The 70587-nt window shown below is 41.1% G+C and overlaps 5 protein-coding genes across 9 annotated transcripts in view; 2 read left to right on the top strand and 3 right to left on the bottom strand.

Annotated features, from left to right (window-relative positions):
• Nucleotides 1–3297: 3297 nt before the first annotated feature.
• LOC103052126 (cold-inducible RNA-binding protein-like) lies at nt 3298–19189 on the bottom strand. Of its 4 annotated transcripts, XR_003084980.2 has the most exons (8): nt 19031–19189; nt 16321–16435; nt 14534–14640; nt 13428–13521; nt 13258–13336; nt 9421–9484; nt 6067–6164; nt 3298–4123 (listed from the first exon to the last, which is right to left on the bottom strand). XR_003084980.2 is itself a non-coding variant. In XM_025168323.2 (7 exons), exons 2-6 carry the CDS (start codon nt 16421–16423, stop codon nt 9421–9423), a joined length of 447 nt encoding a protein of 148 aa, XP_025024091.1. In that variant the 5' UTR covers nt 16424–16435; nt 19031–19189; the 3' UTR covers nt 4394–6164. The 4 variants fall into 4 exon arrangements, 3 of the variants coding, with proteins under 3 accessions (XP_025024091.1, XP_007430868.1, XP_087993978.1); XM_025168323.2 differs by lacking the exon at nt 3298–4123 and having other exon boundaries at nt 4394–6164; XM_007430806.3 differs by lacking the exons at nt 3298–4123; nt 6067–6164 and adding an exon at nt 8198–8889.
• Nucleotides 19190–21544: 2355 nt separating this feature from the next.
• Nucleotides 21545–30399, bottom strand: LOC103051736 (RNA-binding protein 3-like). 2 transcript variants are annotated; one of them, XM_025168326.2, is made up of 9 exons: nt 30287–30399; nt 29362–29476; nt 29164–29270; nt 26429–26534; nt 26220–26331; nt 26075–26139; nt 23279–25715; nt 22233–22307; nt 21545–22054 (listed from the first exon to the last, which is right to left on the bottom strand). In XM_025168326.2, the coding sequence occupies exons 2-6, from the start codon at nt 29462–29464 to the stop codon at nt 26076–26078; spliced, it is 492 nt and encodes a 163-aa protein (XP_025024094.1). In that variant the 5' UTR covers nt 29465–29476; nt 30287–30399; the 3' UTR covers nt 21545–22054; nt 22233–22307; nt 23279–25715; nt 26075. The 2 variants fall into 2 exon arrangements, with proteins under 2 accessions (XP_025024094.1, XP_025024092.1); XM_025168324.2 differs by having other exon boundaries at nt 26075–26142; nt 30287–30398.
• A 4461-nt stretch (nt 30400–34860) lies between these two features.
• LOC103054175 (homeobox protein prophet of Pit-1-like) lies at nt 34861–37589 on the bottom strand. Its single transcript, XM_007430816.1, has 3 exons — nt 37556–37589; nt 36038–36285; nt 34861–35217 (listed from the first exon to the last, which is right to left on the bottom strand). The coding sequence occupies exons 1-3, from the start codon at nt 37587–37589 to the stop codon at nt 34861–34863; spliced, it is 639 nt and encodes a 212-aa protein (XP_007430878.1).
• Nucleotides 37590–49025: 11436 nt separating this feature from the next.
• Nucleotides 49026–59715, top strand: LOC103053923 (lysozyme C, milk isozyme-like). Its single transcript, XM_025168327.1, has 4 exons — nt 49026–49178; nt 56186–56344; nt 59134–59212; nt 59649–59715. Exons 1-4 carry the CDS (start codon nt 49037–49039, stop codon nt 59713–59715), a joined length of 447 nt encoding a protein of 148 aa, XP_025024095.1. The 5' UTR covers nt 49026–49036.
• A 7318-nt stretch (nt 59716–67033) lies between these two features.
• Nucleotides 67034–70587, top strand: part of LOC103053687 (lysozyme C-like) — an 8711-nt gene continuing 5157 nt past the window's right edge. Inside the window, exons 1-2 of the mRNA XM_007430814.3 lie at nt 67034–67184; nt 69505–69663. Of these exons, the coding sequence (XP_007430876.2) occupies nt 67034–67184; nt 69505–69663 (310 nt within the window). The remainder of the gene's footprint in view (nt 67185–69504; nt 69664–70587) is intronic.

The raw sequence follows: 70587 nt of genomic DNA on the forward strand, positions 1-70587 counted from the left end.
TTGATTTTCCCAAATCCAGCAGATGAAGATTTTAACTAATCCAGAGAAAAACGTTAAGGGAGGGGCAATCATGAAATCTTACCACAGGAGAATGTGTCACCCTGCCCCTGGTAAGGTACCCTGACCACATCATTCTCCTGCAGGGGTCTGCCTGGCAAAACACGAGAGGAATTTTGACACTGCAGCTATAAACAATAATGGCAAGAGCTGTGACTATGGAACCTTCCAAATCAACAGCCAATATTGGTGTGATGATGGCAAGACTCAGGGTTCCAAGAATATTTGTGACATTAATTGCAGAGGTAAGTGTGTGTGTGTAGAGGTAAGACAGCCAAAAATAGGTACGCGTTCCGTTTGTCTCTTTGACCCTCTAGCTTCCATGTTGTCTTCAGAACAATGAGAGCCAGTTTGGCGTAGTAGTTAGACACTGAATTAGATGTTGAGAGACTGTGAGTTCTAGTCCTGTTCCAGACACAGATGCTAACTCCGGGCAAGTCATTCTCTGTTAGCCCTACGAAGAAGTCAGGACTGATTCCATGGACCTTAACAACAACATCATCCTAATATATATCTTCATCATTTGTGCCTTGCTCATTCCACTGTGTTTTGTCTTTCTTAAGAATTCCTGGATGAGAACATCAGTGATGATATCAAATGTGTCAAAGCATTGCAGCAGATGCAAAGGGCTTGACTCCCAGGTAAGTCATCTCACTGAGGTACCAGAGCCCAGAGACAGATTGGGAGGATGTCAGTAATCAGTGGGAAAAAGGGGGGGGGGAGAATACAGCTGGGGAGTATCATAGAAAGTTTCAAAGCAGTCCGTTGTGTTGTTTAGAATAGCATAGGAATACACGGATTGAAATTATAAAATTTCCAGCAGACTTTGTCACCAACTGACAAGCTGTTTTATCTGCCAAAGGAAGCAGTGGGTCTGGGTTCATTTTTGTTGTCTATCCCAGCTTCCTTCTTGTTATTCAAGGCTGGAACATTTTTAATGTACACACTGAATTCTGAGACCTTGATTACATTTGGACATTGATTACTGAGTTTGGAGCAGAGCTGGAATCTCTTTTTTACCTCAAAAGAAGGCCTCCAGATTGAAAAAGGGGATTTTAAAGCAACTTGCCTTCTGCAGCAAATGTAAATTAGAACCTATTCCCCTTCCTTCCTTCCTTCCCTCCTGGGAGGCCTGGAAAAAAAACTGCCAAAGAAATGTGAATGAGTATGCCAATGATGTTTTTCAAACAATACCTGTTTTGACAACTGATCCACCATTTAAACAGTGGCAGCAGGATATATTTAAATTTGTGTGGCAAGGGAAAAAAACATGAGTTAAATATAAGGCATTACAAGATGCAAAGGAAAGAGGATTGGGTTTCAAATTGTATTTTGCAGCTTGCTGTTTGGTTTGGATGAAAGAGTGGGTGCTGCTGAGAAACAGAAGGCTCTTGGAGTTAGGAGGCCATGGCCTGAGATTTGGGTGGCATGGATATTTCTGGTACAATAAAGTCAAGGTTAATGTGGATTTTAAAAATCGTTATTCTGCACTTTGCTTTTTCATTGGAGAGGCTGCCTGCCTGCCTGCCCGCCCACCCCATCGTCTGCCAGGCGCTTCACGTTCACACAGCCACAGGTAATGAGCTCCTGAAGACATTTGGTTTCCACTGCATTGGGAATGGCTTGCAAATCAAATGGGTTGTCATGAATGAGCTCAGGATGAGAGGTTTTGGATGCAGCTGCAACAGGTCCATTCTACCCACTTTAAAACAGGAACTACTGTGACCTGCACTCAACAAAGAAGCTGGGTAACCAGGCTGTCTTTGGCTATTTAGAAAAACTGGAAAGCGAGGGGGGGAAATTACTTATAATAATTATAAAAATAATTTTATTTTCATGTTCTCCCTCTTCCAAAAATAAAGCTGGAGGAAAAGCAACCTTTGTATAAGCAGGAACTTCCTTGCCTAAAAATGGAATCCATTTCTTCCCCATCAGTTTACAGACGAAAACAGGGAGAGATTTCCAACATCTTTATTTCATTAAAATTACTCTTATCTGTTCCCTATCCCCCAGCATTTTAGTCTGCCTCAGTAGTATAGTAATTTACGCAGCAAGAGTTTCCCCTACACTGTTGTAAAAGCTATGAAGGCAGGGACCTGGAATGAGAAGGGGAGAGAGCAGATAAGACCCATCCCTTGGACCCTCCGGAAATGATCCTGCAAAATCCTGATGCTGGAGGCTGGGCTGCTGAAACAGAGGAGAGGCCTCATACCTGCCAACACGGTTGTATGACATGGCAAGTGTTTTGCTGCCAATAAATTGCATACATCTTAAGGGGAGTGTGTGTGGAATTACTCATACCCATCCATTTCTTATCAGACAGTGGAGCGCCTACTTCTGAGCCTGATTCTAATACCTTTTCTCTTTTTCAATCTGAGTTTCAGAGACGTGTTCCCATGATTATAATGCTGCAAATGATGTGTTATTGTTGCCTTGGCTAGATGTGAACATTACCTGAACGTATCCTGTCTCCTTTTAGATCACAACTAGATGTTGCTATTCATATAACAAAACATGGTTTTCTTTTTTTAATGCAGGTGGTCTGCTGATACCTATCAGGAACTAGGTAGCAGCTGTCTTTTAGCTCTGGGCTCTAATCTGTGTACATGGTGAATGGTGCCATGCCTTGTTTTGCCTTTACCTACATGTGCCCCTAATTGGCTTCTTAGCACAGTCACTGAAGTAGCTAACATGCCCACTGGTCATTTGTAGCTATCCCTCCAACACTGTTGTGCATTTACTCTCAAAAACAAAACACTACAGCTCTTTGCAGCTCAGAGACCTTTTTCAAATATTTACTTATCAACCCAAATGGAGCAGAGAAACTCCGCAAGGTCAACTAGACATGTGATGCTTGTGTCACTTTACATGCAAATGTATCAAATACTGTACGTACTTTCTTCTAGGGGGAAAGAGTTCTGAAAGAGGAAGAGAACTGGGAGGGGAAAGGGTGTCATGCAGATCAGCGCCGCCAAGACTCATTTCAGCAGCGTGGTTAGAAAGGACATCATGGCTGAAGCAATAGCAGCCAGAGTGGTCCAATACAGATCGCGCAGATCCTGACACAGACTGACCAACAGTTTGAACTGGGACCATCTCAGTCTCAAAAAGAGGTTGGAAACAAGAATGCAATGGGACAAAACATTTAGTTCTATTTAAAACCCCTTTGGAGTTGAAATGTCACATTACTGTTTGAACAATACAAAGGAAATGATTCAAAATGAAAGACACTCAATGACTTCTAGAAGAAATTTATTTAAAAATACCCTTGCAACATTTTGAAGATCTGGTCTTAATGCTGAAAATTATTTTGAAGACACTGTAAAAAAACTGACACCAATATATATATAGATTTCTGCTTCCCACCTCAGAGGTTTAAAATCAAGCCCCCCTTCTTAATGCTCAATCTTGCTTTGCCACCATCTGTATCTGATGAAGAAAAAACAACTTTGATACAAATATAAGGAGCACTTCCTTGCCTCAGCACCACTGATCCCAACTTTTATTATACATTAGCAATAAAGCTTTCTTTAAAATTAATTCATAGAATCATAAAGCTGAAAGGGACAATTCAGGCCTTTAAATTCAACCTTTCAGTCAAGGCAGGAAACCACATTAAAGCACCCCAGGCAGGTGACTGGCTACTGCTTGCCAGGATCCAGTAAAGAGGAATCACCACTTCTTTGGACTCCATTGTTAAATTGCTCCTGTTCCCCTCCCACTCCCCAATGTTCAGTCATAATCTGTCTTCTGAAATTTAGGACCATTGTTTTGCACTCTGGACAGTGGAATGTAGCTCTTGGTCTTCTGTGTGACACCCCTTCAGGTATTTGAAAGGTGCTGTAATATACCCTCCCAAATGGGCTAGAGCTCTCCAGTTCCCCCAGCCTCGCTAAGGCTTGGTTCCTGGTTCCGTGCCCGCAACTGGGCTCAGTACTTGGGCTGGGGTCAGACCAATGCAGGATATAGTAAGACCGTTATTTCCTGTAATTTAGACACTATGAGTATATAATCCTTAAAGGTTTTTATGACAGTAGCCCCTCTCGGGATCTCCCGCCGGCTCATTCTGAAAGACAAAGAAAGGAAGTATAATACTTTTGTCTTGAAGCTTTCACCCACCTTGGGAAGAGAGGAAAACATAATTACACCAAACTGGCCTCCCTGCAGCCAATTAGTAGCGATTCAAATGTCATTCTTCAATGTAGATTTCAAAGCTACAAGAGACATTCAGCAGACTTTCTCTGTTCCTCAGAAATTTTACCTTTCCAGGTTTCCCTTTTCCTGAGTGGCCTGTAATTACCATTGTATTTTGTCCTGTTTCAGTTAGATTAATGAGCATCATATAATAATTCTCAACAGGCCGTAAAAAAAAAAAAATCATAGTCTAGACTCAGAATTAAGCTACACTTGGGGTTAAGAACACCTTTGCAACTAACCTAAAACAGGCAGTTTCCCACAACTGAAAAAAAAAAAGCAATTACCTTAGTTGGATAGCTGATAATTAAAGTAACCAGAATGGCAATATAGAGGGAATGTAACCTGTATCTTTTCTGCTTCCACGCTAAAGAAAATGCCCACCCCACACATATGTTCCTTCTGGTGCCAATTATTCATTCATTCATTCAATTTATATAGCTGCCCATCTCAAACCAGTGACTCTGGGCGGCTATATAAATTGAATGAATAAAATAAAATAAAATTGGCACCAGAAATGGGAAACTACTCTGCTTCAAGCAACACCAGCTTGACTGAAGGGATTTTAATGCCTGAAATATAAAATACTTAAATTTGTCTTCTGTGTTTGCTGATCCTATTTTTCCAGCTGATACAATTCTGATTTTTTAAGACCCTACTGGTGAGGCCTATAGATCAGCCTATGATGAGCAGAGCAAGTAATGCACCAACATTTTCAATGAAATTCTGACTCCTGAATAATAGGGAAAAATATTCTTAAGAATTCCTACTTTAGCCACCTATCCAAAACTTGTTAAGTGGAAGAAGGGAACTGTTATTATTTTTAAAAGTAGTTCTTGGTATTAAGACCAAAAGAACTTTCCTCTTTTGCTTTGTGGGCATATCACTTGGTTGCAAACAGTATGATGGCTTCTGGTCAAGAATCTACAAAATCAGAGTGAAAACAACTTTGGCAGACATTGCAGGGGAAAAAAAATGCAATGAAATATAAGGCAGGGAGGGATTTTGTTGTTGTTGCTGGGGATTGTTCTTTTAAAAAAAGTCTTTGAGGACTACAGGTGGCATGGCATTATCCCCAAGGGTTTGAGGGCAGAGATGTTTATCCTTTTTTTGTTGTTGTTCTTTTGTGGATTTTTAAAATAAAGGGTTAAAAGCTTTTGCTTGTCTGAATTTCCCAATATCTGGGGTGGTGCGGGGAGCTGCAGGCCACGTATAGCCCACTTGCCATATTTAAAGCCACAGGACACAAAACGTGGCCTAAAAGTAGCAGCAGAGCAGCTGTTACCATGTTTTGCTCCAGAGGTCATTCCAATGAGCGGTATTTATAAGGGATGGGATGGGACTGAAGGATACCTCTTAGGAGGATGAATTGGGAGCAATTATTTGAGCTGATGCTGTGGCAAAGCATTTCATTAACATTTGTTGCTTGGAAAATGAGATAAATACCACTTTTTATCACAACCCTCACATTTGTTCTGATGATCTCTACAAATAGTAAAATTAGATTTTTGAAGGAAAACCTTTTAGAAGCCACAGCAAATATTTTAATAAAGAGTGTCCCATCTTAAAAAATTATATTCCAAATTTCACGAGCCTTGTCTTATTAGTCAGGATGCCTTTTTGTTGCTTCATCAATTAACTGTTAGATCAACATAACCAAAGACCCATAGCCTGCCTTGGCTGAGAAGGGCTTTGTGTGGCTACATATAGTAACTTATGTCAGGGAATTAGTACTCCCCTCCCCAAAACCTATTACATTGGCTGACTTGGCCCTCTAATATTCAAGTCTGCGAATGACCACATCAACATACGCACAAGACAGAAGCTCCAGAGAGGTACCCAAAGAGAAAGTCTGTTTTCAACTCCAGCCTTGAGGTAAACTCTCTTCCAGGATCCAGAGGTGCCCCTTCCACCTGCCAAATAAAGCCAGGTTACAATTCTAGTTCAGTATTCATTGTGTGATAATATTTTGATAATGGAGCCTTCCAGGTGAATCCTCATTATCCTGGGGATAATTTATATTAAACATTAGGCTATGTTCATCCAGGTTCCTTCAAGGACAGGTTTTAAACCATGCATTCAAGAGACAAGGTCAAAGACAAAGATCAGCAGCTACTTCATTTTAGAAATAAGAGGTTGACTCAACACAAGAAATAAGGCTGATACTAGATCTTCTGAGGCAACTTAGCTAATGTAGAACATGAAGGTTGTGCTATAAGTCAATTAATCTGCAGACATTTCCACTGAATACATATGTGCAACTCAACACATCTATTCTGGACCCTTGCACATAACTGAAGCTTAAAATGACTGACACCCTTCTGGATGGGCATATTAAATTCTTGAAAAAAGTTCCATCATCAATTATCACCAGCTACATTGGCCAGGGATAATGGAGTTATGAGTTAAGACATGGTATCACATATACAAGTTTGGTATTTTTTGTAATGGTTTCATTTCTCTAACATATGCAGTTTATTTTATTACACCTGACACCATTCTTCAGACCTGACTTAATTCATGCTGTTGACATCTTGTCCCACGGGATGGGAGGCTGCATATTAAAACACTTCAACATACTTATAACTTGATATGAAGTCATCCAGTTTCAGCATTTGCATTTACTATTTTCTATTACATACCTATGCCACATTAATTTTGTGGTATAAAGTGATAAATGATACCACAAAATCAGCAAGGGGTCAACAAGCAGTCTTTTTCCAATTGGCAAGGATAAAAGATTTGGGGCTAAAAAAGCAAGAGTCCTCTTCAAAAGCCCACATTTATCACAATGATTCTTTTTATAAATACAATAAAAGTAGGCTAATTTAGCTATCTGTTCTCAGGCCAGATTGATGTATACTCTTTTCCACTCACTATGAAGAATCTGCATGAACAGCTGAATTTAATCATTATTATTATGCTGAGGAAATTTGCATTATTTTCTTTCCTTTTTAATATGTAATTGCATTTGCTGATTTGAAGGACAGTGAAAGAATTCTGCAAAGGACTGAAATCCTGCCCTAATAGCCCTTTACTCTAACACTTTAGCAAGAAACACATATGCATTCAAGAGTATTTTAACAGCCATGTATATAGAAAATTTCTTCCACTGTCTCTGAAATGAAACCTCTTGTTTTCAGAAAAATAATGCAGACCTAAGAGAGTTTAATGATTATCTCTAGTGATTATGCATACAGCCCCACTATGTATTCACTGTGATTGTCAAAAGATCCTTTAGGAACTCAAGCTTCTGGGAGGATCAACAGGCAAGATGAGCGGTGGCTGACAATCATTCTTTAAGACAGCTTACATACTTTTAACTCATGGATAAAAAACTGAGGTAGCAACTAATGATAGTGCCTGGGAATGTGGAACCAGATGGTAATTATTTCACCATACTTAAGTGGAATCTCACATTACTGATAATCTTTTATAATGTGTTTATTTGCTGTATCTAAGCAATGCACAGGTTGGCAGGGAGTCCTAAAAGGCCACAATGGTGTCTTGTATGCAAAGCTTTAACAGCACTGTACCATACAAAAAGTTCAACAGAGGTGTGCAAAATTTTTACTGTGAAACACCTATGTCTGAAATGAGCCATTTCAAACATTTGGGATGCAGCCTACAAGTTCAAAATACTCCTGAAGCTTCCACAAAATTTCACACCTGAAATGTTTCAAAACAATATTTTGCACACTTCTATAAAACACAGAAAGGATCTTTCCAGTTCTAAAGCTTGATTTTCAAGCTTTTACTACAACATATATATGACATCATTATACAAAACCTTATGGTTGTAGCCTGCCTACTTATGTGATGACTCGAGTCCTCTATCAAGATTTCTGTTTATCAAGTACCCATGTAGTTACTTAGCATGTGTGCCAGTTACTGCAGCCTTAACACAGCTGCTAAGAGTTGAAGTGTTAAAATGTCAAGAACAGAATTCATTTTCAGAAGGGCATTTAATAGGCTTCGTGAAGCCAAAGAACTGAATACAGGAATTCCTTAACCACTTTTAGTACAATATTGAGTTACATGTGAGTCTTCCAGTTTAAAAGAAAAATATAAACAAACAGTTTTTCAAGAACAACTTGCAGGTTCTGCAAGCTTCAAGTTCTAGGTACATCATACAGTATAAATTCTGATTTCTGAAGATCAACACATGAGTCTCCCTTAATAATCAAGGGGGGTTGCCTTCCACCATGCCCCTTCCTCACTACATCATAGGACTTTTACAAAACTACAATGTTATTAATGCATTTATAAAAACAAGGAGGATCTTCACACCTTGCTCAGACTCTGGGGAATCATAGGCGAAATATAGGTCAGACCCCCCACCTTGGCTTGTTAAAAGAAATCCGGGGAAAAAAAAGCAATGAAAGTATTATTTAAAATGCTTAAACACACCTGTAAAAAATAAAAAAGGAAAAATAAAGCAAATTAAAAAGTTTTCCTCCAAAAAGCTCTAACAGGCCATCCTGTAGCAGAAGCTGTTGGGCTGCTTGTGATAAGACTACAAAAAGGGAAGATACAGGTAGAGAACTAAACAAGATTCAGCGAAGCTCCAAAAATCTTTATAAATACAGCCATTGGAAGGACGATCTTGATTCAGGAAGAATTTATGCTCGGTGCAAGCTGAGAACGAGAAGCAGGTACAAATTGTAAAGCACACTGAAGAAACTGGTACATTTTACTAAACTAGTCTCCCTCCTCCCAACCCAGGCCAGATAGTTTATAGCCTTGGGTGATGGTGCTGTTGACTAAACTCAGAGCGTGAGGAAAGGGGGAAAAAAAAAAAGCTGAGCTTTCTTTGTTAAGGGGATGTTTGTATACGCTATTTTTGTTCTTTCAAAAAAGCATGGGTCTAAGAGGTACATGGTGGTTCATTTACCAAAATTTATGGTTCAGAGGATGCTTCTGTGTGCAAAGACTGTAGTCAGGATTCTTATAGACTTGCCCAACAGTGTCCTTTAAGAATCAGTTTGTAAAGATGCTGAACTGTCCCACTGTTTTTCTCCAGCAGCAGGACAATTCATTTATGCTGTATTCTGCTGGCAAAGTTACAACAGGCACTTAGAAGGCTAAGTACTATATTTTACTAGCTACTACATGATAGGAGCAGAGGATGCTTAAACCCACTTGAACATACCAAAGAAACATACTTACCTAATTATCATAATTGTCTCTGTAGGAGCTTCCAGAGTAACGGTCCCCATAGCCTCCCTGATTCCTGGAAGAAAAAACATGAAAGACTGATTTAGGCCACTGCTGGATTACAATTAAATTGTGCAAATAACAGTAATACTGAGAACAGAACTCATTACATGCAAGTAAAAAATTGCTTTATCCTTTTAAACTTCATTATTACAAACACGTGAGAATGATAGTTGTGTAATTACGGATATATTTTATCATGGTATCTGATGCAAATTATTATGGGTAGGCAAAATCAACTATTTTTATGCTTCTATTACAGATAGTCCTCGATTTATGACCACAATTGGGACTGGAATTTTTATCACTAAGCGATGCGGTTGTAAAGCAATATGTCATGTGACCACATTGCTGAGCGATGGCAATCCTGGCACTCTCCATTGCTGTTATTAAGTGAATTCCACTGGTTGTTAGCCAAGGACCCACCCCAATCCAAGCTATTCTGGGGTTGGTTCCTCCCCACCTTGAGCCTCAGTAAGGTAAGGGATTGCCTCTGACTCCTCCACCCACTTATCTCTCCCCATCTCTGCCCTTTTGGCCACCCCGCACCCTACTCTGCAGGGCGGCAAGCAGCCCCAGAACTGTGCGGCTCTGGGGCTTGCCACACTGCAGCTCAGGGGCTTCTTAGCCCTCCTTCTCCCTTTGCTTGCCTGGCACTCTCCTTCGCCCTTCACTCACACACATGCACTGTGCCCTCCTTTGCTCGGCGCCTCCTTCTCTTCACTCACACCAGCGCCCCCTTCACTCAAATACACATACTGCACCCTCCTTTGGTGGCTTGCACACACTGCACCCCCTTCCCTCATTTGAGGACTCTCCACGGGTGCTTCTGGAATCTGCTGGCCATTTGTGAGGCTTTCTTCTTTCTCCTGCAAAGTCCCAGAGCTGCAGTGCAGTGTGAAGGGGACGTGGTGCGTGCAAGGAATGAAGGAGGGCAGAGTGCATGTGTGCAAAGGGGGGAAGGAGGGTGCAGTGCATGCGAGGTGGGGGAGACTTACCCAAGCAAATTGTGACCTCCCCTGCTAGCTTCCCCAATTGACTTTGTGTGTGGGAAGCTGGCAGGGATGGTTGCAAATGGCAATCACGTGACTGCAGGGGTGCTGCAAAGGCCATAACTTTGGGGACCAGTTGTAAGTCCAAATGGTCACTGAATGAATGGTTGTAACTCAAGGACTACCTATAATTATGTATTTCCTAGAGATTTTTTTCATTAGTTGTAGTGCTGAGCAGAGGTGCTGATTTAAAGGGTCAATGTGATCTGGAGCATGGACAGGCAGATAGCACTTGTCCAGAACCTCTTAAAGCAGTTGCATCTTTTCCTGGGGTTACCTGGTTGCTACTATGCCATCCCATAAGATATATGCTTAAGATGTTACCAATGGGTGTTACATATGCACACATCTGCACTCTTGATCATACCTTGCCCTTCGAATCCATGTCTCTGCACAGCTCTATCAGTTTATATTACCTGGAATTAGGCACCCAGGTTCTGAATGAATTCTCATGTAATTTTGCATTTAAGAACCCTCCAATCCCTCTAATTTTTTTTAAATTTTTTATTTAGCGGATATCTCATATCTCTAGAAGATATAACAATAATCAAGAATTTTACTACAACTAAGCCAAAATGTATTAATTGAAATTATCACCTATTCTTTCTATGGTTACATCTGTTCCAATCCCTCCCCTCCTAGTTTCTCTTCATTTTAGACTACAAACCCCTTGGGTTAGGAACCCTATCAAACCTCTAGCACAAAATATTATCATATGTACAAATGTTCTATACAGTAATTTACTGCAATATGTAACAACAATAATTTATTAAATTTATATGCCACTTGACTTCCAGCAACTCTGGGCAGCTCACAAATGGTTAAAAACTTTTAAAACAAAAAAACAAAACAAAACAGAACAAAGATGGCAGAGATAACAACCCAGATGGGAATGAAGAAAAAGAAGAAAAGGGGGCTTCAATCACGCTTGCCAAAGACCTGGGTGAAGAGCCGGGTCTTTAGGGCTCTTTGAAGCACCAGTAGGGTGGGGGCTGTTCTCAGGGGGAACCTCATTCCAGAGGGCAAGTGCTGCTACAGAGGAGGTGTCCTTCTGCAGTCCTGGAATATAGCACTGTTTTAACTGAAGGAACCTAGAGAGCACCAACCCCTGCCAGATTGGACTGGTCAGGCAGATACTATGGGAGGCAGGCGATCCCTCAAGTAACCAGGCCCTATGCCATGTAGGGCTTTATAGGTAGCAACCAGCACCTTGAACTACACCTGGAGGCAAACTGCCAACCAGTGCACCTTGCAAAACAGAAGTGTTACATGAGCATGCCAAGGCCCATCACTGTCCATGCTGCTGCATTCTGGACCAGTTATAACTTCCGGGTGGTCTTCAAGGGCAGCCCATGTATAGCACATTGCAGTAATCAAGCCATGAGTGACAGTCTGAAGGGCCCCCCAATCTAGGAAAGGGTGCAATTGGCACACCAGATGAAGCTGTGCGAAGGCCTTCCTGGCCACAGCTGCAACCTGCTCATCAAGGAGCTGAGTCCAGGAAGACCTCCAAATTATGCACCACCCTTGAATGGGGAAGTGCTACCCCATCCAAGGTCAAAGATGGGAGGTCCCCAGATCCAAACACCTGGAGCCACTTGGTCTTGATAGGATCATATCCTACTATACATCATAAAACATACTAATTGTATTACAAACCTTGGCAATGCCTACTAAATGTTTACATCCCTTGAGGGCAGAAAGAAGAATTTTGAGTACCCTTCCCCCCACCCCCTTCTAATCAACCCACCTACAATACAAGAAGAATCCACCATATACACTAAATTATAATTTTGTACCTATCTATTCCAAGCAGTTTAGAATAGTGTGTTAAATATATTCTCCTTTCTATAGGACACTATGCTATTAACAGCAGAGGAGCATATAACACCAACAGTTATGCATAGCCCATTCATTTTCTCTGCTAGCTGTTAAAAGGGCATTTAAAAAAAAAACAGTTCTCACAACAGGGTTAAAGTAAAATTAAATAAAAAATCCTTAGTATGAAAAATGGATGGCAATCCATTCAAGGATGTTCCTGAGCTGAATAAATCTGAAGCAAAGCAAAGTATCATGAGTTGCAATATCAGCTCTTAAGATAAAGAGACTTGCTGGAGGCAGCAATTAGCTACCTCTAACATATGCTTTGTTGTATCATTTCTAGAACCACAGCTCATTTTTAAAAATTGCCATTGCTAGGAATGAAATTAGAAAATGTCCAGTGGGATCCTGGAATGATTTTACAGGGCAAGTAGGGGGCTGGTGCACAATGCTCCCTTTCTCTCCCCTCAGCAGCTCCCAGCATGGCATTTTCTACTGACCCATCCACCCCTTCTTTTCAAGGTCTCCCCTTCCCTTAGTAGCCAAAGTACTGGCCTGTGTGCCCATTCTTTAATGGTCTCTCAGTAGTAAGAAACAGGTTTCCAACATGTGGTAGGTACCCCACTGGCCTGCTCACACCCAATTCCCAATGCTTTCCTTTCTCTCCTCACCCTCTTATGGGCTGCTGATGTCTTTGGCTTTTCCTATTTTTCCCCACTGTCCCCCCAACCACTTCTGCCTGGAATAACCATCTTTTGATCTGCATCTGGACTAAAACACTATTTTGTTCTATTTATTGAACCAATATATGTATGTATGTATGTTTCAGTTCAGGCACGGAATATTTTGTGTATCCCTAGTTGCTGTTTTCTGTGCCCAATCTGTAAGGATCACAATTTGCCTCTAAAAAGCTTACCTGCTGCCATAATAGTCTCTGGATCCACCATATCCACCGCTTCTGTTGTCATAACGGCCACCTCCATATCCACCACCTCCTACGGCAAAGATAAAAGGATCTGTTAAATCTTACTGTTTCCATGCAGTGGAGCTTCATGACTAAAGGGTGAGCTTTATAGAAAAACTCACCTCTAGAGAATCCACGTCCACGCCCTCTGCCTCCAGAAGAGCCACGGGAGGATTTTCCAGCCTGGTCAACTCTGATCTGACGCCCATCCACAGACTTATAGAAAGAATGAAAAAAAAACCTTTTATCAAGAGGATGATACAATCACACCTACTGCCAAAAGGAAGATCCCTGGGATCAGGATGAAGTGGGTATAATTAGGTCAAAAACTACATTTGATTACAGCATGTATGTTCCTTTTCTTTCAACAATCCCAATTTGATGGAGGTGCTCTAGGGGTCATTCAGGTGCAGATTGTATTTCTCCACTTTACAGCTGGAGAAGAGGAACAAACTCTCTTCTATTACGTAATACCCAGAAAACAAATACAACCAGTAAATTATATTCTAACTTTCTGCAGCATATTTACATTTCCTTCCTGAATCAATTTGCCTCCACTAAGTCAAGCAAATAAGTAAACTTTTTAACCCAGTCAGTCCACGCCTCAAATGCATTTAAATCTCAATAAAGTAGCAATTATCTATGAAAAAGCCCGAGTGTCTTAAGTGGGGCCAGGATTAGTTTGTTACAGCTTTCAGCTCACAGTGCACATTAGTGAAGGGGAATTACAGTAATTCTGATGAACTATTTTATGGAGCTAGTACTTGTAATTATGCTATTCACCCATTAGCTGACATTAGTTTTGAGATGTTTTATGAGTTTGTGCAAGTTAAAACTTAGCCTATTTTCAGCCTTAAATTAACAGGATTCTGTGAAAAATCCCCTAAAATTTATGCAGTCTACAAAAGTTAAAGTGCCTTCTTTTTCCTTCTTACTATTCAGAGTTTAGAAAACATTACGTCCTTTTATGAGGTGCTCCTTCAGTAAAGATTAAATGGGTTGAATGACTTCTGAAGTACTTTTTAACTTTAGGATTCTAGAAGTTTGATACAGGAGTGCTTACTGTGACTAGAGATAGTCATGTAAAAAGTGGACTTAGCTGCAAGATTTGGGGGAACATAATGTAATATTACATATCAATCTGTATTACAGGACAAGTATGCTAGGAAATAGCAAAGCATGAAATGTCACTATAAGCTTCTTGGTAGTCATCAACTGAAGTCCTCACCTCTCCATTCATAGCTCGCATGGCATCCTTGGCATCTTCAGGACGGCAATAGGTAATAAAACCAAATCCCCTGGACCGCTGGGTCTCCCTGTCTTTCACCACAACCACTTGAGATAAAAAAAAAAAGTGCAACCTTAGATCATAGATGTGCATGTCTACATCAACTCTTTCAACATCTCCCTATTTTAGCCCATATTAACTTTGTTCAGTTGATTACCATACAAGTAAAAATTATTAAACAATATCTTAGTCCTTACACATTAAATAGTTTATCAAACACTCATCAGAGGAAGCCTTCCATAAAATGAAAGAATAAACCCTTACAATTTAAAAAAGGGTAAACTTCTGTACAATTTTAAATACAGCCACTCAAATGAAAATGAGGATAAAATAGCAAATCATTTAAGATTCTGTTTGTTATAGGCAAAATTACTTTGAAAGTAAAAGATTGTACTATGTAAGACTTAAATCAAACATTATACCAAATGATAATTAAAAAGTCTTACATCACTAGGGATCGACAGTGGTGGTTGAGTTCATGATTTTAGAGTGAACTACTGAATCGCATGCTACATCTTTTTTTTTAGTTAATCATAATTCTGATTAAAACAAACCAAGATAGACAAATCAGAGGTTCCTGCTTAACTGCATTACTCATCATTATTGGTAGTGCACCAAAATATGGGGCATATTTTATTGCAAAATTACTTTTCACAAGATATACTGCTTCCACTCAATTTTCAAAGATTTATTCTCTGCCACCGTATTTCAACCTATTCTACTCTTTGTGTATCTGGAAGATATGGTATGGCAATAGATGCAGGGAAGTTTGCTTCCATCTGATCATCCCAGTTATGCATGCTAATCTGGTCTGAGTTAAGTGATCAAGGCTAGTATGCCACAAAAAGGCTAGGCTAGAGGCACCCTTCTGACATTCTCATTTTGCATGTGCAGGTAAGATCTTTTCTACAATGAATGGCCATGCCAAATTTTCCCCACCCAACAAAGCCCACAACCTGCACTCCCTTCTGCCTCAACCAGGCAATTATTATATCTTGACTGGACTGAAGAGCAGGGATGTGCAACATATTCCATGTATGAACTGTTCTGCGCACCAATCTGCTGGTTTCAGATGGCCTGTGCCTAAACTTAAAATCCATGTTACAGAAGTTTTGTTCCAGACACAGCATCAAACAGGCATGTTTTCTTTAGAATACAGCCCAAAATGCAGTTTGTTCTGGACAGATTTTTTTCAAAAGTTTGTTCTGTTTTAGCTTTGTCTTATCCCTTGAAACTGGGGTGTTATTTTTAAATGTCCCTCTCTGAACTGGAACATTAGGAGGGACCAGTTACATTCCTGTTGCTACTGTTTAATAGTGGGTGATCTGGATGGAATTTGGAAATAAAGCAGCAGACATTTAAAGAACACATGGCATGTTGCAAAGTTTTGGTAATTCTTTGCTACCTCCTAATCATGTCCAGATTTTTGCAGACTGAATCACACTTTCTCATGGATGAAACACCTGAAACTGTTTTGGGTTATCTTTTGGCCAAAAAACAAGACCAAACAAACCTTTCTGGATTTCATTTCTGCTAAACTAGAACAGAATGTTAGAACTTCCAGATCAGTGTTTTGACACTTAAAGCAAACAGCACTTAAAGAGCTGTTTTATATACTGCATTATAGCGTTGTTTCTAATATTGCATTACACAGAAAAATAACTATAGTAAATGTGATTTTGTGCAATCTTAATATTTCAATGTTGACAAGTCAAACATTTTCTCACCTTCTGCAATGTCGCCATAGGGTGAGAACAATTGCTCCAAATTTTGTTCATTGGTGTCAAAACTGAGTCCTCCAATGAAGAGTTTTCCTTCATCTGATGCCATTGTCTAAGTGATCTGTAACCAAAGACTTTTTATTTAATTCTGACAAATGCAAGAGTGCATATAAGGGCAAAGACCACACTATTCAGTTAAAATTAGAATCAGGGTTTTAACAGATTATTCTTTATTGTTCAGAAGCATATTCCTTTATTTAGAGGTATGCAAAACATTTCAGATTTAAAATGTTTTGTACTGACTGTTTGATTAGATATTTGTGTTCTGAGCTTGAAATAATACATGTTTTGATCTTTGGGGGGCTATTTCCAACTGGAAATCTTCTGACAAGGATGGAACAACTTTTTGAATTTGAACTGTTTTGTGCACTTTTCTTTTTACCATGAGAGTTTAAATTATTAAGTAATCTACTGCAATTAACTGATGATATAATTAACATCAGTGACTAGACATTGCCCTAGACCAGTGTTTCTCAAGCTCAGCAACTTTAACATGTGTGGACTTCAACTCACAGAATACTCTAACCAGCATGCTGGCTAGGAAATTCTGGGAGTTGAAGTCCACACATCTTAACATTGCTGAAGTTGAGAATCACTGCCCTGGATGACTGGGTACCAAACTCACATTTTAATTTCTACCCCAGCAAGGATGTGTATGCCTCTTTTAAAAAGGTCACTGTCATGGTCTGCAGACTTCCACCAGCTTCAACTTTATGCCTGCAATTGGTTTATTATCAGTCATATTATACCTAAGTGAAAGCCTTAACTATCTTCAGTAGTTTAGTGCTCCAAAACTACAATGTCTTCCTGTTGTCTCTAAGGCAGACAATTGCAGAGCATGGATGACTAGTTGCCTGTTCCTGTATTTGCAGCTATTTATTTTTTGGGAAGGAATTTTATTCTGAAGATCCTGCTTTCCCATTCATGTTACTCAATGTTTACTTAGAACAAGCAGTGGAATACAGCCTCATAAGTATATGTATTTAAAAGTTGTATTGTTTCACCAAGTCTTACTACCTACAGCACTACCCAACCTTTACTGCAATTTGGTATATATATTACTTTTGGAGATAAGCAGTACTTGGTATTCCTTTAAAAATCTAAGTATGTGCAAAATATGATAGGATCACAATTTTTGTGGATTTCAAGGCTAAGCAAGGAACATCTCTTATCCTTTCAGAGCAAGAAAATTAAACATAGGATAGAAATCTCTCCTTATTGTGCAAAAAGCAACATTAATTGGCATTTATTAGGTACAGCATCAAATTTTATGATACATTCCTTTATCATTTTAGGAACAAATGGGTACAGCAGGCTGAGATAGAGGTGATGTATCTGTCCAAATCAGCAACCCTAATCAAACAGCAATGAATCAACCACAATAGTGCAGTTAGCTACACTACTCAAGGATTCTTTCAATTCATCACAAATGCAGAAAGAGGGTTCCTATTTCTCCAGATCAAAAGCACTATTTGATAAACTAGGAGGACCTGTGAAAGTTGCTGGGCGAAGTCTTGAAAACCATTTCCCTTTATGTTTTTTCCAATGTCAGTTTTTGAAGACAAGGAGGATCTTTTAACCAATTACATTATTTTATTTTTCATTTTAAAATGTGCATGCCTCCTCTGATAATGTATGTCATCCTTTTCATCTCTGGAAAATTGGAAGTCTATGCTACTTTCCTACTGAGGAAGTTGTCTTTCAGGCCAACTACAGTAATTCAACCTGTGAGCTGGGATTTAATGTATCATTATCAAACATCATATCTCCTTTATAAACCACATCTGCTTATTTAGATTTACAACCTTCATGGCATTGTTACATTCACACAATTGTGAAGTATATAATATTTCCTGTGGTAAGAGAAACAAATTGACTTTCGTACATTTGAAATATCAGCATTTTTTCTGGAGATTTACGTCTAAATACAATATACCCAGGATTTGTTAAACCCTAATGATCCCAACCGGCACAGGTTATTGTTGATGAGAATCTGATGCTGCTTTTGTCAGTTAAGGATGACAAGGTATGCTAGCCTGCCCCATTGCATGGTTCCGAATAGATGGGATCCGGACTCACCAAATGAAGGCTGTATTCTACCTTCGTGTATAACGGGGCAAAGGAATAAAGTACCGCTACGGTGTTAAGGGTTTACCTAGAGGCATCTTCCCTCCCAACGAATTCCCTCCCCCCGTAAAATGGCCGCGAGCACGTGGTCCGAACAGAATGCGGGAAGGCGAGAGCAGCGCAGCTCACGTTCCAGAGGAAAAAACCAACTAAGCATGCGCGAAGATAGGTTCCTCGCCGCCCCGCGCGGGGTGCTTTGCACACGTTGAGGACTCTTCTTCCGCAGCCCGCCATTAGTTCCGCAATCACCGCAGATGACTGCGCTCATCTAACTTACCCCGTTTCTCAGAGCAGCGCCGTCCGTTAGGCGCAAGACAGTAAGAACTGGGTTTCAAAACTAGCGCATGCGCATAAGGACCCAGTAGTTCTTTCTGGGCAACCGCCATTTTGTGAAGCGTCTCTCCCTTCTCTTCTTCCACCATCCCCCGCGTTAAAGAAAGCCTTTCTCCCCAGTTCTCTTCGCTAATCCTCACCCCAACATCCACCGCTCCCGCAAGAGCCCGAGCGCTCTCCGACCAAAGGCACTCACCGAAACCGGCCTCGAAGCAAGAGCTACGTAAAGACCCGTCAGCTACCGAGCCGAGAGAGTATCGCGATGGCGGCCAGAGAAACACGAGTGTTAAAGTGAGGCTGGTTAGCCACGCCTGCTGCGCGGTTCCAGAGCAGCCATTGGGTGGAGCTGCGAGTGGGCGGGGCTTGGCCAAAATAGCGGAGACGCCTATCTGCTCCGGGAAGACGAGGGAGACGGTCGGTGGCGCGGAGCCGCTATTCGCTCCCCCTCATCTGCTTCCTGCACCTTCCTCCTGCAGCCCTATCAGCGCTTGCTTGCTAGGAGTCGCATCTGTGTAAACAGGCGTGCACGAACGGTCCTCGTTAAAGGCGCACGGTCGCGCAGATGTCGCAGCTGCCACGACCGGCCTCCAACTCCTAGTGTCCACTTTCCAAGAGGGTAATATAACGGGGAGAGTGAGCCAAAACCAATTAAGTCGTATAATGCCTCACCCCCAGTTTAGAGATAGGTAAAAGGAATGTTTTGCTGAAGGGCTATCGTTCAGAAGTAAACCTCTAATCAAATGTCGGTGTTGTCCTAGGAAACTTCTGGGTCTGTTGAACCTGGCGAGTGACATCCAATTAACATGCAAGGTAGAAATCTTTTTAATAAGATTTATTCTGCAGAATAAAGGGCACCTGCAAATTGACTTTATTCTTAGCAACGAATTAAGGTCAATTCTGGGGCATCCATAACGTTTATTTCAAAAATCCCCCATTTCGTCAGTACTGCATAATTTCCGTGAAGCTGCAGACAATATCAGTACTGTAATTGGTTAAAAAAAACTAAAAACGGATTGCTAAAAATGATGCACAGAAACTAAAGATAACCGCGGGGGGGGGGGAGAGGAATGTGTACCCTTACTTCACAATGCAAATCTCATGAGGTACATAGTCCAAAGTATGTACCCCACAGATACTTTGGATCATGGATTGGATAGCAATGACTTACATTTTCTCACATTTTTCATCACTGCAATTTATGCCAGACTGCTGTAACTCTGAATTTCATTTCACTAGTGTCCACATTCAGTGATCATGTTACATCAACAAAATGGAAGCAAGGGGTATTATATTGGCCAGATTATCATATTTGAGGCATCCAAAAATTTGATTTCACACATTTGTGTGATCTTATATTAAGTGCTGTCACCTTTCAATTTACCATGCCTGATTCCAGAATAGTGAAGCTAGAATAAAATGTTGATTATGTGGCATCAAGTCAATATCAACTCTTAGTTGTGCTTTCAGTTTAATTACAGTACAGGTAGTCCCCAGGTTAAGAACACCTGGTTTACAGGCGACCCATAGTTAAGAATGGAGCCTACTGTAGCAAAATTTGAATTAAATATACAATGATTCAAGTTAAATACACAATGGTTCAAGTTCATTACAGAATACTTATACAGTATTATACAATACTGTTCTGGCTTACATACAGATTTGACTTAAGGACAGACCTTGGGAATGGAACTCATTCTGAAACTGGGGACTACCTGTTTGTCATTTGCAGAATTTGGAAATTTCATTTTTGCCTTTCCATCAGGTCAGTAGACTATTCCTTCAGTGGAGGCTGCATATTGAGGTGTTATGGAAAACAGTGAAGTCAACTCACATAAATGGATGCAAATGTGGAGCAATTATACGAATGTAGTAAAATACATTTCAGTACACTGAAAAAGATGGAGCAGGAAGTTGAGATAACGTCTCCTTCAAATCAAACAAAAGGTCAGCTAGTCGCCACATCTTTTAAACAGATTCTTTCAATTTTTAAAAAGCTGTTTTGGCATGTGAATATAAGTACTGTATGCAAAAACATTCAAATCAGAACATCACTGATTTGATGTTCTAGTCCAATTCAAGAGAGCCAGTTTGGTGTAGTGGTTAAGGTGCTGGCCTAGAAACCAAGACTCTGAATTCTAGGCCTCCCTTAGGCATGAAAGCTGGGTGACATTGGGCCAGTCCTTCTCCCTCAGCCCACCTCAGAGTTGTTGTAAGGAAAATAGGAGGCAGGAGTATTAGGTATGTTTGCTGTCTTGAGTTTGATATTTAACCAAATCACCAAATTGAACAGCATTTTTTAATATTATTTACACAACACATTCAAGATACAACCTATTAAAGGAACTTAAGGCTTTTAATAGGAAATGTTAATGATCCTCATCTATGTCCTGAAATTACTGTGTTGGAAGGACACTCATTTTTTTGTCAACTATGTACTTGACTGATGAACTCAGTTCACTGTTTTTTAAACAGCCATTTTATCACTAATTCAATTTAAAAAAAAATTAAATCAAAATTTCCATTGCTTATTTCCCCTATTGTTGAGTGAGTTGATTTAAATACTAAGTTGAATTGTAAAGTATTATGGGAACATATAGGTAGGGCTGCATTTGTTTAATACCCAAAGTGTAGGCTTTTGTGTTTGTTCTTTATTTCATACTAAGATTATGTTGTACCACTGAAAACAACTAGAATACATTATTAAGCCAGCAACTGTTCAATCAGTACACTTTTATTAGAAACTCTGCCATGTTGACAGTTTTGGAAACCAAAAATGCTTTAGGGCACAGAGAACATACTTTTGTTGTTGTTGTTAAACTTACTGTATAGCAGTAGTGGAAGATCTAAATACAAGCATTGAGGATTCTATTACTCTGATCTGACATTCTTCATAGTAATTTTCAGGCCAAGCATTGCACAACTTTACTGCAGATATGAACATCCAAGGTAGACACTTTTTGTACCATTTCCCCAGCTTCCAAAATCAATACAGCACAGGAGTAATTATCCACCAGTATACAAGTTCAGTAAGGTGTTAAGATGTTTTCCAATTCTATGTGGATTATTAGATAAAACTATGTTTGCTAGTTAGGAAAAAGTCCTGGTGGAAACATGTATTTTCAGCAATCTAATACAACCTAGTGGCAAGTCCTCTTGCTCTGGTATGATGACACCTGTTACAACAATCCTGACAGGTGTGAATTCCAACAATGCCGGCAATCTAATATGAAATATAAGAACAATTAGCACACTGAACCCAATACATTGTTTAATACAAACCAAGCTGGTGTAAATTAAATTTGCACCAACAGCTTTTATGCAGAAGGCATGTTTAAACCCAAAAACTTGTATTCAGTTTTAATATCTCCACCTCCCTTATTTCAAGCATATATACAAACCTGACTGGACAGATGATCTTGCCTCCCATCTTCCTCTGGTTCAGTGTCACACTATTCCAGCAGATACAGAAAGTCCTGTAAAGAAAGGATGTGCTGGTCAGTCATTATACAACAGAGCTAAGAAAACTTTGATGACCACAGATCATAAAGATATTTTGTGGGGGACTATCAAGGCAGTACAATGTCATACATACCTGGAACTAATGTCTCCTAGTTCTGAATTTTTTTACTTCTAAGAAACTGATAAGCCTGTTAGTGCTTAGACCACTGTACTACCAGAATACAGTGTTCCAAACAGAAGGGACTCTGAGGATCACAGGGTTCTATCCGTTATCCAGAGTAACACAGAAAGCATAAAACTTCATGAATACTGTAGCACAATGGCTTTTAGCTTTGAAAAATAAATTGTACTATGAATAAATTGGCTTGAATAAATGTGGAAAGTACAACATACCTTATAATAATAAAGACGCTTAGTACATCCAAAGTATCACACACAATAGGGCAAATTTGCTTAACTGATATAGGGAATCGTCTAATAAAATCTGTTTTATAGATTCACTGTCATAATTTCTCATACAAACAAGGCACTAAACAATATAATCCTGTCTTGCCTGTAATTATTAAAATTGAGTACTAATGTACTATTTTCAGACTTCTGTACTTCCACTTCACCTACAAAGATCAACTTCTATTCAGCCTTACAGGAGGCACACTTCATCTCTCCCCGCCCCCGCAGGTGAGGATAGCCTTGACCCTTGCGACCTACTGGAAATCCCTTAAAATGTGGCTTCTTCGACAGGCCTGGGGATTCCCTGCCAACAGGGAGCCCATGTGTTGGCTGCATCATGTATAATATTCTGATGCATTTTTTATTTATACCTAATTGTTTTAACTGGCTTTTGTATGTTTTAATTGTTGGTTTCATTGTATGCCACCCAGAATCACTTTGTGTGAGAAGGGCGGCTACATAAATTTGATAAAAAATTAACAATTATAATCTCACAGGAGGTTATTCTTTAGTATTACAAAGAAACTCTACTTACTTTATAGTGTGATTCACCAGGTGAAGCAGCAGTCTCGTCCTTCAATACATCAGTGGCCAATGATTACTATTTTAGGGTAGAATAGCCACTATAATCTTCTCACCTGCAAACAATAAGTATCACTTAAAAGATATTCATTCAAAATTTCAAAGTATTTAGCAATTATACAGTTCTAACAGGATACTCCAGGCCTAGGTGACACTGTTCACCTAGCCCTCAGGAGATTCCCCAAGTTAACATGATTTTTCTCCCATATTTAAGCCCTTGTCCAAAATCACAATATACTGAAGTTGTTTTATGAAGTGAGAATAGAAGCCTCCCACACCCAAGTTAGTCTTTATTGGGAAACATCTTTCCAAGTAACAATCCAAGTTTTCATAAAACACAAGAGGCTGGAAAAAATGAGAACAGAGAGGTAGCTGAATGAATCTTGAGTATTGTTTTAGCTGACTGCCTTCCTCCTTTTTGAAGTAGAATGTCAAGTTACAGGAGCCAGGCAAGACCTCCCCCCGGGATTAAAAAAAAAACAAAACAAAAAACAGATTGAGTCCAAGTTCTGCTAGGGTCCAGGGAGACCCCAGATTTGCCTAATAATTTGCCAATAACAAAGATCTGTTTGCTGCAGCAACAAGAATGGAGCTCTATGGGAGAAAAGATGCAGACATGAGCAAAAGAGTTACCTCGAAATACAGGACTATTTCCACAAATGAACTAGCCAAGAGCAGCTTTCGTCTCACATGGATCGCACTGAAGGAGGACAACACACTTCGGGGTCTCCAAGGACACTGGCTTCCACATGCTAGCAGAGAATTCTCACAGTGTAAGAACAGGACAGAGCTAACTACAGGTAGGGCCATCCAAACATCAGTTCAGCCTTAAACCTGAACAGAAGCCTCAGGCCTTCCAAATGTCAAAAGCTTATTTCTCTACCAGCTCAAAGCCATTTTTTTTTTCCAAACCAAGTAGGGCATACCCTACTTTTAGGAGCGTTTGTACAAGCAAGGCAGGTTCCTTCCCATGTCCTCCACCCTAGGAATACCAGTACTAAAGTGTATTACAGTTAAAGCAAGTAGCAACCATTGAAGGTTACTCAGTGAACTTATTTGAAAATTTCAGTGTTCACACATTACAAAATCAAATGTCACTATACAACTTACAATCTTTATACTTAGCATCTTGTTTCTTCTATGGCAATATAGACTTGCAAACAAGGAATACTGATTAATCACTACTAGTCAGAATCAAATCTGAGTTAAATTCACTATTGAATGACAAGTTTAAAAACTTTTTTAAGTGCCACTGTATTGAGAAATCCCACTGGGATCCTTATTAGCAATGCAGGTCTCCAGAGCTATTTCACCAACAGTCATCTCTGGGCTGCAATTTTTATTTCAGCCATTACCCTCCTAGAAGTAAAAATGATTTCCCCGAGTAGCACTGCAGTGTTGATCCCAACACACCTTCAAACATTCTAGAGTAACAGATATATTACCATGGATTTGGGTCATATTTGGTAGTATCCATTTACAATCCAAGACTCATTTGAAATCAAGATACATTAAGATTCTTGTACAGATAATGGTGTTAAGTCATGCTAGGACATTGCTTAAATACATTTTTTAGGGAGAAGCATAACTATCCCTAATTATCCCTCCCAATTTGAGTTTTTTGCATTTGTATTTCACACCTGCTTTTTGAGCTCTTGGCATACATAAAACCCTCATTACTCAGGTACCACTTCAGACCTTATCTAAAATGCGTTTACTTACTAGCCACTAAACTATCAAAGATGTGTAGTGCAAACATCAGGAACAGAGAATTGTTTCAGATGGGATTTTAATGGGCTTCGTAAAGCCAAAAACTTAGTACAGGAAGTTCCTTATTCACTTCAAATACAATTAATTGAATTATGCATATTTCTTCCAGTAAAAAATGGACAATATAAACAAACATTTTCAAGAACCTCTCAAAGCATTCGAGTTATAGGTTTACTTTACAGTAAAATAGCTTTTATATGATCAATGTGAATTATTTAACTCTTTAATAATACCAAGATTCTTTTGCCTTGTCACCCTTGCTTGTTATGCCAAGAGATGAACATCAAGTGATTGTACTTTTTCAAAAGTCTGGTCAGCTTCCAACAGGTTTAATTTGTAGGGCCCCATGTATCAAGTTAAAAAAAACCTTGGCTTGAGAAAGCAAGACAAATAAAACTGGATTTCAAAAATGCTTAAAAACCACTTGAAAAAACCCCTCTTGAGTAAAGTCTAACAGGCCATCTTGTAGAGGAAGCTTTCAGGCTACATGTGACAAAAGCTATATAAAGGGAAGGTCATGTAGGTAACTAAACAAGATTCAGCGAAGCTCCAAAAATCTTTATAAATACAGCCATTGGAAGGACGATCTTGAGTCAGGAAGGATTTTTACTCGGTGTGAGCTGAGGACAAGAAGCAGGTACAATCATAAAGGCACAGGTTTATGGACATGTTGCAGCAATTCACCACTCCTATACTTTTTAGATTAGTGTTGCTAGGAATCTTGGGCCCTCCCCCAGTTAGCACTCAGGCAATTTCTCAATTAGAAAGTTAATTCTTTAAGGTCCAACATGCACTCAAATTATTTATCAGTAACGTGAATGAAGGCCTGTAATCAATGGCAGATACATGGAAAAAAACACATTTGATATTAACTCAGTAGCTGTAGTTACTGCCACTATCCAGAGTAAGTTGGGGCACTGAAAGTTTAAGGGTATTTTGACAAGACAATTTTTTCACTCCCTTTCCATGGCCTACTTACCTCAGTTGTCATAGTTGTCTCTGTAAGAACCTCCTGAGGAGTACCGATCATTATAGCCTCCCTGACTTCTGAAAACAAGGATGAATACTTTATACCTATTCCCTGTAGAATTGATTTGTAAAACAATATATACCACCACAATTACCTGCCATAGTCCCGGGAACTACTGTAGCCTCCACTTCGGTTGTCATAACGGCCACCGTAACTTCTGTCTCCACCATAGCTTCTGTCTCCACCATAGCTTCTGTCTCCACCACCTACAATGAAAAAATGTTTTAGTAATAGCTGAATTTCAGAAACCCACTTCTACCCTTAGTTCAATCCATCAAATGTTTATCCCTGTTGTCTTCTTACCTCGGGAATAGCCACGACCTCGTCCCCTGCCTCCAAAGTAGCCACCTCTGGATCCACGAGAAGATTTCCCAGCATGATCAACTCTGATCTGGCGCCCATCTATAGACTGATAATGAACACATACTTTAGATGTGAAAATCATTTGATTAAAGAAATTAAGTGTCAGGGTGTGCAACTGATTATGTTTATGCACATTCTTCTAGACATAAAACCATTTCTTAAATTTAAAACAGAATTTTAGTAAATGAAGTAATATGAATGCTAAATGACAGTCACATTAACATAAATAAATAATAAAGCTACCATGGCTGGTGTGGGTCTTCCGGGCTGTGTGGCCGTGTTCTTGAAGTTTTGTTTCCTAACGTTTCGCCAGCACCTGTGACCGGCATCTTCAGAGTGCAGGAGCACAGACAGGAGCAGTTCTCTCTGTGCCCAGGAGAGCTGGGCACAGAAAGAACTGCTCCTGTCTGTGCTCCTGCACTCTGAAGATGCCGGTCACAGGTGCTGGCGAAACGTTAGGAAACAAAACTTCAAGAACATGGCCACACAGCCCAGAAGACCCACACCAGCCATTGTATGCCGGCTGTGAAAGCCTTCGACAATACAATAAAGCTACCAGTCAGAAATGTATTAAAGTTAAAGCCCCCCCCACTCTAGAATAATTCTAGGCAATTGAAATAACTGGGAAATAACAATAAAAACCATGTCTGGACCAAGCACACTTGTGTGTGTGTGTGTGGAGGGGGGGGCGCCTTCAAGTTAGTTTTTGACTCCTGGTGACTACTGGAACCAGTCCCTGCAGTTTTCTTGGCAAGGTTTTTCTAAAGTGGTTTGCCCTTGCCTGCTTGCTATGGCTGAGTGTGTGTGACTGGTCCAAGGTACCCCAGCTGGCTTTGTGCCTAAGGCGGGACTGAAATTCATGATTTCCTAGCTTCTAGCCTGATGCCTTAACTACTGGCTCTACCACTGCAAACACACTGCATATTCCACATAAATCACAACCAGCAGTGGCTCCAACCACTCCTAGCCCAAAGCCTGGGAGAACAGCCAAATAGGTGTTACAATACAGAATGTGCGATAAACCTATGATGTACATAATTACTTTTACCTAATCATGTCTAAGTCCAGCCAGTAAAATTAAAATATTCTAAAATGAACCTTCGAATCCAATATGCTACCCTAACCTCTTCAAACTGTGTATCCTCTAGATATACTGGGAACTGACTGGAGATTATGGTTAAAACACAGCTGGAGGGCTTCAAACTGGGGAAGGCCAGGCTAGTCATTAACCACACCAGCTCTTTAGAAGAGTATAATATAAAAAATAATTATCTATTTTCAACTGCTAGAGACTATCTTCTTTCACAAAGTCATGCCAAATTAGTATCAGGCTTTCTATGTCAATCCAAGCAGTGATCTATCTAAATTTATCTTGCTGCATTATCTAGGCAGTTATTATTTTAAAGGTCTTTTAAATACCAGTGCTCTTAGAAGATACCGGAAATTTACTAACATTTAACCACAGAAAGGAGAGAGTTCTCAAAAGACATTTGGAGAAAATCCATTCTGTTGAAAAACGATCATAAATAACCTTAGGGAAAAACTTGTAAGGAAAAGAGCCTAGCTACTCCATCAGAAATATCCTCGACAGTATTCTAGGAAATGCAAAACCAACCCCAAAACACCTCAGAAGTTAGTAGGTGAAGGAGAAGTATCCCAGAAATATATGGAATTACTCTCCAACAATAGGCACAATGAGACCAATGTGAATGTATGCATCTGTAGAAGTGGTTGGAGAGTTTTGCCTTTTTATTACATAAACGCTCTTTTGGCTCTTAAAAGGCAAATGGTACATTTAATAAACACACAATTAAGTGATATATATCAGCTATGAAAGCTCTCCCACTATTTTTTCTGGCTGAGTGTTGCAAAGAAAAAAACATACTCATCATGCTATTCCCTTTCAAGGTGAACATTATGCAAAATAAAAGGAAAAAAAATTAGTTGCAAGCAAAATAAACAGGAAAGAAAAAAGGAAATCAAACTAGATTTAGTTAAAGCAACATCACTCACCATACCTCTCCATCCTTGCAACACACTCTCACTTCTACCATGCCCATATGCCAGCTCATATACTACCCTTTGTTCTTTAAACTTTTCACCTTTCTGGGATATTGAGTGAGGGTATAAATAAACTCAGTCTCAACTCAATCCACTCTTCCTTCATAGATTTGTTCTGCAGTTCGATCCTCATTTGTTCCCTCATTCCAACCACTGTCTCCAGCATCCTCAGTGTTATCAGTATGCTGAATGTACCTCCTCACTGATGAAAGGCAGGCAATAATATGTTACCTTGCAAAATAGACTCATTGTAGCTTGCATGGAATAGTATGATCATGTTTGAAGGAAACTATATTTAGTTGTGTTTATAGAATACTGACCAAACTGTTCCAAAACTATTATTTCTTTATCATTAGCCAAAAATGATGTGCATAGCATGGATATAACCAAGGCCAGTAATTCAGTCGGCTAGGTAAGAATACGAAAGCCCCAATCGACAAGTTAAAGGGAAAAAGTGCCTAGCTTAAATAATTCCTGATGCTTTAAAAGGTAAATACCACTGTGCTAGTTTTACTTCCTGGAAACACCTCACTAAGCACATAAATAAGGTAATGTAGCTAGACATACTAAGACAGTGGCAATAACAAATCATACAATGTAGGAAAAAATCTCACCTCTCCATTCATTGCTCTCATGGCATCTGATGCATGTTCAGGATTGGCAAAGGTGATAAAACCAAAGCCTCTTGATCTCTGTGTTTCTTTGTCTTTGATCACAACCACTAGAAACACAGAAAAAAAGTAGAAGTCATTCAGCTGCTCTGGTTAACTTCAACAGCAACTCATTCCCCTTTACTAGCCAAACATGCTCACCTTCAGAAATAGGACCAAAAGAGCTGAAATGCTGTTCGAGGCCTTGTTCATCAGTATCAAAGTTTAGCCCCCCAACAAATAGTTTTCCTTCTTCAGAAGACATAATGGTGACAACCTGAATAAACCAAAAGAAAGAACACGAATGCTATGTACTAGACGCGTTTCCTTGCGATGTGAACGTAACTTTTCGATGGTAAGAAAAAAGCCTGAAAGTCCCCCAGGAGACCGCCACACAGAACACGTCGTAAAATACTGGCCTTCCCATTATTCCGCAGGCTGCCGCGTGGATAACTGCGGCGCGTCTACGAACCGAGTATCGCCAGGCCTGACTCGAGCACATGGCTCCGAACGTCACAGGGCAGCAGATCCGGAATCCCACGTGACCGTAAGGTTTTGCCAGGCTGCTAACGGAAGCTGCCCACGAGCCCGTTCCCGCCCTCCCGTAATTTCAAAGTTAACTTTACCCCGCGCTCCGCTTGGACCCGGGTTCCTTAAAGAAGGACGCCTTAAGCCACACTCCCCGCCAGCGAGGAAGCCGAAGCTATCCGCTTCCTGGGCACAAAGCGGCAGAAGCCCTGCGGGGGCTTGGAGGGAGGAAAGGAGAGGAAGCAGAACTTCTTCCTCTGCGCCCCGAGCGCCATCTTGTTAATCCCACGCGAGGGAGCGCGCCATTCCTTCTCGCCCCCACTTCCCACCCCGCCAGGCACCCCACCAGGCATGCGCACGGCACGGCTACGTTATTTCCTTTCGCAGTTGGCGAACCTTTCGGAGCGCGACCCTTTCGCCTTCCGAAAGCGCTCGCAGGCTCGCGCGCCCCCCGCTCCCCAAGAACAGGATGCCATCACCTCCCTACAAGTACGCTAAGAGCAAGTTTCCTCACCCCCGCCCCCCCAGGGACCAAGAATTCATTTCGGAGCTTACGTACAAGAGGTCCTCCGAGCTGGAAGTACTCAAAATGCGGCCGAGGCACCGCCCGCGCGATGCTTATATTGGGTCCCGCCCCCACCGCGATCACGTGGCCGCCACAGGGCCGTTCTATGGCTGTCGGGTAATGCGCGTGCGCACCGAAGGGGAAGCGGCTCGACCGCTGACCGCGCTTTCCTTAATGTTTCCACTTGCAGGGTGTGTGGCGCCCGGAAAAGGAAGCTCTCCGGCCAGAATACGAGTGATGAGATTTCGGTTGACTCGTAGATGGACCTTAAATGCTAAGTGCCACACGCACGATCGCTAGCTCATGTAATAGGAAACTGTCTTCTAGAGAGTTTTTCCCACACTACGTTGAAATACGTGTATTTGTAAAGTGATGCTGCTTTCACTTCCGGTTCTGACTGCGCGTTTCCACGTGCGGCGCAAGAGGACGGGAAGAGGAGGAAGCAGGCAGGTGTTTCCAAGCTGGAGTACGGCTGTCATAACTGGACCGCAGAAGTCCGGACGACCGCGAGATGGCGGCAGAGAGCTAGCGTTCTTCCGCACTTCAGGAAGTACCACTTCCTGTCTGGACTTTTCTGGCTGAGATGCGGCAGCCCCATGGAAGTGTTGGGGAAATTAATGCTCCTGTCTTTTCCCCGTTCAAGTAATGGGGGTTTGCGTGTCTTCAGTTGGTGTGTTCTGACATAACGGTTGCCCAGTAATTAGGCAAGAGGAGAAGAAATGCCTGTTTGGCTGCAGAAGGAAGAAAGGTCTATTAAAAAATGCTTGTCTGTCCTATTGGAAAGCAAGTCCTATCCTTAACGTTATGTGGTTCTTTTTTGGCTTATGCTTTGTTCTTTGTTGTACGCCACCCAGAGTCACATTACTGAGTTGGGTGGCATTATAAATCCAATAATAAATCAAATAAATAATTCTGAAGAGTTTAAAAAATAAGCTTCTGTCAGTGAGAGTTAACAATGTAATTGTGTGTATGTCTACTCATGAGATCGTCTGAGTGGGGTTTTTATGGCCAGCATAATGCTTTCCAAATGCAGTACAGTGAACTCTTACCCATAATTGCCCAGTCAGCATAATCAGTTGTTGGTGTAGGGTTCCCTCATTGAATACTATGGGAATTAGAAAGCATTAACTGTCACTTCAATTCTTCTTTTGTCCAGTGTGTGAAAAAGCAGATGGGACCCAGAGCTATCTCTGTGTGACTATGGAGATGCAAGTTTTGCCATTGTTGAAAACTCCATCCTGGAGCTTTTCCATTCTGGTAGACAAGATAATTTGAGTTTTACAACATAGCTATCTCTAGCATGTAGTCTCTAGGGTAAGCACAAGGGGTTCCCATCACATGCTCCTTTCTCCCCTTGGGTTTGGTGTATGTTTAGAGACAGGAAGTGCTGCTGAGAGGACCATGATCTGCTGCTTGCTTACCAGGATAGTGTGACCTTATTCCCCCCAAAATAAGTGCTGTTGGTAAATAGCAAACTGGACTTGAGGTTCAGTCTGAAAGGGCAGTCTGGCAGTCTGGGAGTATTCCTTGATCATCAGCTGCTACAAGAGTTGCAGGTGGCAGCTGTGGAGAGGAGTGCTGTGCTGCTGTGCTCCCAGCAGTTCAGAGCAACATACACAACCCTCCCCCCAGAAGATTAAAAACATGACAATGATAAGGATCTTGCCACTTTTGTTAGAATTAGGAAAGTGGTATTGCACTGCAAGCTCTGCCTCTTTGGGGTATGTACATTGAAATATTTTAATTGTATTCCTTTACATGTCTACTTGGGTAAATAAATGGGATTGCACAGGGTGGAAAAATTGTTTTTATCTAGCCTCCTTCCAGAAACCAAACCTGAAAACAGCTTTTTGGTACAGGTGTACAGAATTAATATTAGAGTAATAACACACCAGAACATTTCATAGCTTACAATAGCAATACTTTCATATGGTCATAACTTCCCACATTTTTACATTCAGATTCTCTGATATCCTCACTGATCTTTGCTGTTGCTGTTGTACCCTATTCTACATTACTGTAAGCTGCTATAGCTTGTTCTGAACCTGTTGTGGAAAGAGCTGTGTTTGCAGGGTATGCTTAACCTAGCTGTGGTTTGCTTGGTTAGCAAGTAGTTGCATGGGCTGGGGTTCACATAATATTTTAAATTATGTGTGGCTAGTTTATGGCTCACTGTGTCGTACAAACAAAAACTTAGAAAAGATATTGGTAACAAGGGTTTATCATCAACCCTAACTAAAGCTTAAGAGATGAGAGGTAATCCACTCTGCAATGTATTCATTTGTGGCTCTTCACATGGATATGTGCATGATATTAAATGTATATATTCCAGGAGTTTATTTATTTAAATTTATTATAACTGCCCAACTCCAATGGACTCTGGGGAGTGTACAAAATCAAAAAGTCCATAAAAACAGATAAAACCTAAAATCACATACTAAAATGATCTAAGTTGTCACAAATTAAACAAAACAAAACATGGGTCCCAGAAGTACAACAGTACATTAACCCCAGGGCTGGGACCAAAGCCAGGTTTTAAGAGCTTTCCGGGAGAGAGGGCACCATCTGTGTCTCTGGGGGGATGCCGTTCCAGGGGGCAGGGGCTGTGACAGAGAAGGCATACTTTCTTGGTCCTGCAAGATGGCAACATTTAATAGAGGGGATCTGGAGTGCACCCACTCTGTCAGAACGTACTAGGCAGGCAGAAATGATTGGAGATGAGCGGTCCTTCAGAGATCCAGGCCTTATGCCGTACAGGGCCTCATAGGTAATAACTTGCCTCTTGAATTGCACTTGGAAGCCGACTGCAAGTTATACATCAGGAGAACGTCTTAATTTTTAGTCTCTTTCCCAGGAAAAATCATTGTCTCATTTTAGCTTTCCTCAAGGTGTAACTCACCCCCAGCATCTAGAGAAGTTAGCAGTGCAGTCTCCAGTGAGATGTAAGCCCACTGAATACAAATGCATAGGTGTACTGGATTGCAGCCTAAACTTCTGGGACAAGTGGCTGGATGCATCAGGATATTCATTCATGCAAACCATGTGCATGCAAATCCATGCACGGAGACATGTTGCACTCTTTTCTTTGCATCCTTTCCCTTTCCCAAAATATTACAAGTAATGAGTGTTGCTTCTGAATGCGCATGACTTGCAGCTGCTTTAAGCCAGATCCATTTTGGTACTAACCATTAACTGTACTGTTACTGATGTTCCAAATAGATCTTTCCTCCATTTCAGAAGTGCTTTCAGAGCCAGTGAATAAAACTGATCCCTTCCCCCCGGCAATGTGTCATCAGGCAGGAGAAAAGGGTCAGAAACACCTTGAGGTGGTTGTGTGATATCTGAGGTGTATAGTTAACTACTTTCCTTCTTTTCATCTGTGAACTGTTGGGGGATAGAAGCCCACTTGCCCCACTCAGGTTTTTACTCTAGTTTGCAAGGTGAAGTAACAGAATGCTGGAAGCTGAGAAGTGGCATGAAACAATTATTTTGAAAGCAAAACTGGTCATTGAGTGACCAGCATCAAGTATATGAAAATATTCTCAGGAGCTGAAGTAGAACCTAAATATTGCCTTGCAGCTATTGCAAAAGTGCTAGGCTAGAAAAGGATGGCATCTTGATTCTGCTTTTATAGCTCTTTTTACCCGGATTTAAAGTCAGGCTTGACGGTACCTGAGAAAAAAAGGAAGTTGGGCAGAACTACCATGATGCCCAAAAAACATTATCATCTCTCTCCAAGCTTGTACCCACCAGTCGCTGGACTAAAACACTTTTCACTTCCTGGTATCATGGGCATTATGCTGTCTAAGGGAAATGGAAGTTATATTTCACTACGGTATGCATACACAATATGTTATTATGGTGCTCAACTAGGACCAGAGAGATCCAGGTTCAAATTTACCCTGAACCATGGAAATACGCTGGTTGACTTTGAGCAATTCACTGTGCTCAGCCCAACTTACTATGCAGGACTGTTGTGGGAAAGTATTGGAAGAAGAGTGCTAAGTATCTTCTCCTGAAGGAAAAACATGGTGAAACTCAGATTGAACGCAGCTCCTAGTGACTACATGGACATATCCACGTGGTTTTCTTCGCAGAAAAATGGAAATTGTCTACCATCACTTTAAACAGAAAAATCTAAAGGAATTGGGAAAGACTGTTATGTCATGCCTATCTGCCTGAAGCATTTGGTTTTCAGACTCTTTTCAAGGTAAAAGTTTCTAACAGATTGTAGCCTATTTTGTAATGTCATTTGTTTAGATTAAAGTTTGTATTTTATTTTATTCAGAGATACAAGTCACATCTGTTTCATTATTCATTGGTTAAAATGGCACGTATTGCTATTCACATTGGTCCCCATAGTTTATTTTTTGCCATCTGCAGCCCAGCTGATTTTGGTCTGTTGAACTTGGAATAAGGAGGTTTCAAGCACAAATGCTTTCAGATTGAGAACATTTGCGTGCCCAGAAAACAGCATTGCCAGAAAAATCAGCAAGACACCTTTGGGTATCTTTATGATAATCTCCTTTACCCTGTATTGCTCCTCGATCCCTGCAAGCAAACAGCTCTTAATTCCAGTGAGCACCAGGATCAAGATTAAGAGAGATCACAGAACTGGATGGGGTAGCTGCAGAGCCCATGGCGCGCAGTGAGCTATACCAGTCTTCGTGACCACGAGAGCTTTGAGGATGATGGGGGACAGGACAAGGAAAAGGGGCAGAAGTAGCAGAGGGAGAGGGGGGTGGTAGAGTGTAGGTGGAAGGGAAGCGGGGTAAGTGAGGATGTGGCCCAAGTGTGGGGGAATATTGGTACTGTCGAGGAGGGGGTGCAGGGATGGGGCAGATAGAGAGAATGGCAGGCGTGCCTGGCTTTGGCAGGGCCCGTTCTTGCTTTCGCTGCTTTGCCCGCCGGTTCTGGAACCACACCTGACAAAGACAGAGCAAAAGCAAGTTAGGAATAATACAGCAAGGGCAAAATTGCAAAACAGCCATGTTTGCCCAAACGGCCAAGAGGAGTTCTTAGCAACTACCTGGATTTTGCACACTTAGCTGAAACCCTTATTAACAGATTTGTAAACATTCCAAAGCCTATAGTGATTAGATGCTACCATTCCACATAGACTTTCATAGATTGTGAATGCCTCACATGTTCTCTTCTAGAACTAAAGTATGTAGTTATTAATAGTATGCATCACACTGAATATTTTAAGGTTAAGTGGATACCAAACTTCAAACACATGGACCCATTGATGAGATTAAGAAAATAGTAAAAATATTATTGGGAAATAAATTCACTTGGAATTCAAAATGTAAAAGGAAAGAATGTGGTTTTAAATAGTTAAAAATCAAACATCCTTTTACCTGTGATGGTATGTAGCAGGGATGGGCAATGGGTAGGCACATGATCCTCAGTTTCATGTGGCCCTTGGCCTAGCAGCCCCATACAAGCAATCAACCCACATCTCTAGCAAACACAATCTCTTGCTTGCCTGGCAGTCAACTATTTGAGGAGGAAAAGAGAAAGGGCTGCCAGAAATTTTTTTAAGAGGGGAGTGGATGAATTCTATGGTGAATTCTGCTCCCACCCTCCATTAGCACCCTTAATGGAAAACTGATTGCTTGGTATTAAGCAAGGGATAACACATGGCTGCTTTCTTTACCCAGCTTCTGAAAAGCCTTTTTGGGCTGTTTTAATATGTCCAGTAGCCCATTAACCAGAAGTCCTCTGGCTTTGTAGATTTGGTACCTGGATGCGAGCTTCGTTGAGTTTGGTGGCCCTGGCCAGTTCCTCTCGGCAATAAATATCAGGGTAGTGATTTTTTGTAAATGCTGTCTCCAGATGGTCTAGCTGGTCCTGGCTGAAGGTAGTGCGGTGTCGACGGCGGGTAGGAATGGTAGCTGTGTGCAGGGAGTCGGGAGCTGTTGGAGAAAGCAGGGAGCCCCCAGCCAGGCCAGAGATATTGGGGAATTTCTTGTACAGGGAAACTTCAACATCTGGAAGGAAATAAGAGAATCCCCTGATGTCTCATTCTTCTAATCTGCAAGGTGCCTCTATTCAAATTTTCTGTGAACTACCAATGTTGTTCATGCTGAATTAAGCCATCCTTAGCTTTACAGACTGGTGCAGTCAGGAGCTCTACTTGACATGGATAGGATGGCCTGCTGCAATTGTACTGAATAGTTCCCTCCTTCTGAATGCAGTAACTAGTACCTAATACCATATCCAAGATGTATCACCTATTACACATTCATAGAACAGGATCACATCAGCTTTGGTACTGAATTTATAATAACGGTAGGCCCTTGTCCAGACTCTGGCATTTGCCCCATCATCCTAGTTGTTATGCCTTGATGATCAGATTTCAAAGAATAAAAACTGGGAGATCTAATTTACATAGTTATTAGTGTTAATTGATTATTTAATTTCCCAATAGTCCTGGATCAAAAGTACAATAACAAAAAAGAGATGAAAAGTTAACGTTTAGAAGGGCTTTTCTGTAATGAAAAACTTCCACTAATTCCAAACACTTGCTATTCTATTGCTATGCTAACTCTACTTTAGTGTAAGACTAAGTTATTGGGCTGTAAAGGTGATGGCAGGAGAATTGTACTTTCAGACTTGCAAGATTCTGCTAATGTAGCCTTACATTAAAGTAGAGTTAGCTTATCTGGTCGTGTTTCTATCTGGTCTATCTAGGAAGGCTGATAATTAGGAAATTGAGGACAGAGTGGATCTTCTCTTTCCTACAGAAAGTATCCCCAACCTGATGACAACCTTCCCCCCCCCCCCGACACTATCATAACAGCCTGATTACTTGCTGCTGTTTCTAGGGGTATTAGTTCCCATGCTGATCCTGCCTACTCTTCCTCAAGTACTTGCACAGGCACAATGGATGAAGTTTCCCACATTGTAGCTCATATGAGCCTGCTGCTGCTGCTTCCAACTGCCCAGGATGGGCTCCTGGGAACCAGGACATTTTCCTGCTTTGCTGGGGGAGATATATCCAGTTCCCAGGAAGTGTGCTCACCCTAGTTATGCCAGGCCTGACTTCCTTTTTGAAGCATAAGAAGGACCAAGATACAGAAACAGGGAACCAGTCTCTTTAGTTCCCCAGCAGGGCTGACATCAGCCCCCGGCATCCTAGGGCAGTTGCCAGAGACTCAACGGGTCTTTCCCTGTTGTTGTCAGTGCTCTCCACCCATCACTGAGTTGGCAGAAAACTGACATTAAATTTGCTGCTCTTCTTCCTGATCCCTATCTTACTTTTATTCCCAGTCACTGCAGTCTCCTGACCCATGGATCCAAGATCCTAGGCCACTAGGTTTAGCAGATTTTACATACTTTGAGGCTCACTTTTGATGGTGTCAGAATAAGGATAGCCTCAACGTGTAGAAATGTGTTCTACTTTAAGATTGGGACAGTGAAAGGTAACTTAAGCCTGCTCACTCTTGGGCTGGGGATGACAGGAAAGCAACATCATGGGGACACAACCAAAACAAGATGTTGGAGACATGTCTTGTGTTCTGGTGCAAGTGGGGAAAGCCCCACTGGGCACTGAAGAAATGAGGTCTCTCCATTGGCATCTGCATCTGTGAACTTCCATTTTCAGTTCAGGACTATAACTATATTTCAGCCCGCCCCACTCAGTCCAGCAGAAGGGGCAGGTTGCAGACCCCAACGGTCAAGGAATTTTGATTGGTGGGGTCTAGGCAGAGGGCCTTTTCTGCTGTGGTGCCCGCTCTATGGAACATCTTGCCTCCCGAGGTCCGGTGTGCCCCCTCCCTCATGGCCTTCAGAAAAGGGGTTAAATCCTGGCTCTGCCAGAAGGCCTGGGGGCCGGATGGGGGCTCGCATCTGTGGAGATGGCTGGTGGGGTGATGGGTTTGGTTCCCCCCCCCCCCAGCATCTTGAAGGTTTTAGGGCTAAAATTTACAGGGTTTTTAAAGGACATTTTAAATGTATGTTTCTATTTTAATTATTTATGGATTTTAGCCATTGTTGGAGGGACTGGTGTTTTTTTCCCCCTTTTTTGTTATTGTGAGCCGCCCAGAGTCACCCGTTGGGGGAGATGGGCCCCATACAAGTTTAACAATAAAATAAAAAAAATAAAAATAACGGGCACCAAGGATTGAAGGAAATTGGCATAGCAACCCTCAGACCGCTGGAGTGCTGCTGTTATTAGGAAATCCTGAAGCAGGGGATCAACATGAAAAGGTCTTCCCAGGCCCCCTCAAACCAGAAGCTAGTTACACTACTCAGAATATTTCCCCAAATCTTTATTTATTTACTATATCTGTAGACTTTTCAGGCCACCAGATTCTGGATGGTGTACAAAAACATAAATCCAACCCATAAAATAAAACTTTAAATGCATACCTAATCCTTTTGTATATTCCATTTTTTAAAAATAATTTTTTATTAAAAGTTTTAAAGAGAACATAAAAACTCATACAGGATAAAGAAAGAAAGAGAGGAAAAAGAGCAAAAAGAGAATAAAAAGAAATAGAAAGAAGAAGCTTCTGATTTCCTTTGCAGCAAATATAAGTATGTAATCCTTTTGTATATTCTACATTGATACCCTGCAACTAGCCTTAATTTGTGGGCAAACCTATCTCATTTTAAAAAAAAGCCTTCCTACATTATGCAAGATCTGAAAGGCAGTAGAGGGGGCTGATTAAGGTATTGGAATAACGATGACAATCTTAGGGAAACCTAACCTTAAAAGAAGTGGCATTATGAAGGGGGCAGCTGAATCCCACATTCCCATGGTCTCCTGTATAACAATATCTGAATGGCTGCTTTTTATAATAATAAAAAAGCAGCGGGGCGAGAAGGCAACCGGAACACAGTGGACGCGGCACGAAATGAAATGAAATGCTGATTCCCACACCCCACCCCACCCCACCCCACACCAGTGCTTTGCTTCAGATTGCTCCAATGCCATTCCCCACCACACATAAATTCATCCATTTTCTGTTACGTCAAATCGTTGGATTCATAAACCATGCCACAGGGCTGGGCTTATCTTTCAGTCTAAGGCACCCAGGCATCGTTAACCAAGTTGACACGTTGGGCCAATAGAGCTATTCGGTCTGGTTAAACACAATGTTGAACAGAGTTTCAGATGTGAGATTGTGGCTGCACACGCCCTTCAGGATGCCACAAGAAGAAGAGGAAGCACTTGTGGATGGTTTTGTAACACAGAAGCATCAAGTGGAAGAAAATGCCAAAAATGTCAAAATGCAGCACTTCTATTGCTGTTCCTCTCCTGGTTTTCCCTTGCTTTTCTCCCTTCTTTAGTTTTGGAAGAAGCCATAAAAGCTGTATTACACTTGCTGGCATGCCACCTTCTCTACGTTGGATGGGGACTTTCCTCCTACGCCCACTGAGAGCCAGCCACAGACTCTCAGAATGAAGTTGTTGTCTAGAACAATAGTCCCCATACTTCTTTGGTTGCACACCCTGATAGTGAAAAACTGACAGTAAAAATGTGTTGAGCGTGGACCCCATGTATAAATTATATGCATCTGATACTGTACTAATATGTTGCGTACATTATAAAACACATCCTCAAAATACAAATACTATATTTTATATCCTGCATATTAGTATAGCTTAATATCTTATTTTTTAGATAAATTAATATTTTCTTCCTGCACCCCATTGTATCGTCTTGCAGAACGCTGGGTTGGTGATGTTCCCCTCTTTGGAGAACATTGGTTTAAAGAAACAGTATTGAGTGAGTCAGCTCTGATGTTAAGCTCTAAGACTGTCTGCAAAGAGATACATTATGATCATTGGAGCTGTTTGGTACAGCAAAATGCCTGTTCTTGAGAAAAGCCGACATGTTGTACATCTTTTGCATCTGAGCATTTTAAATTTAATTTTTTTTTTAAAGCAGGCAGCTGGCAGCGTCAGGGATTGTGATATGCTGATAATGAAGTCCTATGGTAGAAACAGTATTTTTCTCCCTCAATTCCATCTCACCACAATAGCTAGGATTAAGCGTGGGGAATACGATGCTTCAGCCCCCACTCTCTGGGAGAACCTGAGATCCTGAGAGCCAAGGCAACACAATGGCCTTGCCTGAGAAACTAATTAATTTGGGACCCCAGTGTTGAGGAATTTGAGCACCCAAGACTGCAGCCAAAGACCTTTCTCATTAAGAAGTGTGCATCCATCAGTTTGGGGAGGACCTGCCCTGAGGATTATAAGTCTCCTGAGCAATTTCAGTCTCCTACTACTAACTTCTAGCTCTGGTGAAGGGGGCCTTATAGGAGGAGAAAAAATCCCCCTTCCCTCTACTCAATGCCATGTTTTTGTTGAGGTTGTAGGAAGGTTCTGCATCTTAGAAGAGCTGTCAGCCCAAACCACAACAAGCAGGGTCACAGTGCTATCCTGAACACAAGAATTCTGGATTAACCAACCCTGTTCCTCCACAATCTGAGAAAGCCCTTTCCTAGGAACCAGGAGGTCACAGTGGTAGGCAGCCCTATAGAGGGTGGATCTCTCCCCGCCCCCATCCCTGTCACTGCAGTGTGAAGAGAAAGAGTGGAGGCAAATGCAGGAGACACTGTCTGCTGGGGATCTTGCGTGATGATTCAGCCTGCAAGATCTGCAGAATGAAGTGAGAGGGGCAGAATCGAGGGACAATCAAAACTGTAGGTAGTGCCTGGATGTGTCCTTTATTATGTTATTCTATCCAAGCCCATTTCTGCTTTAGAAGAAGAAAGATATTGGTCAAGGATGCTTAAATTTGGGGTTCTGCCCTAAGGGAAGGGTTGACCAGATAGCTGAAATGGCCTCCTCCGAATTTATGTAATGCACTTTCCTGGCATATTCTTGCCTTGCCATAACTTGAGGAGGTTAAATAAGAACAGAAGGGAGGGAGGGAGGGAGGGAGGGAGGAAGGAAGGAAGGAAGGAAGGAAGGAAGGAAGGAAGGAAGGAAGGAAGGAAGGAAGGAAGGAAGGAAGGAAGGAAGGAAGGAAGGAAGGAAGGAAGTGCAATTTAAAAAAAAACAGCACGCAGGGCCAATTTAATAGAGAACCAAAGCACAGAAATGAAAACTATTTCAATCCCAACTGTAAAAAAAAAAAAAAAAGATAAATCCTCAATGTATCCTGAACATGTTCATGGACTCCTAACTACTAGCTTCCATGATCTCTCATTTGGGAATGGATCAGCAATGCACTGGCTCCCTGTAAGCACAACCCAGGAACCCTCTTCACACAGCGACCCATTTTCCAAGGTCGTTTGATGACCTTTTCTTCAACCCTGTCTCTTCTAGTCAATCTGATTTCAGTCTAGATGCCCCTTGAGTGTACCTGATGCCTATAAACCAAGGCTCTTCAACTCACCAGCTCTGTCAGGATATGCTTCAGTGAACCCCACACTCTTCCTCTTGCCTGCTCGTCCACCCTCCATCTCCCTTGAGATCTCCAGTGCTCCCCACCCCCAAACTTTTAAGGGAGGGCTGACGTCACTCTTTTCACCTGACTGGGCAGGGGTGTGTCGGGGCATCTGTGCAGCTTTACTAGACGCCTCCTATCTCTTGGCCTGGAGTGCACCATCCAGTGGTGGAGATGACCAACAATTGGGAGCGTGGAAGAAGGGATAAAGCAAGACTAAGGAGCATGGAGCATTTGAACTCTGGGTGTGGCTGCTGCTCGGCAGGTGGGTTTGTGTACCACAAAGGCACCCAAAGATAGCTGTCCTTTACACAGATGATAGAGGTGCACAGGTGCTTTAGATGTGTCCTGCTGAGCTAAAAAGCATATTAACTCCATCTGGGGGAATCTTTGTAAGCGTTTATTGCCACTTTCCGTTGAGGATGGGCAGATGTGAGTGTGTTTTTCTTACCATTTTTTGCAATATTCTCAGATTGATCTGGGAGCACTGAGGCATGCCAATTGCTCTGGGAACAGGTTGAACGGTTACCTGCCTGACAGTGCACTGGAGGCCCTCTGTGGGTGGCAGCCCAGGGGTGAGATAAGATTCCAGCAATCATGGCTCTCTATTGTCAAGGCAAATCCCTTGAAATAGCAGACCCACCCAGCCTCAAAAGAAAACCCTGCCTACTTTACTACCTCCTACCTCTACCCTTTGGGTTTAATTCATGGCCTCTACAGCCTCACCGCATTCAGATCCTGGCTATCCCACGTAGAGGCAGTGTGTCCCAGCAGTCCAACACTTGTTATTCTGCAGGGCTTTAATAGTAACAATTGTGCAGCTTAAGAACAAATCTAGGCACAAAAGGACCAGATGGAACCAAACAGGTCTGGCGGCTGTGTGAATGCAGGGGGGTGGGGGTGGAATTCTCAGTTAGTCTAGCATTGTGGGTTTTGGAGTGCTTGCTTGCTGTGGAACGAGTTCCAGCCATGGTTTTTGTGGCCCAGCACAGTCAAATGGGTCTCGTTTATGCCTGCTCCTTGCCTTGGCTGCCCAGGGCCAATATGATAGGGTAGGAGTGTGAAAGAGCTTCCAGTTCTTCAAAAAGGTAAGATTTTATTCATGGTGTGAATATAAATAGAAGAGGCTAGAAGTTGTTTCAGTTTCATGGTTAATGCCTTTACCCTACAAACGTTTTAACTTGGGAGTTGGGAAGGGAAAATACGAGGTGAGGAGGGGCGGGGGTGGGGAACTACCACAGCTGTGTCTGTATCTCATTATGTTCAGTCCACAGTGGCCTTCCAGAAGCCAGAAAATAGATTCCTATTTATATATAGATGGAAAAGACAGAGGACTATGCTCATGACCTCTGCACATCTGCTGGCCCTCCTTGGTCGAAAGTGAAAATTATGCACATATAACTGAGTTTGCAAGTCCTTTTCTGCTCTTTCTGCTCAACATGAGATCTTGTCAGCAGCTGCACTGAAGTCTGAGTAGAAGTTGGGGTTGCAGTCTAGCTTCCTGGATTGTAGAGGCATTTGCAGGGTGTCTCAGAGCTCGACACCCTCTCCCCTCCTTTTTATCATCTACAGTACATGAAACTGGTGGGTGAGGTCATCCATCAGTTTGGGGTCTGGTATCATCAATATGGTGATGATGCCCAGTTGTACATCTTGATCCTGAGCTGTTCAAGTGGTGCTATCAGTGTCCTGTCCCAGTGTCTGGAGTCTGTGCGAGTCTGGATGGGGAGGAACAGACTCAGGCTCAATCCTACCAAGATGGAGTGGCTGTGGATTTTGGGCCTCCTGAATCTGGGGATTTTCTATTTTTAGTCTTAGATGGGGTTGCACTTCCCCATTGGGGATCATCTTGGATCCACAGCTCCTGCTTGAAGAACAGGTAAGAGCTGTGGCCAAGAGGCCCTTTGCACAGCTTCAGCTAGTGTGGCAGTTGCACCCATTCCTGGATTGGGAGGCCCTTCAGATGGTCATTCATGCCCTAGTTACCTCATGGTTGGACTATTACAATGCACTGTATATGGGGCTGCCCTTGAAGGCCATTCAGAAGCAGCAGCTAGTCCAGAATGCAGTGAAGCGGGTAGTGTTGGGCATGCCTCAGTATGCCCATGTGACACCACTTCTCTGTGTGCTGTGCTGGCTGCCAGTAGGCTTTTGGTGCAATTCAAGGTGCTATAAAGCCCTTCATGGCATAGGACCAGGTTATTGGAGGGACCACCTATCTCCCATGATTTCTGCCTATATGGTAAGATCCCCACAGAGGTCTATATCACTCCCACCCTAATGATGTTCTGCAAGTTGTTAAAAACCTGGCTGTTCTCCCAAGCCTTTGGATAGGGTGTTTGTGGAGCCCTGTTTAGTTGGCTGTTATGTAGTCTGTCCAGAGGCTTAGGTTCTTTTTATTGATTTCCTATTTTAAGTGTAAACCATCTAGAGACATTCTAGAGTTGGGCAGCTTCTAAACCAGTTGGTCAAATAGCTCAGGGCTGGCCTTCATACAGCAAGGTGAAGGAGGTGGATTTTCAGGGGAGAGATAAAAGCAGGAATGGCATCAGTATGATGGGTGGGAGTGCCATCTGCACCTCTAGATCAGGCTGCCAAATATCTAGAGCCAGCCCTAGGAGATTGGGCTTGAGTCTGATAGCAGAAACAGGCTATGACATCACAGGATGACCTCAGAGCTGAAGTTCTAGAAGTCAGGTGAACTGCCAGCTCTTCATGGGGTACGTCAGCAAGTGTGTCTTGCTGGGCTGATTAAGAACTTTGTTGTGGCCTGGAGAGGTTCAGGCTGCTATCAGGCCAAAGATTGGAAAGTTGAAGCCTCACTTTGTCAGCTGTTACTAGAAAACTTCTGGAGCTCTTGACTTGGTGCCCATAAAGGATAATACCGAATGGTCCTTTCTTTCACTTTACCTGGCTGCTATGCTAACTTGAAACTTGCTTGGACTTCACTTGCATGAGGCAAGCTATTCACATACAGTCCATCATTCTGAACTTCTGAGCTGAGGTAAGAGATGTGCCACTGATAACATAATGAACATTTCTTGTGAGGCCTCCCTCAACTCTTCTTCCTCCTAGAGGGTGATCATTGTTCGGTTGTTACTCTGCATCAAAAGCCAGAGGACTTAGCTGGAAATAAAAATTGCCTGCTGTAGATCTGCTTAAGATCACTTCTGTTGAGCATCTTCCCTTTCTGCTCTTTTGGGTATGAGAAGGAGCTGTATAGTTAATTAAGTTCAGAAAAACAGTGTCCCTCACTGTTCATTGGAGCTGATGGCAGCTGGAGCTGGAGCAACATCTGGAAGGGCATAGACAGGCATACTTCTGAATGCACATTCACAGAGACTGTACATATGGTTACATGTGTGGGGAATGATTATGCAGCCATCTGTATCCAAAGTGAACTGAAATGATTGCTTATTTATTTGTGTCCATGATCTTTGTGCTTGTTGATCATTGGGTGCTGTTGGGAGGTATGATACCTGTACATACAGTAGTATTTTCCACATTGTAGGCAGAGGGCAGTTTATTTATCCTATGTCGGTACCTTAGTGTTATCATGATGTAGTACTATCAGTATGCTGTTTCTGCCTCATTCCTCTGTGGAACTGACTGGGATACCCACCAGGAACTTGATCAGTAGATCATAATATAGAGTGATAGTCATCCAATACACACCCACATTAACAAATGTATATACCATATGCACATTTAACATAAATATCTGAAAAGGGCTATGGTAGGTCAACATTTGGATCTGAGAGATTTCCCAGTCAGATCCTGAAATGCTTGAGTCTGTTTCTCTTAGCATTGTATTGGGGGGCTGCTCCTTGCAACCCGTTGTTGAATTACTCTAAGATCACTGCTGGCTAGGGCAGGCTTAACAGATCTATGGATTCATTGGAGCCCTATGCACACAATCAGGAAATTCCTCCTTAGTTCAAGTTTGGATCTCTCACTGTAAAGCTTCCACCCATTGCTTCTTGTCCTACCCTCAGGTGCTAGGGAGAATAAATCTACTTCCTCTTCTGTGTGACATCCCTTCATGTATCGGAAGATTGCTATCATGTCTCCCCTTAGCCTTCTCTTCTTTAAGCTAAACATACCAAGTTCTTTAACCACTCATCATAGGATTTAGCCTCCAAGCCCCTTACCATCTTCGTTGTTCTTCACTGCACTCTTTCCAGTCCCTCATCATCAAGCAGGATGGAAGCAGAAGGATAATTTGACTTGGTCCAATACACCTTTCTAACTCACTCCACTTCTTCCATGTATTCACTGGCAATGGCTTGACTAGGAGAGCCACTTACAAACAGAGCTGGAAGGATCAAAGTGGAAACTCACTCAGTTGCAAGTTATATGATGGGAACTTCCACTCTCTGTTTAGCAAGAAAATTTGATCCTGCTATGGACTTCCCATTTCCTCAGGATCTGTTCTGTGAATGGGATTTTTTTGGGAGTGGGGAGGAGAGGTCACTGGGCATGTCTTGTATTTTATAATACTTGGGGTCTTGGCAAATGCAGGACATAGGAGATAAACCGCTCAAATGCTTTTTCCAGCAACAACCCCCCTGCTGGCTACTCTGGCTTTCCAGAGAGAGTCACAGTCTCATGGTTAGATTCCTGTAATTTACAATTCTTTGCTAGTTTTTTTCTTATTTATTTATTTATTTATTTATTTTTCATTCATTCATTCATTCATTCATTCATTCATTCATTCATTCAATTTTTATGGCCACCCATCTTAGCAAGTGACTCTGGGTCTTAAAATAAATTAAAACCAATTTCCATCATAAATACTAAAATTAAAATACACATCAGCCGAGGAGGATGTCACAATCAATGGTTGTTAGCACAACCAGGCGACAGGACCTTCACACACTCAGGGCCCCAGGCCCGGGCACATAACCAGGTCTTCGGGGCCTTACAAAAGGCCACCAAGCTCTGGAGGGAGAATGTTCCATAGGGCGGGTGCTACAGCAGAAAAGGCATGCCTCCTGGGCCCAGCAACCGGCATTCCCTGGCCAATGGGACCCAGAGCACGCCCAACCTGCCTGACCGGACTGGACAGATAGAAGCAACTGGGAAAAGACGGTCCCTCAGGTAACCCGGTCCCAAGCCATGAAGGCCTTTAAAGGTGACAACTAGCACCTTCAATTGCACCCAGAAGGACACTGGCAACCAATGCAGCCCACGGAGTAGTAGTGTTACATGTGCCGAGTAACCGGCAGCATTTACTACCCATGCAGCTGCATTCTGCACCAGTTGTAACTTCTGAATGGTCTTCAACTGCAGCCCCATGTAGAGTATATTGCAGTAGTCCAGATGGGAGGTCACGAGAGCATGAGTGACAGTGAGCAGGGCCTCCCAGTCCAGGAATGGGTGAAACTGGTGCCCAACCCAAAGACATGCAAAGGCCCTCCTAGCCAGAGCTGCCATCTGCTCTTCCAGCAGGAGCCATGAGTCCAAGAGGACCCCAGATTGTGCACTGAGTCTGTCTGAGGCAGTACTGCCCCATCCAAGACCAAAGATGGAAAATCCTCAGCATCGGAAGGTCGAAACACCCATAGCCACTCTGTCTTGCTTAGGTTGAGCCAAAACCTGTTGCGCCCCATCCAGGCCCCCACAGCCTCCAGGCACTGGGACAGGACGTCCATGGCATCACTCAGGCAGCCTGGGGTGGAGATGTAAATCTGGTTATCATCAACATACTGGCAATACCTCACCCCAAACCACTGGATAATCTCACCCAGTGGCCAGCAGTCTCATGTAGATGTTAAACAGGACTACTGTCTCAAACCACAGCTTCCTTCCTTCCTTCCTTCCTTCCTTCCTTCCTTCCTTCCTTCCTTCCTTCCTTCCTTCCTTCCTTCCTTCCTTCCTTCCTTCCTTCCTTCCTTCCTTCCTTCCTTCCTTCCTTCCTTCCTTCCTTCCTTCCTTCCTTCCTTTCTCCCATCTGTGATTTTTCTTTTGGTTCCTGAAACACTTCTGTAGCCGGCACATGCGTATCCCCCCTCCAATCTTCTGAAAACTTTCATGAGTTTTCTTATTCAGAACGTTCCAGGTAGATCAACAACGTTTTCTTTTCTTTTCTTTTCTTTTCTTTTCTTTTCTTTTCTTTTCTTTTCTTTTCTTTTCTTTTCTTTTCTTTTCTTTTTCTTTTTCTTTTTTCTTTTTTCTTTTTTCTTTTTTCTTTTTTCTTTTTTCTTTTTTCTTTTTCCATACTGGGCTTAGAGACTGTTCCAGTTGCAAATGACTCTAAACAGCATACATCCCAAGTTCTATAAACTGGAATAAAAACAATACAATACAAGAAAACAAAGATTACACAAACCTTTGTGTGGCCCTGGGAGCATTCATCAGTATAACCCAACATCAAAAGATCTTCTACTGCCAGCAGTGTTTCCCAACTTTGGGAACTTTAAGATGCATGGACTTCAACTCCCAGAATTCCCCAGCCAGCAGGGTTGACTGGGGAATTCTGGGAGTTGAAGTTCTTACATCTTAAAGTTCCCAAGGCTGGGAAACACTGCACCACAGGGAACAAGTTCATGGCATTCCAGCACCCAAAGGCTGATGGAATTACCATGTTTTAACAGCATTTCTGAAATCCAGAAGAAAAGGGACCATTTGGATATCTGGGGGGATGCTGTTTCAGAGTAGGGGGAAAACAATTAAGAAGGCTTACTTCCATGGGCCCTGGAGATGGCATTCCCTGAATGAAGTGACCAGAGCCCTGTTGCTCAGTTGGTCTGAGTTGCCATTTAGCTTTGTTGAGGAACCAATTAGCCAGGGGACAGGAGCTGGTCAGCGTTCAGAACATATCTTTAATTTCTTTCATATACACCACAGGTAGAAACATTAATGCAGGAATGGCACAAATATGAATAAGTAGCTTCTGAGGTGGATTAATTCTGTGATTTTTGGAGGATGATTGCTTGGTAGTGGTGGAGACAGGAGGTGAGCAAGGTCTGAGTGCTGTTCAAAAGGTAGCGCATTTTTGGTATCTATACCAAGCAAGCTGTGAGCCTCTTCCCTGTATATGTGTTGCTTAAATAAATGCCTTGAAGTATTTCATGGGCTGCCCACCCTTTCCCCAATCCACAAGTCAACTCTGGACATTTGGCAGTGCTTTCTGCACTCCCATCTTGTGTGCCTCCTCACTGCACACTTGCTTCCTGTTGTACGAAAACAGCTCTCCATGTCAAAATGCAACCTTCTCCTCAACAGTTGGCCTTTAGTTGTTTCTCTTCTCTTTGTAGATCAGCTTAGCCTGGAAAAGTCCCCCTCCCACTTGCAGGGCACCAAAGGTAGCAGAAGGACAGCATCGTGGAGCAATGAAGACTCTCTGCCTGCGGTTAGCTCTGCTGGCCTGCCTCATGGTGAAAGTCTACGGCAAGATCTTCAGTCGTTGTGAACTGGCAGCAATACTGCGACGCTGGGGAATGGATGGGCACGAGGGCTACGGCTTGGATGACTGTGAGTAGCCCCCATGGAGTGTCCTGACTGCTGTTTTTCAGACTAATGTTCACAGCTTTCTATCTGGAAAACACTGAAGACAAAGGGTGGCAAAACACACACACACACACACACACACCCCTTGGCTTTGCTGAACCTGGCAGGGCTTGCTCATAATACGAGTTTTAGAACAGACTGAAGAAAGCTTGAGGCAGAAATTTAAATGGCTCTGAAGCCTGCATTCTTTCAGCTCTTTTCAGGTGCTGTGCCTGATTGTGGAATTTCTTCATGCATTCGCACTGTACAGGAGTCAGGTAGTGCAGCTTGCTGGCCAAAAGAGCGAGGGATGAATCAGGTTGGCTCCAGTTGGGATGTTCTCTCTGCCATGAACTCTCTCAAGAGCCTTTGAACAGAACAAATGTTATTATGGTCAGTGACCAGTGCAAAAAGAGAGAGACAGAGAGACAGAGAATACAGCAAACATCCATGTACATATAGTTTGTTGATCTTCGGTTTGTTTCTCTGTTTGTTGATCTTAAAATGTGCTAATGCACCAAATTCTTTTAGTTTCCCATTAGTATTTCAATTCCCTTTAAGGATCTTCCAAAACCAACAGCACGTCATCTGTAAAAGCCCTTAACTTATACGTTTCTTTTTAAATTTTTATTCACACAATTCTTGTCTTATATCTCTATTCAGTATTTCAAGAACCAAAATAAACAAGAGAGGAGACAGTGGGCATCCCTGTCTTGTTCCTTTTTGTATCTCAAGAGGCTTTGTTCATTCTCCATTAAAGTTCTCCATTAACAATTATTTGTGGTTTCTGTGAAGTATAAATCGATCTTACCCATTTTATAAAGTTCTCTCCAATGTTAAAACCTTCCAAAACTTTGAACAGGAAAGTCCAGTTCAAATTGTCAAAGGGCTCCTCTGCATCTAAGAATTCAATGTGGCTTGTTTTTGATTGTGCTGCTCCAAATATTCCAAAATGTCCAACACATTTCTAAGATTGTCCTTTAACTCTCTTTTAGGCAAAAACCCACATTGATCCTCATGAATAAATTCTTGCAAAATTATTTTCAGTCTATCAGCCAGAATCGTTGTAAACAACTTGTAGTCATTCTTCAATAATGATATCGGCCTATAGTTTCTTGTTAAAGTCAAATCTTGTCCCTCTTTAGGTATTAGTGTTATATTGGCCTCTTTCCAACTCTGGCATCTTTCCTCCCTGCAAGAGGAGGAGTTCATCATGTTTTGTAAAGGTTGTAAAAGTTCATCCTCAAAATATTTATAACAAGAACCTGATAATCCATCTGGTCTGGGCACCGTTCCTGGTTTAATTTTTTTTATAGCTTCAGAAACTTCCCTTATTGTTATAGGTCCATTCATAATCTGTTTCTGTTCCTCTGTAATCCTCGGTAAATTTTGTTTCTTTAGGTATTCATCTATTTTCTCCAGAGAGATGTCACTTGCTTTATACAAGTTAGAATAATATTGATGAAATGCTTTTTGCATGGCCATGCTATCCATTAATACAGTATCTCCCTCTTGTAGTTTCAGTATCATTTTCTTTTCTTTTTCTTTTCACAATTTATATGCCAACCATTTTCCTGGCTTGTTTGCAAACTCAACGTTTTTTTTGCTTTATATAGTTCATTTTTATTTCCATTTCTCTTACTGTTAAGATAGGTAACTGTTATTGTAAAAGTTTAATTTGATGAGTAATACTTATCTTCCCTGGAAATTTCTTTAATTCTTCTTTTCTCTTTTCCAGAATGGCTTGTGTTTCCTCTTGCCTCTTCTTTTTGAGTTCACTATTATGTTATATGGAATAACCTCTGATAAAAGCTTTACTTGCATCCCAAACCATTCTTAAATCAGTACTTTTGTCTAAATTATTTTCAAAAAATTATTTTAACTTCTTTTTACAATCCTCCACTATTGCTTCTTTCTGTAACAACGTTCCATTTAGTCTCCATCTAAAAGAACTGGATTTCCTTTTATAAATCAAATTCACAGGATTATGATCTGAAAAAGTCTTTAGTAATATCTCTACTTTAGAAACCGTAGTAACCAAATTCTTCGAAACCCATATCACATCTATTCTTGAAAAGGATCTATGTCTTTCAGAAAAGTTGGTGTATTCTCTCGAATTGCCATTTTTCTGTCTCCATATATCAACCAGCCCTAAATTGGCCATCAAATCAAAGAAAACTTTTGGTAATTTGCCTTGAGTAATTTTACAATTTTTCTCTAATATATTTTTAATTTACATATAGTTAGTATAGTCAATACAGGCTACATCCTAGATCTCATTCCTTGAGGTGAATAGATAATGAGTGTATTTTAATATATATGCCTGCTATTATAAGTTGTTAACATTCTAAGTATGACTATGCTTGTTTTATAAACCTATGTCTTTGTATTGGTCTATTACTGCAATAAAGATTGATTGAATGAATGAATGAAAAACTATTTTTCTCAGAAGTTCTATCCAGTTGTGGGGAGATCACTCCATTCCAATCCCCCATCAAACACCAATTTTCATAAGAGAAATCTATTACTCTCTCCATAAGTCCTTTATGGAATACTTTAGCCTCATTTGGGGCATAAATTCCCAATATCAGGGTCTTAGTCCCATGCAGATTAACTTCCACCCCACCTGCCATGGTCATCAGTCAATACAAGTTCTGGTTTTAGTTGGGGATTTATATACAAAACAATTCAATTTTTTTTTTTTTTAGTTCCTGCTGAGATAAATTCTTCACCCAAATTTTTATAAATCGAATATTTTATGTCCTTTTTTCTAGTATGTGTCTCTTGTAGGCAAATTATATCCTGTTTTAATTTTTTCAAATAATGATTTTTTTCCGCTTTTGAGGAGTATTTGCTCCATTTATATTTATATTCTATGTTAAGCATTTGTAATCCATAATCAAGCCAAAAATTTAGAAAAATTGATACCTGTAGTGCCTAGTTCAGTATCACCCCTTTCAGTTTCCTGTTGCACCTGTTGAAGTTTTTGTGTAGTCTCATTTGACACCTCCATTTGAAACTCCTCCAATTCCTCTTTAAATTTTTCTAGAAATTCCCTCGCCTTATGGACAGAATTCAGCCAAAAACTCTGCTGTTTAAAAGTAAAAATCACACTTTCCAATTTATCCCTTTGAAATGGAATCTTTTTCTGTTTTGATCTATCAGTCAAAACAAAATACTCTTTTCTCTTATGTAAGATTCTAATAGGAATTTCTTTAAGAACAATTACATCTGATCTGTAATCAGTCTTGTATTAAAATGCTGCTGCAAAACTTGATATCTTCTCTTCTTCCACAAAGTGCACCAAGACATTCATTGGAACATTTCTTATTCTTGCAAATCTTGCATTTATTCTATATACCCTATCAGTTTCTGCCTCTGTATCCTCCTCATCTTAATTGAAAAAATTTACTAAAGTGTTAATAACCTTTTCTCTAATGTCTTCACCAGAATTCTCTGGGATTGCTCTAAGTCTCAAACAAAATTCTTTCTCTGTTAGTTCCAGCAGTGCCGAATTATCTAATTCACTTTCCAGCTCTCTGTCTATAACTTCTGTCTTACTCTCCAAAATTTCCACTTCGTCATTAATTTGTTTTACATCTCCAGACACTTGTTTTACAGAGCTTTCCATAGTTTTGACTTCTTTCATCTTCTCTTCTATCTTTATAAGTCTTTCATCAATTCTTTTTTCAAAAGCTGTCAATTTAGTATCCAGTGATTTAATTAATTTAGTATCAAGTGATTCAGCTAACTTATTACCCAATTCCTCAAACATTTTCTGAAGTAAATCTGGTGTAATTTCTCTCTTTGCAGGTTGCTTTAGCAATCCTCCCCTCCTCTCTGCGATTTTTACCACTTTTCTGGTGGTTGCCATTGTAATACTGTAATCCATAAGTGAAAGTGTTTCAGTTGCAAGGGAAAGAGTAACATGCAAGCTTCCCCCTTTTTTCCCTGTTTTGTCTTCCTGTGCCCTTAATACTTTCGTCTCAAATGGCACTCCATAGTTACAGTCAGCATCACAGTCTGGCTCATATTACCTTTATCTTTTGTTTTGTAAAATCCACCAATTGTCTGTTCTCTTTAATAGTAAACAAAAAGCATTCCCATGAAAGTCCAGTTCAATTGTCTGTTTTAATTCCAATGTATTCAAAAGCACTTTCACCAAAAAAAAAATCTTTCAGAATAATTATTTCCTTTATCTGTTTTAAACTTTCTCACATCCACTCCTTTTTAAGCTTTTTGCCAAAATTTTTTAAATCTTTAAAACCTTTTTTTCCCTTTTTAGTCCAGAAAGAATGTTGACTCACCAAGTGGAATTCTCTTATCTTGCTGCTCAGAAAATATCTCTTTAGCTGTAAATTAATTACATCCAAAAGTGTTTAAGAAAGTGAGGCTTGTGCGAACCTTGCGTCCATATAGGCTGCATTATGACTGTGAGCTTAGTTGAAATCCCTTGACTCCCAGCTGTTCAACTCATGAGTCAACCAAAAAACCTCAGTTCCTGCAGTCTACTCATGAGGAGCAGCTGTCTGGAGTGCAACTGGGTGATCTCACAATCTCTCCTTTATCTGGAAAGACAGCGCTGGCCAGAATTCACCGTCTGGCTGCTGATCTCCACTGCAATGTTGTCCCTGCTCCTTCAGGGACGTCTAGTCTGCCATAGATCCTCACCTAAAAGCCAAGATGGTATAGGAGAAGCAGCTCTTCATCTAAACTCTTCATGCTTTTCTAGACCATTAGAATAATAATTAGGATTCAGATCTCTTAACTCATTTAACTCATTTTATCCTCATCTGGCAGTTATATTGTTTGATATTTTAGTTTTTAAAGTTTTGTTGAGTTTTATTGAGTTTTATTAAGTATCAGAAGTGAGGGAAAAGGAATACTAACATGCCTGGCAGGAATAAGAATAGCAATGTAACAAAGGCAGCCACAAAGAGCTGAATCAAGCTGCAGTTACAGTTTTAAGGTGAGACAAATTAAGGAAAGCATTTAGTAGAGGTCCCTGGGTTGGTTGTCCTACTGAGCATCACCTTTTGGTGCAAAAATCAACTGTCAGTTGCTCTCCTTAACAATTGTGGGGCCAGACTGAATGAATGTAGGCCAGCGCCTGGGATGGTGGATTTAGCCATCTTTCCCATTGGCCAAATCACAGGTTGCAAGTGCAGGGATACTCCGTGGCTATGCCCTATAATTCTGGCTACTTCTAGACATGGGTCTAGAGCTTTTATGAAAAACCGCCAAGCTTTTTGAAAGAATACTAGACCTATCCTCAGAAACAGCCTGGCGGATAGATCACAGGAACAAAGGAGGGATTATGAGGACGATTGTGGGGGCTCCTTGCCACTTCACCTAATGTCCTCCACCATGACTACCATCATTCATTCATTCATTCATTCATTCATTCATTCATTCATTGTTTGCTGCCCATCCTAAACATATGACTCTAGGCAGCTAACAGAGAATAAAAACAAGATAAAAACATCATAAAAAACAATATCAACTCTTTATAATTTCTTTGTAGTGATTCCCCTTCCCCCAAAATAGCATGTTCTTTCAGCTGACAGCTCCTACATTGTTGTGACAGAAAACTGGTCCCTTTCATGTGTGCTTGTAATCAAATGTCTACACTTAACCTGTGGTCTGCTGCAAGTGACTGGCAATTTTGGCAGTGAGTGATCAAAGAGGCTAGTTGTGACCTGGAGTATGCAATGGTGTGGGGAGAGGAGGAAAAACTCTACTTTCAAACTATAACCACTAAATCTCACTGTAGTCTCTGCTGTGGCCTGGGGATGAGGCAAAGGCAACATCATGAAGACATTTCCTTTAAAAACATCTTAATCCTATGGTTAGAGAGATATAAGGATGACTCTGAGTGCCCTGGGATCACCCTTCAGATGTTTGAAATATGGGAGCAAAAGATGCTCTCAAGTCAAGCTGAACTCTTAAAACTCATTCATGCAATTTTCTTGGCAATGTTACTCAGAGGCATGGGAGGGGAGAAGGAGGCAGATGAAATGAATGTTGCTCTTCCATGATGCAAGCTCTACCCTTTTTGTACATGGGCTGTAATGCTGCAAACATGTAAGATAGGGGTGCAGCTTGCATTGTGTCATTGTAGTGCTCATTTTGCCATTTCGACAAAATGGATTTATTGGTCATCTCTGGAATTACAGAAGTAGTTTGCCCCTGCCTTTTGCTGTGATTTTTGTTTATTTGCCAGTCTAGCTGAGAGTCTAGGAATTCTCAGGCAGTCCACCATCCAAGTGTTAACCAGAGCTAACCCTTTTTAGCTTCTGAGACCAGCCAAAGGCAGTTTCTGGCAAAGGCCTGAAAATCAAAGATAAGCAAAAATTATGTTGTGTGTAGGGTAGGATTCTTTGTCACTTCCTCTCCTCTAAAATTCTTTTTTGCTGGCCTATTCACCTATTCACATATCCCTAGTCTTTTTCTTTAAAACAAAAGTGAGAAAGAGCTAAAATTTAAGGCGATGATGCTTGAAAATAATTATTTCAGGTTGAAGATGATGCTTTCTCTTCAGTCACGGAGAGTAGGAACTATATTTACTTAGTATTTAGTTACAAAAAGATTATATTCACTAAAAAAAACCCTCGTAAAATGAATAATTATGGTAGGATGCCGAATTCTTTCCTGTGAGTGAGATTACGTTACATAATTAATCGGAGAGCGTGAAGAATATATACCGCTAATCGTTAGGTCCCTTTCCAAATTGATCTTCCAGCCTACTTTCTACATTCTACTACAAGCATACAAGCACGCACACGTCTACACCCACGTGCCACCAGCACGGCTGCCATTCAGTGCGCGGCTGCCATTCAGACCTTAGGTAAACTGGATTCAGCATGTAGCGCTAATAATCTGCCTGCAGAAACAACCGTCTTATTTCTGGCAGGATCTTATTTCTCACCGGCTTCTTTTCTGAACAAAACTTCTACACAGATGTGAATCTGCACATCCCTTTCTCCCTACAGGGATCTGCTTGGCATATTTTGCGAGCCATTTCAACACAGCTGCTGTGACCCAGAACTCAGATGGGACTTCTGAGTATGGCATTTTCCAGCTCAACAGTCGCTTTTGGTGTGCCGACCACCACAGCAGTTCGAAGAACTTATGTAGTTTGTCTTGTCGTGGTAAGTGTCCCTCCCAAAATGCACATGTTAAAGTCCAACGTATAGAGAGAGCGGGGTAGGTCTAGGTCTGGGTTTCTTTCAATTTCTCATTTTTGTCAGTCTGTCAAGGCTATTTATTGAACATGTTTGCTTTTTTAAAAAAGTTCACATAAATGTTGCATGTTATTTCCTGTGTACCTTCCTTTCAGTCTATGCATTTTGGTACAGTTTTCAGTATAAAGCACTTTTGTACACCCCCCCTCCATATGATTGATGACCTGCATTGCAAAATTTAGAAAAGTGCAAGTGAACATTTGAATTGTATAGTAATCTTTTTTTAAAAAAATTATTTATTAAAGCAATTTATATGGCCACCCAACTCACTCACGGTGACTCCGGGCGGCTAACAGAAATAAAACCCCAGATACAAACCCGCTACACCCCCACCCCCCTGGCGACAACAATCCATTCAAACAAACTACTCGATGGGCTCCGTATCAACCTGGGATCCCCAGGCCCACTGGGAAAATCATGTTTTCAGGGCCTAGTTGGAAGTCATAAAACTGGATAAGTAGGCATTCAAATGCAAAATCAACCAATTTCTCCTCCATTCCGAGCTTTGCGGTAGAAATGGCGAGCCCGCAGGCAGGCCTGACAAATCAGTGATAGACGTGCAATTGCTTAGGCTCCTTATATACGCAAATCAAACACCCTGTATTCATGACTTTAGTGCATTTTTTAGAGTGCTAGACCTGGCCTGTTTTAGTGCTAAATCTGTATTTAAAAAATAGGACTAGGGCTTTCTGGATGTAGTCGTATGCTGCAGAGAAGGTCTTTTTAAACGGTGAAAGAGGGTCATGTTTTGCCAGCCGGGTGCTACGGTTCTGTCATTTATGAGTCCATTTCAGGTTTCCTACTGCTTCTGCTGGCGAGGGGTTTCATGTAGCCATATTCTTCCTTTTTAATGCTTTGGTGGAGAAAGTTGTGCTATTTTGCTTACCCTGCAGGCTACCCACTAGTGTTGCCAATCATGGCCACTCACCACTGGCAGGGGTGCAAGGTGGAGCGGGAGGGAGCTCCACCAGTTTTTTTTGTTGACACAAAGCCTGGATTTTAACATGCTAACATGGCTATAAGAATCTAAATCTCCTGGCAATTGGTTGGAATCAGCCAGCAAAACCTGCAGTAGCTGCAGTCGGTATAGCTTATAGACTGTGCAGGAGAATTTTCTCTCATTAATTTCCCCTAAGAGTCAGTTTAAACCAGAAACCAGTGCACAATTCTGTTGAAGCACAGATTGTTTATTATGGCACCCGAAACAGCAGAAGCAAAAAGAAGGCAGGGATCCAACCCCTCCATATAGAATTATGTAAATTAGAATATATATCTGACTGCATATGGTAAGATTGAATATAATTAGAGGTGGTTGTTGTTCAGTTGTTAAGTCGTGTCCGACTCTTTGTGACCCCATGAACCCTATCGCGCCAGGCCTTCCTGTCCTTCACTGCCTCCCTGAGTTTGCTCAGTTTCATGCTCATTGCTTCAGTGATGCTATCTAACCATCTCATCCTCTGCCGTCCTCTTCTCCTTTTGCCTTCAATCTTTCCCAGCATCAGGGTCTTTTCCAAGGACTCCTCTCTTCACATTAGGTGGCCAAAGTATCTGAGCTTGAGCTTCAGATAATTAGAGGTAGCAGCATCTTATGTGTTAGTGAGGTCAAGATGTGGGGTGGATTTTCAAAGATAATGGTGTAGAATTAGAAAAACAATGATTCAAAAACAATATGAATTTAGTTACATTTAGTGAGTTGCTTTTTATGGGCTTATCTCATATTGGCCTTGCTTCCCAGAGTGTAATGGTCTGTGAGAATGTCCTTGAGAGACAGGAGGAGGAGGAAGAGGAGCAGCAGACTAGGCAATGGTCAGATAAGAGTCAGCTTAGCCCACAGAAGCGATGGGAGTGGCAAATGTCTAAGGGACTCTCCTTAGTTTCTTGGACAGTAAAGGTGAGGGGGAAAGATGTACTTTGAGACTTGCAGACTGATGTCAGCCCTTTCAGGTAGTCCAGACAAGAAGTGCCAACTAACTTGGTTAGTGAGTACTAACACTAGCTTTATTGTAAGGTTACAATAACAGAATGTTGCAAGTCTGAAAGCACATCTTTTTTCCAGCTTTATCAATGTTCCTTAGCTCTCTAAACATTTTATGGTTGAGCTGCAAGGTTTATTGTTTCTGAAGTCCCCAAGAAGGTGTTTTAGGGAGCGGGATGTTTTACTTGTCCTGACCAATGCTGTCTTTCTACTGCAATTGTTATCCAATTAAAGAAGATGTGAGTTCTATTTTTTTGCTTTACTGAAAGTCCCGCCTTCAGTCCTGGGCATCTCCAGTTTAAGCAGGACAGAATTTCCTTTCCCCATTAGAAAAGGTCCCCAAATTCTAGCATCTCATACGTCCTTTGCACTGCAGTTCTTGTAGTTGCTATAGTGCTCCAACCCTCTGCTATTGGTTCTTTCTTTGTAAGAGGCTGATTTTCTGAAACTGTTAACAGAAAGCCTTATTAAGAAGCCTGGCATCAAGGAGTTTTCTAACTCTTGAGTTTAACTTTCAGCCTCTTTTGTATTTCTTCCTTACAGGGAACAGCAATCCACATCTGGTTTCATAGCCCTTTGTGGAGAAGGCTTGGATTCTAACCTTCTAAAAAAAATGAAAGTGGACTAGCTCAGTATGAAGAGTTGTTAGATATAATGGCTGCTTTGTTAAAATATGTCCCCTTCCATTCCATGCCACAGTTATTTCCTGTTTACTCACTAGATTTGGTGACTGATGAGATTATCGACGACATAATTTGTGTCAAGAGAGCTGTAGCAGGTCCAGAAGGTTTGGGAGCCTGGTAAGGAATTGAATTTACCTTTCATCAGCTTTGCCTTTTTCCTTCACCCAGCCATCCAGTCACTCATCTGAAATAATCTATGAGCTTTTCCCCACTTGCACCCAGTTCTGGCCCAAACATGCCCCTGCAACATCTTTTTTCTGCTGAGTCCTCATCATGATGCCTTCATCTCATCCCTAGACCATGTGAGAGAGACAGGATTTCCTTCAAAGGAAAGTCAGGGGACAGGCAGTGATTTGAAACACAGGCAGGAAAGCGATTCAATAGGGTTGACTCAGGGATGGGTGGGCAGCCCTCTAGGTTTATACAGTATAGAGGAAAGACCATGAGCCATTTTATAGCTGTCTACTTCTGTTGTCATCTCACTTGCTTTTTTTTTTTTTTAATCTCCACATGGCTGTATTTTCTTTTCCCTTTTTTTTATTTCTTCCTCTAGGGATGGCTGGCGAAATCATTGCCGTGGAAGAGACCTGCATTACTGGACAGTTACTTGTAACCTGTGAATTAATGGTGCCACCAACAGAATTTATCACCTGCTGATCAGCTTCTTTATCTGCTTGTGCTGTTCAGTTGGGAACCCAGAGTACGATCTGATCAAAGGCTTGCTATTTTACAGAATAAAGCTTCTTTTGAGATAATAAGTTTTATGTGTTTTGTTAGATCAAGAGTGGGTTTGGCAAAGGGTGGTGGTGGTAGTGGTGAAAATCTAGGAGGCCGGAGTTCCCAACCTTCACCTCCCAGAAACTTTCTGGAACTTCAAAACCTATACCCCGACTTTTGAAGTAGTGACAGAGTTGCTGCCACTACCTATCTTTCAGTGGCACCTCATCTGGCACCCTTTCCCTAATCCCAGTGTGTGAGAAACATGAGGCTCTCACTACCTGTGCTGCCTTTTGTAGGAATTAAAAGATTAAAATGAAAAAAAGGGAAAGGATTCCCACAATGCAACCCCCGTACCTTGTAGCATAGAGACTTGAATCTAGGTTTTCAGCCTCTCCTCCTACCATTTTGAGAGGTAGATTAATCTCATAAGAGATCAACAAAATCAAACTTTATTTCAAAAAGAAAACATAGGATATACACTTTTATTTTTAAAAACGATTTACAAAAATACATGCAATGTTCTTTCCAGACCACAAGATGGTGCTAGTCTGTTATAGTTAATTTGCTGAGAACCAAGAGACTTCCATAACTTCTAGATTATGTTTAACTTAAAAGAGAAGAATAGTCTTCTTAGGCACAGCTTGAGGTAGGAATAAGAAAGCCCAGGTTAGGCAGAATAAGGCAATAAGCATATTTATATGTTTGTGACTTTATAGTTAAAAAAAAATTAAGCAATCAGAGCTTGTCTTTTCTGGCCAGAAGCTGAGCACAAATATTCAATCAATCAATCAATCAATCAATCAATCAATCAATCAATCGCATCCCCTTATTTTTCTCTGCACACCATAGTGGCACCCCCCCCCCAAAATTCCAGGCTTTAAATCCTGGAATGCCTACAGTTTTGCATGTTAGCTTCTATACTTAAAAATGCCAGTAAAGTGCGGCAGTGGGATGCTGGGAGATGGGAGGCAGTCTGAGCCAAGAATCCCCTTCAATGAGAGCACAGATGACCCTTGAAGCACAAGTAATATCCTGCCATTTATGTAGCAGCATTTGCTGCCTTGAAACAGTGCATCTATAATACTACTAATGCAAAGATATATCAGAATTGTTTATAATTCCACATCTCCCCTCCCCACTGTAACAGTGTAATGGCACCATATGATCAATGGAAGGGACGTGGCTTATCTCTTCCAACAACTGGGACGGCCTCTATTTGGAAGACCTTCCTGCCTTAGACTTCCAAGAGCCGCAGCCTTTGAAAACATGCCATAATTCCTTGTTTATTTAAGAAACTTTTAGGGAGCTTGCCTGCAAAAGGTAGAAATTATTTTTTTTCAGCTTTTCTCCATCCTTAGAATGTTTCCTCTCCTTTGTTGCATCTTGGCATGTTCTGAAAGTCTGTTATATAGCTACTGCTGTATTGCCAACTTTTGTTTGAATATGTTCAGCTTCTTTCCCCCCCCCAAACCAGTGAACTGACAGAATACTTGACAAAAGTGCCAGACATTATTTGAGAATGTCCTTTGATGTCTTCGTTTTTAGGGATCGACTCTGCAGTAAAATGGCACTGAGAAAGTGATAGATGAATTCATTTCTTTCCTGCGATAGCAATTCCTCTCCTGTCTCTGTATTTATCAGCAAAACAGCATCAGAAACTGGCTTGTCAGTGGAGGGGATTCATGCAATAGTCTATCAATGAAAACAACATGTGCTCAAAATCTGCCTACAGAAAGGAAAGTGAATGACATGAGAGGAAAGAGTAAAATAATAGGGGAATCCACCATATCAGGGACCATAGTCAGAGCAGTCCAGGGAGAACACAGAGCCGTCACTGTGGCTAAAGTGGAGGAAGGAAGAGATTGAACTCTGGGGAGGATTTCTTAAGCCATCTTAATTTCTAGATGGTTTACACATGGGGGTCAAGCAGCGTAGGGCTGCAGTGCAGAAAAGCCCTTATCTTTCCCATATTCAGTTCCATTGTGAAATCATGTTTCTAGAATGAAAGAGCTTTCTGTTGGAATGAATTTTGAAATTACCCACTTAGAGTATATTCCTTCAAAGACTTCCAGCACATCTCTAAGTGTTTAGTCCAAAGAAATATTTTTTTCACCATATTTTATTTATTTGGCTTGATTTTCCAGATTTATATATTGCTCTACATACAATAGACTCTGAACAGCATATATACCCAATACGGTATTTGGATTAAAACAATATGCATAAGAAATATAGAAACCTATAACAAAAATCCCCAGGCACTGCTAACTCCCAGTACCAAATGACACTGCTCCCTGTAGGAGGAATCAAGATGGCATACTGGAACAGCCAAATCTTAATCGTTTTCTGAAAACTCAGATGGTAAGGGGTGAACTGACCTCCAGAGGACTGCTATTTCAGAAAGGGGGGCAGCAGCTGAGACTGACGCTCCTCCAGGGACCCTTTTCTTCCAGATTATGATGGATGGGAGGAATCCACTGGGAATAGATCTCCTAATTTAGCCCAACCTTTTTGGAGGCAACAGTTTCAACATTTCTAAACCGACCCTTCCAACTTTATGAACAACTTTTATACACTTAGAAAGTGTTTCCTCTGTGGCTGTGCTATTTAGTGAAATGGATGTCAAACACTCATGCAAATTTATAAATTATACAAAAGAAAGAAAATAATAGTGGCCAGTGATTGCCATGCATCTTTGGAAATGGCCCAACATTGCAAGATGTTGGAGGGAAATCTTTTCTGACCATCAAGTCTTTCAGGTTAAAGAACACGTCATCACACTATGCATTATGCTCACTATAAAGTACTGGCTATTAATGTACAGAAAGAATGTTATATTCTTTGCTTTGCATTATTCCTATGCAAATACAGTACAACCCTGATCGATGAAATCATGAATTTATATACTGTAATCGAACTTCCTTTCATTACTCTCTTTTCAATTACATCGCAATTGCATCAACTATTTCATTGCTATATTATCTTGTTTCGATGACTAGCAGACTGGTTCTCCTTCCAAATTTGATCCCCTTTTGGAAACTGCTTTCTCTGTAGTTGAGTATGGAATTACTTATCTAACATATAATATAACAAGTTGGCAAAAGCGGGCTTCTGGATTTTTTTTCCAACTCTTTTATCAACAGGTGCCCACAAGCATCCCCATAGGGATGAATTGGGGACATTTTTTTTTGAATGTCGGAAGGTTTTCTGGAATGAAAGTGGCTCAATCTGGCCATTGTCATCCTCAATCTTTGTTCTGCTGGCTTCTCCTCCCACCTCCAACTGAGTCCCGTTCTGTTCAGTTTTCAGAGTGAGCCTCTGATGGACAAACAGAGGGATGGATGGACAGACAAATAGATAGGCAGACAGAGTCTGGAGACCCTTCACATCATTTCTTTCTGACATTCTCTTGGGTTGGAAAGAATAACGCAGAAGAAAAAATGGCCTGGAAATATATAAATATATATATATATATATATATATATATATATATATATATATAACAGCTGTGATCAAATTTCAAAAATTTCCATTTTTGGAAATGGAAACTTCAGAGTGTTTGTGGAGGAGAACCACAGCTGTGTGACTGAAGCCTCAGGGTAGACTTTGATCACAAGTTTGCAGCTGGCCTCTTGATGTTTTTGACCCTCCTGGAGACCCCCCCCCCAAACCTTAATCCTTTGAATGGAAAGCAAATGGAGCATTTCTGCATCCCTTTTTCTGCTGACTCTAAGAAATCCAAACCTAAAGCGAACTGCGGCATGTGTTACACCTAAGGGAGCATTTTATTTTATTTTATTATTTATATTTATGAAGATTTTTTTTCATAGAATAAAAGACAAATTGAAAGAAAAAAAGAGGAAAGAAAGAAATTGCAAAAAACGAAAAAGAAAAAACCCTAAAGTTAAGAAATAGATGAATGACTTCTGATTTCTTTTCAACAGATAATTACAATCTTATTGTCCCTCCTCCCTCTTAAATGTTATACAAGTCCCTTCAGCCCTTCATTTAATCCATGTCTTTCTTAATCTTCAAATCCATTAATCATCATTTAATTTCTTTCTTCTTTTAACAAAAAGAATTTTGTCTGTCCCCTCTGTGGCCTGCAGAGAGCAAGCCAGCGCATGGCCTTGGATGAAATGAACTTGCAGACAGTTGCTGCAGTTCTAGAATTTCCCAGATGTTCTCAAGAGAAGAAGACTGGTATCCCAGGGCAGCTACAGGTCCCATGACAAAGCAAGTGTGACTGTGGTCACTCCAGCTTCAGTACAACCTGCTGCCTTGAGAAGCCTCCTTTTCTTACAGATGGTGAGCTCAGTGGGCTGGTTGGGGTAACTGGATTGAAGTACCGGAGTTGCAATATCCTGTGCTGCCTCATTGAAGGAAGAGAGGATCATAAAGGGGTGGGCTGGGGGAAAATCACATCCACCAGATATGCCTCAACCTTAAGCAAAAGGTCATCAACAGATGCTCTTAAAATACACTAATTTTAGGGACCCCCTTCACACTGATGGTAACCTACATCAAATATGCATATCATACTACAAATTCTGGACTCTCTTTCTCTCCTGGAGCAAGTTGCAGGGTATTTTTGCTGGGAGGAGGAAATTCTCCATCTAAGCACCTTCAATGGCTGCAGAAACAGGGAATTCTTTCATTTGACTTCCAATCTTTACAAACAATTGCATATTAAATAATTTCCTACTTATAAAACTCTTGCCTTTTTGCTCTGCTGTGTCTTCTGACTACTTGCCTTCTGTATTCTAGTGCCCGGTGCTCCTAATTTTGGGACAAACATTATTCTCAAGAAAGTCACTGCAGGCTTTTTCCCCACAGCCTCAAGGCACTCTCACACTTTCTCTTAAACATGCAGCAAACTCAAGAAAAGATCAGCCATCCTAAAAGCGCTTCTCTTCTTTTTTCTTATAATAATTTTCTTAAACATTACAATGAAAAAGAACTAATACAAACTAAAAAAAAAAGGAATATAAAAAAAAATAGAAAGTGCAGAAAAGGAAAAAAATAGAAAGAAAAATAAAAAAGATAAAAAATAAGAATATAGTAAAGAAAAAGAAAAGGAATATATAAAACCTTCATCACAAGTATAAACAATATTAGTAACTTATAACCTTCTCTTAAAATACAACAAATGATCTCTTCTTCCCATACCTCATCTCTTATCTATAAACAAATCCTTAAAAACCTTGTAATTTCAGTCCTGGTCAGCAAAGGTCCATTAAGGATTACCAGAGATAATAACATATCTATTTTCACCTTGATTAAATAAACCAACTTTATATTCCTTCCTTTTACTTCTAACAATCTTGATCTTTAATCCCTTCAAATACTGTCCTAGAACTTGATTTTTTTTTTTTTCATTTTTGCTTTGTCCCTTCTCACAAAATCCTTCAAAACTTTAACAGGACTCTTTTGTAAATCCAATATAGGAAAGTTATCCAGATCACTCTTTTGGTTTGGTATCTGTATATCCCTTTTAATTATTAAGACATCAGCCAGTTTCATTTGTATATCCAGTGTAACATCTTTTTCCATATCATTCTTGTAGCCTGTCATTTTTAAATCCACTTTCAAATCAGTCTCGGTCTTGTCCAATAAAACTTGTCTAAAAGCCCTTCTCTTCTGTCTGAAAGGACTCTTTCTGGGGAGTTCCTGATAGGGGGTGACCTGTTACAGTAGCATCCCTTCTGAGCAAGTCCGCTCCAAGCTCTATCTGATCTCATTTGAGACCCATTTGAGACTTATGATACTGGTAAAACTAGACTCCCAAGCCTGCAGTGGAAATATTTGAAAGGGAGTGAAGGATGATACTTAGCATTCTCTCTTCCCTATCACTTTCCATTGCAGCCTTTCCTCCAAATTGCTTTTCCCCCAGCTAAGGTTTTCTGGTTAAGGTTAAAGCCAAGCTAGATGAAAGTTGGGGCTCAGGGGCAGGAGATATGCAAGGCCAGGAAGGAATCAAACACTACTATCCCATCTGTTGCTTCTCCCATGTGAATACCACTCCTGTCTCCAACATGCTAAGCTCTAAATCATAGTTTATAACACAGTAGATGGCTTCACAGTTAACTTGGCTTGGTGTGATGATACTCAGAGGCACACATTCCTAACTGTATTGATGCCAACAGAATGAAACATTCATTATGATATCACAAGACAAGTTCCACCCTTTCATATTTGGATCACAATGCTAACTTAAGCATGTAGAGGGTGGAATTTGTGTTGTAATGTCATGATGCACATTTTGTCACCTGACCCCTCTTGCATCTCTGCAGATATCTAAAATCTCAGCCACAGTATTGGATAATAGCCTGCATTCAACCTTGCTTTTCCTAAACACCATTAGTATCCACAGGATGACATCTTACTTACTCTTGGATTTTGTTTCAGCTCCCATTTGTCATAATTTATAGCTGTCTTCACTGCTTTATAGGAAGCAAAGTTCCAATATATTTCTGAGCTCAGAGATTTATTAGGGAAGGGAAAAGATCAAATCCTTTGGGCTTCTCATGGGCTTCTCATGGGCTGTCCACTTTGAAAGGCATATTCTGAAAGCTAGTCCTTGTTTAGCAATCACAACTGGGACCAGCAACTCAGTTGTTAAGTGAAGTGGTCACTAAGTGAAACATCATGATTTTATGAGTTTACTTCAGCTTCCCTTTGCTTTGCAGACCTGCGAAGGTCGTAAATGTGAGGATTGGTCACAAAGTTGCTTTTTCATCACTGTTGTAACTGCAAACAGTCACTAAATGAGTCAGGTGGGAAATGAGGACGGCCTGTACTTTAGAGCAGTACATATGGGTTTATTTGTATATAAAGTTATCTTTCACTGAACACCTATCATCACAGAACATACATTTGAACAGTAGTTTGGATTTTTTTTCAGGAAATGACATTGATACAGAGCAATGTATTAGTGATATCACTAGTACTGGCCAGTGGGTACTTACTACAGTTCCTTGATTCACACTGAAGTGTTGAAAAATATTTTCATATCCTAATCCAGAGAGAAAAAAATGTGTTATTTTTGGAAGATAGAGAATGTATTTTAAATTCCATTTGTTGCTTTTGAAATGTTATATTTCTCTCTCTTTTTAATCTACATACCTGTTTTTCTGCTTTCCCCCCTAAAGGAATTACCTTCCAAGGTTACAGCATTTGCTTTGATTTAAGGGTCAGTTGTTTCCTATCATAGGTCCCATGGCCAAGATGATGACTTTCTTGCTAGAGGCAGCCCTTCTAGCTTGCTTTGTGGCTACTATTCAAACCAAGGTCTATGGTCGCTGTGAGTTGGCCCATGTGTTGAAGAAGAATGGGATGGATAGATACGAAGGTTATAGCCTATCCGACTGTAAGTGCAATTCCTCACTGGAGAACATATTACCCAAATACTGAGAGTAAAAGTTGGACTAATGGCCTACACTTAATATTGCTAATGTAGCTTTTGCTTTTCTTAAGCAGTATTTCCTGTCTCCTCTCCATAAGCAGGTATTGTTTTATTTGCCCCAGCAAATAAAATGGACGTGCCCCAGCTTGCTTCTTATTAGATCTCCTCACACAATTTCCTATAATTAGTGCCTCTATTTGTTTTCCTGGATCTGAGTAACAGTACTCAGCAAACTGAGGTATTGATCTCTGGTGGTACTCTTCAAATGTCTAGGTAGTTGTAGATGTGTGGCCAGATCTGACTGCTTGGCTACACTGGAAGCTCACCAGTGCAAAAGACACTCAAATTAATGGGTATTGTGGACAAATTCCAGTGAGTAGGAGTCCAGGGTCATCCAGTGAAATTAATGCCAGAAGATTCAGGACCAACAAAAAGAAGCCCATCTTTATACAAAACTTAGTTAAAATATAGAATTCGCTATCATAAGATATTGTCTAGTCATCAGTTTATATGGTTTTTAAAAGGTCTTAGCAAATTCAACAAAAATAAATTATCAGTGGCTGCAAGTCATGATTAGCTCCATATTGCTTCCAGAAGGAGTGATATCATGCCCTTTTTATGAGTTTCTTGGGGGCATCTTATTGACCACTGTGTGATACAGAACTGAGTGAACCTTTGGCATGATCCAGCAGGGCTCTGATTATATTCTTATTGGAAAATCCTGGTGGCTTGTGCTCTAAATTACAGATATACAGTAATATATAATATATATAAATTTGGAAAATAAATAAATAAATAACAAGTGGAAGATGATATAATCTTGGCTATTCTATATCAGTCACTACATTTCCTTCTTGGTATATAGTCTATCATATGCCTTCTAGCATTGCTAGACCATTTTGACCAATTTCTTTATGGATGATGCAATTATCTGGGAAGATCTACTGACTGATAACCATGACATGGAGAACCTAGAGAACTGGCCAAGGCTGACCATCACCAAAATAAAGGTGGTGGTAGGGAATTCATTATCTGTAGAAGACAATAAACAAATTATGTGTCTTCTTTCTTAAATAGTGTTATTAGTAGTAATATTTATTACCTTTTGATCTCATCTTTCTTCTGAGTTCTTAAGACAGTGCACATGGGGGAGAGAGTGACCCTCATTTCATTTTTACAAACAACAACTGTGTGAGTTGGATGAGACTAAGTAGTAACTGGCCCCAGGTCACCTAATGAACTCCATATCTGAGTTGAGGCTCAAACTTTGGGCTCCCTGATCCCAGTCCAACACCTGAATCTTTATACACACTGGCTATCCTTCCCATCTGTAAGGAGCCAGTGTTTTGCCCTACAATATGTCTACATGTGACAGTTCAGCAGAATATGTGGCCCAGAACAATGGTTAAACTCTCTTTCCAACGCTCTTTATGACTAAAGCCCCTACCCTTAGTGGCACTCCTCCAGTTAATTTGAGGACCTTTCCCTACGTGCAGCTGCACTAACATTTAAACAAAAACATAGGGACTCCCACTATTGGATCTCTAGATAATTTCAATGCAAGTCATTTTCAACGCAGTTTGAAGGGAAAGGGAACTGTTTCTAAGCACTGCAAAATCAGGGCAGACTTCCTACCAGTTTTCAGCAGTTCTGCTTTGAAATTGGTCAGGCAAAGCATTTCTAACTCCAAGAAGGCTCTTCTCCTTTTACGCAAACCAGGTTGATGCCCGTTTTGTCATTTCCATGGATCATTAGCAAGAGAGGGGTTCCAATCACCTGCCTTGTTCACAGAGATTCTGATGATGTTGTTTTGGACATCGTCCTTTGATATTGCTCCCCTTTGCTTTTTTAAAATTAGCATACACTTGCACACACAGACACAGACACACACAGAGTCTTTCAAGGAAGGGAACAGCTATGTAATAGCTGCTTGTTTCAAAATGTCTAGTGGGGAGATGAAAACAGGCTGAGAGTAAAGGCTGAAAAGAGGAGTTTCCTAAAAGCTTTTCCCACAAGGGCACCTTGGCATGACCATGCAAGCTGGGGATGATGGGGATTGAAGTCCCGCCTATATAGAGGACCACAGGTTGTAGAAGTCAGAGTAGAAAATTGGAAAGAGAACAGCTGAACACCCTCAAGACAAATGATTTATATCTACAGTAGCCCTTTAAGCCGGATTTTGCCTCCTTGCCACATTTTGGAATGTTTAGAATGCAGCTGTCAGAATGAGTGGAGGGCTGTGAAAGGGACCCTGAAGAACCTCTCTTAATTCCCTCCTTTGCAGGGATCTGCATGGCATTTTATGAATCCGGCTTTGACACCGAAACCATTGATTGGCACAAAGGTGGCACCAAAGACTATGGCATCTTCCATATCAACAGTGGTCGGTGGTGTAAAGATAACGGTACCTTATCGAAGGTCATCTGTGGCGTAGCTTGCTCAGGTCAGTTCCCACCTCTCCCCAGGCACAAGATGTATTTGTGCCCTTGGGTCCCCAAAAATAAAATTATAGAAAAGGAGGATGGGGTGGAGTTGTGAGAGCAACATTCTGGAAAGTGAATAATCTTTCATAATAAATCAGGTAGGATGGTGATGATGAAATGGCAATTGTTCAAATTTTCACATCAAAATAAGCAGAGTAAACATCTTAATTTAATGACATACCTCAAGTTACTATATACATTATGAATGCATTATTTTATACTGTAACATTACAATATCGTTGTAGCCAGTTATAATTTTTTTTTTTTTGTCTGCGCTCAGTCATGGCTGACCCTGCAGTGACTGCTTTTGGACAAGTCCTTTGCAGTTTTCAAGGCAACTGTTTTCGGAAGTGGTTTGCCAGAGCCTCCTTCCTAGGGCAGAGCCCAGCTGGCGAGCGCAGGAGGCGGGGTTTCCGTTGCTTAGCGCCCTTTTCGGGCGCACGCGGTTTTTCGCGCTTACCGGCAACTACTCCCCACTCCTTTTTTTGCAAGGCACCGCGCCAGCATTTTTCCTCCCACCGGAGTGAGAGTCCCCATTTATCTACTCACGTAAGTTTTCGAACTGTTGGGTTGACAGGAACTGGGGGGAGGAAACAGGAGCTCACCCTGTTTAACGCGAAGGCTGGACTCGAACCGCCGAAGCGTCAGCCATTTCTGGCCGGCAACTTTCGGCGTCATTAAGCCGCTGCGAAATTGTAGTTTAGATTTTGATTTATTTCTATTCAGAATGCCAGTAAGGAGACCTGAACCCTTGGCATCAGGTTCAGACATAAGGGGCAAAAACAATCCTATCAGGTTTGGTTTCTTGTATTCCCTCTCCCCAAGATCTCCAAGGTGATACATTTTTCTTACCCTACTATAGCAACTGGACAAACTATCATTTG

Source organism: Python bivittatus, unplaced genomic scaffold, assembly GCF_059951505.1.
Source record: "Python bivittatus isolate LINGU-HERP-01145 unplaced genomic scaffold, Pbiv_v1 ctg000220_np1212, whole genome shotgun sequence".
Taxonomy (NCBI): Eukaryota; Metazoa; Chordata; class Lepidosauria; order Squamata; family Pythonidae; genus Python; species Python bivittatus.

Bases quoted from the DNA above. Each gene is read 5' to 3' on its own strand.
- LOC103052126 (XM_025168323.2), bottom strand. From the start codon at position 16,423: ATGGCATCAGATGAAGGAAAACTCTTCATTGGAGGACTCAGTTTTGAC. The intron at 13,522-14,533 runs GTGAGGACTTCA...TCTTTCTATAAG, and splicing joins TGCGAGCTATGAATGGAGAG to TCTGTGGATGGGCGTCAGAT. The intron at 13,337-13,427 runs GTGAGTTTTTCT...TCTTTGCCGTAG, and splicing joins TGGACGTGGATTCTCTAGAG to GAGGTGGTGGATATGGAGGT.
- LOC103051736 (XM_025168324.2), bottom strand. From the start codon at position 29,464: ATGTCTTCTGAAGAAGGAAAACTATTTGTTGGGGGGCTAAACTTTGAT. The intron at 26,332-26,428 runs GTAAGAAGACAA...TTTTCATTGTAG, and splicing joins AGGTCGTGGCTATTCCCGAG to GTGGTGGAGACAGAAGCTAT. The intron at 26,143-26,219 runs GTAATTGTGGTG...CCTTGTTTTCAG, and splicing joins AGTTCCCGGGACTATGGCAG to AAGTCAGGGAGGCTATAATG.
- LOC103054175 (XM_007430816.1), bottom strand. From the start codon at position 37,589: ATGGGTCAGGAGACTGCAGTGACTGGGAATAAAA. The intron at 36,286-37,555 runs GTAAGATAGGGA...ATTTCCTTCCAG, and splicing joins TGCAGTGACTGGGAATAAAA to ATGTTGAAGTTTCCCTGTAC. The intron at 35,218-36,037 runs GTACCAAATCTA...TGTCTTTGTCAG, and splicing joins TCAACGAAGCTCGCATCCAG to GTGTGGTTCCAGAACCGGCG.
- LOC103053923 (XM_025168327.1), top strand. From the start codon at position 49,037: ATGAAGACTCTCTGCCTGCGGTTAGCTCTGCTGGCCTGCCTCATGGTG. The intron at 56,345-59,133 runs GTAAGTGTCCCT...TTTACTCACTAG, and splicing joins ATGTAGTTTGTCTTGTCGTG to ATTTGGTGACTGATGAGATT. The intron at 59,213-59,648 runs GTAAGGAATTGA...TTCTTCCTCTAG, and splicing joins CCAGAAGGTTTGGGAGCCTG to GGATGGCTGGCGAAATCATT.